This window comes from Gossypium arboreum, chromosome 3 (genome assembly GCF_025698485.1).
Source record: "Gossypium arboreum isolate Shixiya-1 chromosome 3, ASM2569848v2, whole genome shotgun sequence".
NCBI lineage: Eukaryota > Viridiplantae > Streptophyta > Magnoliopsida > Malvales > Malvaceae > Gossypium > Gossypium arboreum.
In genome coordinates, this window is record NC_069072.1 from 18,742,601 (window position 1) to 18,814,689 (window position 72,089).

At 35.2% G+C, this 72,089-nt stretch overlaps 1 protein-coding gene and 2 non-coding genes across 3 annotated transcripts; 1 reads left to right on the top strand and 2 right to left on the bottom strand.

Moving 5' to 3' along the window:
• The first annotated feature begins 7,468 nt into the window (after positions 1 to 7,468).
• On the top strand, positions 7,469 to 10,930 carry LOC108464931 (protein SIEVE ELEMENT OCCLUSION B-like). The gene is made up of 7 exons (XM_017765215.2): positions 7,469 to 7,726; positions 7,806 to 7,919; positions 8,003 to 8,451; positions 8,547 to 8,656; positions 8,787 to 8,929; positions 9,369 to 9,860; positions 9,955 to 10,930. The coding sequence occupies exons 1-7, from the start codon at positions 7,547 to 7,549 to the stop codon at positions 10,582 to 10,584; spliced, it is 2,118 nt and encodes a 705-aa protein (XP_017620704.1). The 5' UTR covers positions 7,469 to 7,546; the 3' UTR covers positions 10,585 to 10,930.
• A 19,053-nt stretch (positions 10,931 to 29,983) lies between these two features.
• Positions 29,984 to 30,089, bottom strand: LOC128290996 (small nucleolar RNA R71). Its single transcript, XR_008280773.1, has one exon. It is a non-coding gene; the product is annotated as a small nucleolar RNA R71 (small nucleolar RNA).
• A 17,778-nt stretch (positions 30,090 to 47,867) lies between these two features.
• LOC128291109 (small nucleolar RNA R71) lies at positions 47,868 to 47,974 on the bottom strand. The gene has a single exon (XR_008280885.1). It is a non-coding gene; the product is annotated as a small nucleolar RNA R71 (small nucleolar RNA).
• Between the last annotated feature and the right edge of the window lie 24,115 nt (positions 47,975 to 72,089).

Genomic DNA, 72,089 nt, shown 5'->3' on the forward strand with positions numbered 1-72,089 from the left:
TGATGATCTCAAGTTTGAGGATCATATAAATAGTTACCACTATGAGTAATATTGTGACGATTACATAATAATCCAAGAAACATACTCATAGCGGGTCAGTCCAATATGTTGTTCTCTAACACATACTCATGTATTGATTTTGACATTCTTATGTCAATGACAAGTCTTTGTCATCAATCAACTACACATTAGTCTCAATGCAATGATTGTTGTTCAAGCCCACAATAATACTTAACTAAAGACCTTTTAAGAATAATCATATTTTCTTAGGACTTTATTACAATTCAGTTTATTTATATACACAGAAAAAGAAACTGAAATAATAATGACAATGCCTTATTTTGTTAAACAAGGTAAAAGGAGTATGTGATTACAATCATCTAATGATTGATCTTGGGCAAACTCTAATATGTACCTTCTTCTGTCCTCAGCTTGGAGTCTTTGAAATGCCCTCGACAATTCTTTCTATGAATAACTCCTTTGTTGTCCCCCTCCTTGTACACGTAGACTTTGAGAAGGAGGACCCTAATGATTGCGGACCCCCTGTCGACCACTAAACTATATGTCATTCCTCTAGAAAGTATTGTGAGCCGCTTTATTAATTTCTTCTACTTCAACGAACTTATAGGTCCTCTATATAATAGCCTATTTTCAGTGAAACCGGAACAGTGGTTTCGGGACCACTAATCTGATGTTTGAAATATTTATTTTATTATTATTTTATTGCCTACATCATGATTTTAGTACCGTATAAAAATTTCGTTAACAAATTTTATTGTTTACATGATCAATTTGATAAAAAAACTAAATTGCGTAAAGTGCAAAAGTTGAGTTCTAGTAGCTAAAAGTATTAAGTAGTTATAGAAATTTAAAGTTTGAGTCCTTACATGATAATTAGACCATTTATGTTGATAGTGGATGTGCATGGCTTGATATAAGTAATTAGTAATGTTTTTAAAGGTTATTTAAGTAATTTGTAAAATAAAAATAAAACTAATAAAATAAAATAAGCCATCGTCTTTATTTTCATCACTTACAACTGAAATTAAGTGAGAATGGAAGCCATGGAAGCTTGAAGTTTCAGCAAACCTAATTACCTTGCATTGTAAGTGATTTTTGTCTTGTTTTTTTTTATGATTTTTATGTTTTCAAGATCGTTATAGGTTAATCTAGCTAGCTCAGGGGCTAATTTGTGAAACCGTTAAACTATTAGGATTTTTCCATTAATGAATATGCATGAGTTTTGATGAGTTATGGAAGAAAATGGATAGTTGTTGTTATATAAACAACTTTTGTTAAGTGATTTTTGATAAAATTGTCAAATAAGGATTAAATTAAAAAATAGAAAATTTTACATAGTGAATTTGTGAAATAAATGAAATATAGGGCTTGCTAGGGACCTAATTGATATTCAACTATAGTGGGTTGTGGTGAAATTTCATAAATGTCCATTTTTATGAGCTAGGGACTAAATTGAAAAGAAATTAAAAGTATAGGGGCAAATGGTAATTTTTCCAAAATATGATTTTGGGTTAAATTGAATAAAATACATATTGAATTGAGTTAAATTTATCCGTATAGATTAAGAAAGACCTTGTACGACTTTAGATCGGGGCAAAGATAAAGTCTCGATTAGTCGCTTCCATATCTATATTTACTTGTCGAGGTAAGTTCGTGTAGTTGAATTGTGTATATATGCTTTTGAATAAAATATACTTGTGTTGTTAGTTACTTTTTGTATATACCGGTTGCATATCCAACGATGCACGACGACTACTGGGCCCCGTTTGAACCTTAGGAATTCATAGGATACAAATGACATGTCATTAAGGTTTACATGATTCGGCTGTTGGTCCTGAACGTCCTACCTATGGCTGAGGTCTAACATGTGTTGCGGATACTCCATAGCTCACAAGCAGCATCGTGTATCTACGTTTTGATCCACAGCTCATGTGAGCATACATGTACAGGATTTGACGGATTATAGTTATATGATTTAGCACACTATGTGTGAGCTATCTCGGGTATCCGATAGTATTCTAAATGGTTCAACGACATTATTCTGATACGAAATGGTAAGAATTCGATATGAACTATTATAGGGACACCTGAGAATTACATTGAAATGTAGATACAAGGTATATTATGAATTGAAATGGATGATACATGTATATGAAACTTAATCAAATGATGTGCTCATCCATGTTTATTTGTTTATGTATATGTTTACATTGCCTATACGATATGAGTTCACCTATATAATGGTCCAAACCCATATTGTGCAGTCTCATAGAAGGGTGCAAGCGTCTTACATACAAACCCAAAGTGCCACGTAAACTCAAAGTACGAACTGTGTAGAGTACGAATTAAAATCCAATCAGGTAGCGGATTGGTAATAGTGAGTATCATAACAATGTTAAAACACTAATTTTTTTTACTAGGATCATACCAAACAAGCAACACATAAGAACAATGGTAAAAAGAATAACAAAATCCAAATTTATTGGATTTTGGAGATTTTAAGGGGTGAGGTCCTCTTTTCTTAAATCTAAACGGTGGAGTTGTTAGGAACACGAGAATGTTATGATAAGATTTATATGTCCATCTTGGGACAGGTTTGAAAGAGCAAAAAAAAGATTAGGCGGAAACTTTTGGTTGTAAATTTGAGAAGGTGCTTTTTTAAAGTACCCCAATTTTAGAAAGAAGATATTGAAACAAGTTTAACTATGCAAATTACTATCAATTAATTGCCGACTATGTGCAATGGATGGTAGGGTAACTTAGTGCCAAATTCTGGGTTATGATATTTTTTTGTGTTTAAGGATAGAGAGATGAGTGAGAATGAAAAGAAAAAAGAAAAAAGAAAGTTTTTATATTGAAAGGTTAAAACGATACCATTTAAACATTAAGAATATTTATTTCTAAACGACTTTTTATAAGAAAAAAAAAGTAAGCTATATTCCAAGCAAAGATGAATCTTGGATTTCCACTTAAACGCTAAGAAATTTCTTTAAACAAAGAATTCTTTATCTCAAGCTTAGGAGATTAGACGAATATCTCTAAGTAAATCAAGTTATTTCTTAAAAGATTGAAAGTGTCAAGTTAAAGTTCAACACAAAAAATTCTCATGTTAATCTTAATTAAAATATTCTTTATCAAGTGAATTATTTTAAATATTTTAAATATTTTTAAAAATTAAGGATGACAAGTGCTTAAAGAGTATTGTTTTTGATGCATGCATTGTGAGGATGTTAATCCTTTTCAACATCAAACTTTAAAATATTAAAACATCAAAAATTTATATAAATTAATGCGAAACATTAATACCGATAAACAAATTAATAATATGTTATATTTTAAACTATTACAAAACTATTTAAATAATAACTAAAAGAAAATGTTTATTATTCTTAAGAAAAATAAAAGCTATATCAAATAAATTTCAATAACTTATATCTTTTTCAAAACTATTTATACACTATCTCGTGTTGAAACTATTTAATTATATTATCTATCGACTATTGTGAAAAGTAACTTTTCTTATCATAAAACTAAAAAGATAGCAACAAAAACAAAACAAAACATCTTTAACACTGTACTCTAGCAAATTCTATAGTCTTAGTAAAAATTTCAAATCCACTTCTACGATTTTTATTTGGGAAAAATTGTAATTGTGAGTGGATAAGGTCCTTTTACAAATATGCCCATCTTATATTGTTTTTATAATTTGGAAGATAATTTATAATTTTGAATCTTAATATTGTATCTGTTAAAAAGTTTTTGAAGCTAAATTCAACTCATTTGGTCTTTTTCAATCTTTTTTATAGACCTCAAGAGTATACATAATATTTATACTGCATTAGTCACGCAGGAATAGGAAAATCCTAAATATATGGAAATATGTATAATATATTCCTAAATATATGCCTAAAAAATATACAATATCTTTAGATATTCCTAAAAGATAATATCTCATAATAATATCCTAACACCTCCTTCAAGTTGGAGCATGCAGATCATAAATGCCCAACTTGCTGAAAATGTATTCAAGTTGCAGTTTACCAAGCGCTTTTGTAAAAATGTCAGCTAATTGAACAAAGGTTGGAACATAAGAATGTGCAATCAACCTATCATGGATTGCATTCCTAACAAATTGATAATAAACTTCAATTGCAATATGCAACATAGATTGACAATCACAAAAAAATAGCTTTAGGATGATGAACACCTAAGCTTAATAGCAAGGCCTCTAGCCACTTGAGCTCACAAGTGGCAAAAGCCATATACTTATACTCAGCCTCAGCGAAAGACTGAGAAAACATATCTATCACCACAACCCTTTTACTCAAATGGGACAGGAAATCAACAAAAACATATGACCAAATCAAAGGGTAATCTGAGGCACACAGTGGTTCCTTATTGTATCACTTACGCTTCTTAGAACTACCACTTCTTCAACAATCCGTGGATAATCCATAACAACAACTCATCATCTAATGCATTCAAAAGCTGCGAAGATAGGGCGATGCAAATAGCATAATCCCAATCATCAAAATTGTCGAGCTTTAATCAAATAGGAGTAATAAAATCATCAGGTCAATCTTGAAAACCCTAGAAAACCAAAGAGTTAGGTTCTATTAAACTAAGCCTTATTGGAAAATATGTTTTGATATAACAAATTAAAGTGTTTTTGAATAAAAGCAAAGTTGAGCAATTTGATAAAATCAAGTTGAAATAGTTTCAATTGAGTCAAACATTTTCAAATATGTTTTAACCATTTTCAAGCAAGTTAGAATTGCTTCAGGACAAAAAAGTATCGATATTTTACAAGATATCGATACCCCTCTGATAATTGATACCAAATTGACATTATGTTTCTTTCAAACCCTAGTAGGTATTTTTGGTATCGAAACTTTACTTAAGGTATTGTTATATTTCCTAAAGTATCGATATCTCTGCTCCAATAGTCACTGAAATCTACATTAATTAAAAAAGTATTAATACCTTTTTAGTAGGTATGGATACTCGTTGCCGCAAGTGTAATACCTAGTATTTCATCCCCACCGGCTATATTTACTTCCACAACAACCACAACAGTTGGAAATCAATTAGAGGGTATAAATACCATCTTCCAAAGGTCTAGCAGCAAGAAGACCAATGTGGAAAGCTTAAAGATAAAAAAAAGACCTAGAACTTAATTCTTTCATACATTTTCTTGTAGACACTTGTGAGCTTTCATTGTATTCATTTAGCTCAAGTGTTCTTCTTTGTATTTGTGCTTAATTGGAAAATATCCTGATCTTGTGAGGATTGTTTTCTTTGTTTTCTTATTTGTATCTCTTTTGAGAGAGGGTTTATTTTAAGGTTTGGGTAGAAACCTTAAGGGAGTTGTACTTAAGATTTGGGGGTATAACTCTTAAGAGAGATTGTAAGGTTAAACCTTATCTTCAAATGTTGCCAAATTAGTAAATTTGGGAAAATCCTTAATTGTTGAAAGCTAAGGTAGTAGAGTAGGCAATCGGGGCCAAACCACTATAAATCCTTATGTTCTTTGTTGCACAATTTTTGTTGCTTCCACCACAACTTCTCAAAGGCCGATTCAACCTCCCTATCGTCGATCTCGAGTTGATCTTTCTGAGCTAACAGGTTCAATCTTAGGTGGCAGTGGATAAATAGAATCATTGCCAGGCATTGAGAATGATGAAAAAATTTGTCTTAAAAGGCGGGCAATTGCCGGTAAGAGGCTGACATTGCCGCTCCGCTAGGCAAAACAAAAGATAATAAGAAAACGATTTGGAGAAGAAAAATTAAATAAAAGGGGAACATAAGCTCTTGATAAAATGACAATAATAGAGTAATCCCTTTCAATCTGAGTATACATAATATTTATACTGCAGTAGTCACGCAGGAATAGGAAGGATATATAATATATTCATAAATATATTCCTAAATATATGCCTAAAAGATATACAATATATTTAGATATTCCTAACAAATAATATCCTATAACAATATAATATTCCATAATAATATTCTAACCGAAAGCATTTATTATATGTTTTCACAAACAATAGTACCCAAAAGTATGTTAAATGTTTTTCCTTCTACCTTGTGGAAAGATATATTAGTGGCAAATAAGCTTATGTCAAATGTTTTTCCTTCTACCTTGTGGAAAGATATATTAGTGGCAAATAAGCTTCTTGGAATAATAGTCATTAAAGAAAATCCCCTTTTGTTGAGTATGCTTTGTTTGTCTTGATATCCCTTTGGATGGAGGTTTACTTCCAGTGCAGTGCATTTAGTTTTTTTTTTTTGTCTCATGTTACAATATCATTACAATATTCAATCTCACAGCCACCGCTGTTTTTACATTAACCGTAAGTAAATATACCGCTTATCCAAAGGACCTTTAATGTTATCTATTTTGAGATCAATTTTATCGTAATATCATATAGAATTTAAATTTTTATATAAATTAACTTGGTACATTTTTTTAGTCAATTGACTTTACAACCGCTAAGTGTCTTTAACTTGACTGTATAATCATGAATCTAATTTTTTTTCATAAATCAAAAGTATATTTTTAATTAAAAAAGGGTATATTTTTATTTAAATTTATTTAATTATAAAATTGATTTGAAAATAGAAATTTTAGGTGGCATCACACTTATCATTGGGATCTAGTAGTAGTGAAATCGTTATTACTAAGGGTATAGCAGGAGAGAGAGCGAAAGGGCAAGATACACAATAATTGCTCTTTAGATTTTTAAATATCAGCTACAAGAGTAAAGCCGGGGTGAAATTTTTGCAACTATATATACATATTGTTCAATGAAGAAAATTTTGCGCTTTGAAGTCTAAGCATCTTAGCTTTTCGCTTCAAAGACGCAAGCCTCCTAAAACAGTAACTGTTACATTGGAGAGGAAGATAAGCCCATCAAGTTAGCTCGATTCCTTTGTTCTTTTCTAATTTGGAGATATTTTTTCCTGGTGTAGGATATTTGCCCTTAATCTATTTTACCCATAGTCTTGTTTCTTAAAGCATTTTATATTATGTGCCGCACCAACACAAATTTAAACATGCTCGTATTGTTTGATACACTTTTCGATTCCATATCTCTAACAGTAAAAAAAGAAAAAGTATATCACTTTAGCTACATGCATCTCAACATTCCGATAAAAATCTTGTATGGGAATAAACTGAAATTAAAAAGAAAAGAAAAGTTAACCAAGGGAATCACCATAACTAAACCAAGACATTTTGTTATCGCATTAACATTCAACAATGAACGTAAGTTTGAAGTTGCCAAAACTCCCAGTCTAGGAATCTCCGGAATCTTTAGTCTGTTATATCTTGGGGGGACAATATATTTGGAAGCAATTATTCAAAATTCTAATCCTCTGCTAGCACTTCATAACTTAAACCCCATTGGAAGCAAGGAAGAAGTTCCTTCTCCAAATGAACTATATAAATTGCTTATGACTATGAGTTAGTCAAATATAATCCAACAAAAACCTTCAGTAAACAATCCACCTCTTTAACACAATGGAGTTGTCATCTGCGTTCTATGGGAGGAGCAACCCACATATGTTATCGACCTCAGGTGGCAAAGCAATGGGGAAGTTAATTGAGGCCACCCATGAGCCTGCAGGTGTTGAAATTAACATGAAACCTGTTCTTGACATTGTTGAAGACATCTTTGAACGAGCAACCCCTGCTGCTCCGGTAACCATAGTTCAGGTTAAGGCCTTCATTATTACCTTCTATATGCATATATAATATGATTAATTTCATGTTTGAATAGGGAGCAATCATGCAAGTGGATGCGTCGGAATCAGATGAAAGGGCTCTCCATTATTCCAGCCTTGAACAGATGATGGACGTCTTATCAGCCACCATAAATAGAATTTCCTGCGAGGTTAGAGTACTATTCTCATCTTCTCTACTACTTCAAAGAAACCCAGTTTAAAAGGCTATTGTGATATTTTGTAATGATGGCAGATAACCTACCGGTTGTCTATTGGTGAAGATGCACATTCAACAACTCTAGCAGTGGCTCAGATAGTTAAAGGCTACTCGTGGGATGCAAAGATTGTGCTAGCCTTGGCAGCATTTGCGATGACTTATGGTGAATTCTTGCTGGTGGTTCAGCTTTACGCCACTAATCCACTTGCCAAAGACGTTGCACTCCTCAAACAGTTGCCGGAAATTCTTACACGAGCTGACCTTTTGAAACCCAAATTTGACATACTTGCCAACCTCATCAATGCGATGGTGGTGGTAGCCAAGTGCACTGTGGAATTCAAGGGGCTTCCATCTAAGTACATTAGGCCCGAAGACCCCGAATTGTCATCCGCCAATGCTGATATTCCTTCAGCTGTTTATTGGACCATCCGAAGTACAGTGATATGCTCATCACAAATTATGGGTCTCATTAATATGGGCCACGAGTATGTCATTGTATTCTCTAAGTATTAGGAGTAACGGAGAACAGTGTTTCTTATATCTGATAATTCTCTGATATTACGTTTGATGTTTCCCTCAGGTTCTTATCATCGACAACAGATGCTTGGGAGTTGTCAAGTTTGACGCATAACATCAATAGCATATACAACGATCTTGTGGAGAAACTCAATCGTTGTCGTCAACGCATTAGTAAGTCCATCGTCCTTTCGCGTCGCTGTTGCAAGATTACTTTTCACATCAAAGTATATGGATCACGTCCTAACTAATGCGATCTTGAACCATAAATCGGTATTGACGAAAATCGGTTAATTAAATGCAGATGAGAGAAAGGATATTGAGGCATTTGAAACGTTGGTGCGCCTCTTTGATGCAATCCATATTGATAATATGAAGATCCTCAAAGCTCTGATTTACGCTAAGGATGACCAGCCCCCACTTTGGGATGGAACTACTAAGCAAAGAGTATGCTTTAACCTTCCCATCTTTAGCCTTCTTTTGATTTTCCGAGATACAGTAGCCATGGATAATATTCGAGTAAACTATAATTTGAATCAATTACTGGACTGAAAATAAAAATTAATCCGAACTTAGATTAAAATAAATTTAAACATCACTTAAATATTTAGAATAAATCTAAAAGAGATCCCACAGGTGATAAGAGTTGAACATGAAAATTTTATTTCAAATTTAAATTTTACTATTTTTAAATAATTTTTATATATATTTTCATGTTTTTATCTTTGAGATTAACTTTTGAAACTTCCTTCCAATACTGAAATTCAAATTCCCAGCCACCATTAACATGAATTAATTGGACTATTAGAACCATAACCATACGAAGGATAAGGACTACACTTAAATTGTTGTAAACATATGTTTTTGACCACTGGTAACAATACAGGTTAGCATTGAATTGCTGAGGAGGAGGAGTGTGCTATTACTGATTTCAGACCTTGAGATCTCGGAAAAAGAGCTTATTATTCTTGAACAGATCTATAATGAATCACGAGTGCAGCCAACGAGGATCGAGAGTCAGTACGAAGTGATTTGGATCCCAATCGTTGACAGATCCACTACATTTGATGACACAAAGAGGAAGCAATTCGAGTCTCTACAAGCAATGATGCCATGGTACTCGGTCGGTCACCCTTCCATGATTCAACCAGCGGTGATGAGGTACATCAAGGAGGTGTGGGGTTTCAACAAGAAGCCTTTGCTAGTGGTGTTGGACCCTCAAGGAAGAGTTGCGAACCCTAATGCGATGCCTATGATGTTTATTTGGGGAAGCATGGCTTTCCCTTTCAGTAAGCTCAGGGAAGAAGCTCTTTGGAAGGAAGAAACATGGAGGATAGAACTCTTGGCAGATTCCATTGACCCCTCCATAATCAATTGGGCAAGTCCTTAAAACCCTTTTCGAATTTGGTTTAAATAAATAGAAAAATGCTAGTTTTAACCCTTGTAAGCCATTACATTTGCTATTGTTGCAGTTAACGGATAGGAAATTCATTTGCTTGTATGGTGGAGAAGATATGAATTGGATCCGGAAATTCACAACAACTGCAAAAGCCGTTGCGAAAACTGCCAATATCGAATTGGAGATGCTTTACGTGGGAAAAAGCAACCCTAGGGAGAGAGTTCGAAGAAACATGACCAACATCGAGTTAGAAAATCTCAGCCATACACTGTCAGACATTTCGCTCATATGGTTCTTCTGGGTGCGACTTGAAAGCATGTGGCACTCCAGAGCTCAACACGGCGTGACAGTACGAAATGACCTAATCATGCAGGAGATTTTGACCATGCTCGGCTTCGATGGAAGCGATCAAGGGTGGGCCGTGATAAGTAGGGGAGCCGATGAAATGGCAAGGGCTAAGGCGGAGACCTTTTTGAAAAGCCTGGAAGAATATACGGCGTGGGAAGCGGCGGCAGCGGAGAAAGGTTTTATTCCGGCACTGAATGATCACTTTCGAAGTCTTCGCACGGAGCATCATTGCAACCGCCTGACGCTTCCGGGGATTAGTGTTGCTGAAATTGGAAGCATCAAGGATACGGTCGTTTGCGTTGACTGCGGCAAGCCGATGGAAGCGCTCCTCATGTTCCGCTGCTGCACCGATTGATGTTTAAGGCGTCGCTGATCGACCGTGCTCATTGGAGTCATTTTGGAGTTGGTGTTAATAATTACAAGCTGCTTTGCTTTATGCTATAGGTAGGCTGCTGAATAAAATGTTGAAGATATCCCATTTATTATTAGTATATGCGAATTGCATTTCGCATGCAGAAGTTCACAATCTCGGGATTAGTTCTTTTTCCTGGCATGATAAAATAAAGTCTGTTACCTATCCTTTCCTTTTTCGGTTTTCTTTTTACCTTATTAGAAATAAATGCTAATTTGCTTTTTAACTTACAAATTGAACTTATATATAATGACTAAGATGAAATTAATATTTTTTTTATTTCTTATAACTTTTAATATTTTAAATAATTTTGTATAATTATTTAAGAAAATACTCGGCAATGAATCACATGCTCAATTCAACCTCAATTATTTGTTTGTTTTTATTTTTCATATTGTTTTTAATATATATTTTTAGATTTTTTAATTTTTTTAAAAATATTTGTTGGCATGGTAAAATGTCATGTCAGCATGAGGTACACGTGACAGGAGGATCGCTTTGCTCTTAAATTTAACGTATAGAATTATTTGCTCATTTTTTTAGTTGTTAGCATCTTGGTTGTTGTCCACTTTATGTGATGACATACCTATAACACCCTATACCCATAACCCACGTCGGGTCGGAGTACGAGGCATTACCTAACTTTATCTCATGCATATTAATAGTCTCAAGTCACCGAGACTTGGTCCAAATTAAAACTTTTTCAATTTCTACTTTAAACTTCTTATTATGGGCCTATGAGCCCCAAATCGACCATTAAAAACTATTCGGAACCATTCCGGGTCCTTAAACCAATCTTAAGAAATTTGCCTTAAAATAGGGCACATGCCCGTATGGAAGGGTAACACGCCCGTGTGACCATTTCGACATGGTCGTGCTGTGGCTCACACGGCCTGAGCACCCTGGGACACGCCCGTGTCCCACACCTGTGTGGAATTAAGTTCTAATTCACACCTATAGGGGTTTTCACATGACCAGACACATGTCTGTGTCAATGTCCCCTGTCCCTCACACGGCCACGACATGCCCGTGTCTTAACTTGTGTACAAAAACCTGGGTATTCTGTTTCTGACGTCAGCATTCCTAAATTGTCACATGGCCAAGGCACATGCCCGTGTACTAGGCCTTGTCCTCTACGGTTGAGACACACAGCCATGTCTCTGCCCGTGTGTTTATTATCATGCATATTGACTTGAAATTTTTACGTGCAGGGGTCACACGGCCAAACCATATGCCCATAGGGCTAACCGTGTGTCACACACACCCGTGTGTCTAACCGTGTGGGCAATATAAGGCTATTTACCAAACCTCATTGCCACCCTTGCATACTTATTTTCATGCAAATACCAGCCAATACCAAAACAAGCATAATTTCCAAAATCAAATCAACCATAATAGACATTTATTCAACCATTTAGATGCAACTTTTATAAACTTAAAATAAATATTAGCCATTATTCATGGCTTAATACTAAATGTGGGATCTATCCCAAGCCAACACATTTGGCCAAATCTCCAAGACTCAAAATAATAAGTTCTAATCCTATACATGCCATATTTAAAAATATAAATCCAACTATACCGAATATTTCAGCTGATAGTGTGATTGATATCTCTGACTTCCGGTGATCCTTGAGCTAGTTAGGCGGCATTGAAAGAAATAGAAAGGAAAAGGAGTAAGCACAAAACTTAGTAAGTTGCATATAAATAAATATACAACAATAAGTTTACAATTTACCAACAACTTATGATACCAAAGTGGGCACAAGCATGACTTACTCTTTACTTCATACAAATCACATAGCATATACAATGAGTTCACATTTTATACATATGTATCACTTAGGTACCTGTAATACTCACAATAAGGTTATACTTTTCTCATTAACTTAAATTTATAACTCTCGCCTTTAAACCATTCGGAACACTACCGGATATTCCCTAGGCCTCATCATGGGTAAAGTGCCGATGCCATGTCCCAGACATGGTCTTACACTGACACATCTCGTAACTGATGCATGTCCCAGACATGTCTTATACTGGCTTATGTCCCGAAGCTGATGCATGTCCCAGACATGTGTTACACTAGCACTCGTCTCAATGCCGATGCCATGTCCCAGACATGGTCTTACACTGGCTCTCATAATGTGGTCGATGCATGTCCCTGACATGTCTTACACTAGCTCACACAAATGACCCAGACTGTTGCTAGAGTCGAGCACGAGGTGTTAACGAACTTAATTCATTAATTAAACAGCTCAAACAATTTATTTTTAAAATTTTCAGACAAGCTGGCTAACTGCGTCACAGTCGCTTAAAAATTCATATCTCGAGTACCGAAACTCGAAACTAAGATCCGTAAATTTTTCCTGAAACTAGACTCATATATCTATCTACTAATTTTTTTATATAATTTTTTGTCAGGCCAATTAGTACAGTTTATTAGTTAAATTTTACCCTGTTTCAGCATTCGACAGCTTTGACCCCTGTTCACTATGAACTAATTTTATCTTTATACAAAACTCAAAATACTATTCCATTTGTTTCTATTAAAATTAGACTCAATAAGGAAATTGTACATATAAAGCATGACTTCTAATTATTTTTGTACTATCTTTAGTGAATTTCTAAAATCAGAACAGGGGATTCAGAAATCGTTCTAGTCCTGTTTCACAAAAATTTAAATATCTTATAAAATATAACTCATTTACCTATTTCGTTTCCTTCATATGAAAATAGACTCATCAAGCTTCGATTCCATAACTTATTCATCATTTTATTTCATTTCTACTATTTTTATTGATTTTTCAAATTCACATCATTGCTACAACAATATTCTATTTTATAGCAAATTTTACTTTACTATAGATTTTCATGGACTAAATAGCATTTTAAACATACATGACATCAAATATGATTTAGATTGGCCATTCCAATGGCTAATCATTTACAAACCCTTTTCTTACCAAACCATAACCATATCATAAGATCATTTACACAAAGTGTGTATAGTGCTATACATGTCACACTCAAAATATACAAGCCATTTTACCAATTTAGGTCCTCGGATAGTGTGAACAAGCCTTCGACCTATCCCGATTCTCAAGCCGGCTTGTCAAAACTACAATGAATGAAAAGGAGGGAGTAAACATAAATGCTTAGTAATTTCACATGCAAATAATAAGTAACATGATCATGCAATCCAACATAAACATCATTAAGACACACATAACATAAGAATACTTACTATCTTACCACAATTTTGTCTCACCAAGTTCTCAACCAAGAATTAAACTCATACCTGTCCATTTTCACTTCTTCAACACATTCATCATCGAATCACTTTCATTTTTAAGGATTCTCCATATTCTCTTAGGATTCTCCCGTTGAACACATCGGAATATAATTTCGGATACGCGGATAGTGTGCACTTAAGTGCTCTACTCATAACTAACAAGCTCAATAGCTTTTGAAATCTATGTAGCCAAGCTACCATGTAACCCGCCCGTAAACGAACTCGGACTCAACTCAACGAGCTTGAGCTTTCGCATCCATAAGTGAACTCGGACTCAACTCAACGAGCTCGGATGTCTAGTTACATCTCACGAACTCGGACTCAATTCAACGAGTTCGAAACTCAACCATCCTAGTGACATGTCACTTGTACCCTAATCTATTCCCAAGGTTCAAACGGGATTCTTCTCAATTACACATTTTTAATCGTCTTCTTCTAAAAATAGAAACAAATAATTGCTAACATCTCATACTTATCAAGTTGTTCACACAATTTGCATATTACCAAATAAGAATTCACAAAGCATAATATTTCATAATAATAAGTATCATATCATATAAATAACATTAAATCACTTAAAATAAAAATTATGTTACCTTATTTACACATGAACTTACCTCGATACAAAATATTAGCAATCGAGCCTATTCCTCGTAAACTTTGTTTTTCCCTCTATCACGACTTGAATCTTTTTCTCTTGATCTATAATACCAAATTAATTTATTTAATACATACATTCATCAAAACAACCCCTAGTACGAACTTTGGAAAAATTACCATTTTGCCCCTAAACTTTCACATATTTACACTTTTTCCCCAAGGCTCGTAAATTAAACCTCATCCTATTTTATTATGTTTTATGACATGCTGATCATTTTCCCCTTCTATGGAAACATCAAATTCACACTCTAACATGTACTTATGAATATTAGGTATTTTTACCGATTAAGCCCTTTTACTCATTTTCACTTAAAACCGAGTAGCACAAGTTGTCTAACATAATTTAAAACCTCATATTCTATCATAAAACACCAAAATACACAAATTTAACCTATGGGTATTTTTCCAAATATGAACCCTAGGTTGACTTATTGCTAACATAAGCTAAATCGAGTTATCGGGATTCCAAAAACATAAAAATCATTAAAAACGGGGCTTGAAATCACTTACTATGAAGCTTGAAAGTTGAAGAAACCCTAGCTATGGAGAGAGGTAAGGTTCGGTCAAGGCTCGATGAAGATGAACACATTTTGGCCTTAATTTCCCTTTTAATTAATTTTAATTACAAAATGACTAAAATACCCTTAATACCTTTCTTTGAAAATTTTCATGTACAAGCCCATTTTTGTCCAAAATTTTAAAAATTGGTCAAATTGCTATTTAAGACCTCCTCATTAATATTCCAAAGAAATTTCATACTAAAAACTTCTAGAATACAAGTTTTGCAAATTATTCAATTTAGTCCCTAATCTCAACTTAAGCACTTTATGCATAGAATTTCGTTTCGAAATTTTCACACAATCATGCAATCATATCATAAACCTCAAAATAATTATAAAATAATTATTTCTATGTCGGATTTGTGGTCACAAAACCACTATTCTGATTAGGCCCTAATTCAGGATATTACAACATGAATATTCGGTTTACTTCCTAAGGTCCCAACGGGAATTCTACTATCTCAATGATCATTACACATTCTCAATCTCGAAATCAAGAAATTCATGCCATATATATTCAATGACAATTTAAATATGGATAGTAGCAATGTAGTATTATTATTTACATACAACTTATCTTGGATTTCAAAATGTAGCGACTATACGGTTTAGTCGATTTACTTGGCTTTCCCCCGGTCTTAGTTCAGATTTGACAATTCTTGATCTATATTAGAAAAATGCACTCGTTTAGTCACTAATTTCAATTAGGCAATTGAAAATTCACATTTTTGGTAAAATGACCATTTTGCCCCTAGACTTTGGCAAAATGACCATTTTACCCCTATGCCCAAAAATCGATTTTTATCGAATTTCTTCGCCTATTAAGCTTAGCTGAACTGTTTTTACTCTTATAGCAACCTAAAATTCCCACTATTTCACACACTTATCACTTATTTTACAGCTTATGCAAAATAGTCCCTTTAGGTGTTTTCAAGCTAACACCTTTCACAAAAGTTGTTTATAAGATGACCAAGACTCATTTTCTTCCATAAAAACTCAAAAAACAACACAAATTCTTTCATGTCAAAACCCTAAACTCTTGATCATTTTGCAAGATAGCACCCTTATTTGAAAACTCATGCTTCAAGGGTCTCAAAAGTATAAAAATATTTTAGAAAAGCCATTAGGATCACTTACTTGTGAGTGCTTCAAGTTGATGCAAATTTTTTAAGCTTAAAACCCTAACAATGGCTGATATTTTCAGCTAAAAATAAATGGGAAATAGCGTGATATCATTTCCTTTTTCTATTTTCTATTTTAGTCAAAATTGGTCACCTTATCCCACCAAATATTAAAATATTTTTGACCACACATGTCTCCTATGGCCGGCCACCCTATTTATAGGGGTCTAATTTCCCTTTAAAGGCCCAAAATTTAGGTTCTCTAGCTATTTAACACTTTTAGCTATCAATTTAGAACTTTTACACTTTTTGCGATTTAGTCCTTTTTCATAATCGGGCTCACAAATGTCAAAATTAACTCACCAAATTTTTCATGTACTAATATAAACATGCTATGACTCCAAAATAATAATAAAATAATTTCTCCAACTTTGGATTTGTGGTCCCGAGACCACTATTCCGACTAGGCCATAAATTGGGCTGTTACAATACTAGTCTATCTGACTTCTGCTAGCACTAGTTTTGAGGTATGCTCCACTATTGAGAAACAATTTGCTACTCAATCTAGTATTAAGACCTCAAGTCTAAGGCATATGCTATATTATCAGAAAAAAGGGCAGATGACCATAAAAGAATACTTGTTCAAGATAAAGAATATGTGTGAGGCTTGTCTGCAACAGTGAGATTTGTGTCTGATCAGGAACAAGTAAGTATAATTCTTGCAGGGCTTCCACTTGAATATGACTCAGTTAAAGTAGTGGCTTCAGCTATTCCTGTTTCTCTTGAACTTCTTACTGAAATGTTGATTGATTGTGAGTGAATGCAACTTGAATTTGTAACAGTCCACTAGATGAACTCCTAGTTTCCGATTACTATTTATTGAGATATGGTATTTAAAGTAAATTTTGAATGAGTAAAGTATTATTTTTGACTAAGTATAAGACTTTGTGAATGCCCCAACTGACTAATATTGTGTTTGGCGAGCTCGGAGGTTTGGCAATCTCTCCTGTGGAGTATATGCCACCTCAGTTGTTTAGGCGTTTAAGTTAAGTTCTTAACTAATAGAATTATTTATTACTTTGGTGGTACAATTTAGTTAGTCTAATGAGGATTGGTTAGAATGGAACTAAGTTACTGTAGTTGATAAGAATAAAATTTTGATGAGGGTACTTAGTCACGAGTGTCGAGGGAGGGTTAGTGGGATAATTTGACTTTTCCACTAAACCTTGCTTTCATGCTTAGTTGTATAAAGTTAGTAGTGACTTATTGGACAAGCTTTATGTCTTCTTTGCATCCATTCCAGATTTTTCTCTCCTCTCGCTCTCTTTAAAACTTAAGACCAAAAACTTGCTTGAAGTTGGGTTTGTTGTATTCAACCAACTCTTTCGTTCGTTTTAGCACCCTGGTAACTATCTATGAACTTTAGGTTATTTCCTTGGTTATTTATGTTATTTTTAACACTGCATCCATTACTGTCAAAGTAGTTTGCAAGGAAGGAAACTTTCAGGTTCTGGGTTTTATGAAAATGCTTCTTGCAAGCATGTTTAATTTATGGCATAACCATCTGATAAGTTTAACCATTTATATTATAGCTCAAGACATTCTTGAAGGTTCCCTTGATATGTGCAAAGGCCCTACTGTTTAGACTTGCTACACTTTTGGAGAGTCCCTTCTTACTCCATGTGTGTACTATCTTTATTTATATTTTGCTTAAAGTAAGTATTCGTACTCTATAAAGATGAAATGTCTGTATATGAATGATGGTTGTTCGAAGTTGTTAGTCTAGTTTTTTTTTTTCTGTGTTAAAGCGTAAGAACTATTATTCATGTCTAAGCCACTACCCTCTACTTTTGGCAAGGGCAATATGAACTAAAAAATGGAAATAAATTCATGGCATTGCCTTTGGTGGAATAAACATTAAACTGATAGATCATGATACGTGAAAATGGTCATGTGGCAGTAGGGCAACAATATGTTGCAAACAAGATTGGCATATCATGATAAAGGAATATAAATGAAATGCACGATATGACTTTGACTATAGACCTGGATACGTAGCTAACATGATGAATATTTTTTTGTATGGGCGTAGTGTATACGCCAAAGGAATAGTAGATTGGCGTATAGTCTATCTGTGATAGGTACTCGCTAACTGGTGAACTGAGAAACTGTGTTCGAGTTTGAAAGAATTTCTTTGAATTAATTAATAAATTTTTTAATGCCTTCTTCTGGAACTCACTAAGTTCTTTGAACTTACTTAGTTACCTTTCCTTCTTAGGCTTATTGTTGAGGTAAAGGAATTTCTGAGGACTACGCCAGAAAATAGTTATTGTTGTGAAATTTCTAGTGTTCTATATTATTCATGAAATGGGGGGTGAAGTTAAGATGTTTAATTTTGAAGAATGGGTCTTGTATTTAATTTTATGTTCATGAAAGTATGATTTTAATGAAATTACAGTGAAATATTTATGTTTTTTTTTAAAATGTACTACCATATGTAGTCTTGTACGAAAAATGGTTTATATTTCATAACAACTTACACTATAGTTTAATTAGTTTGCACCAGAAATAACTTTAAAGATAATGGTTTTAAAGTAGTGACACAACATTCTTGGATCCTCACCAAGGATCGGGTTTGGAGTGTTACAAGTTTGGTATTAGAGTTAAGGTTTAGTCGATTCTTGAAAAAACCAAAGGTAGTGTCACACCCCTATCATGCATAGTACATCTCTGGCTTAGTCCTTAATGCTTTGTACTAAGATAAATCTTCTTTAGTAGTAAGATGAGAAAATGTTTGATAGTTCTAGAGAAGCTACTGATGAGGAAATGGAAAGTCGCCTGCCTACCCAAGAACAAGTTAGTACTGCCAACAACATCTGTAATACAAAGAATGCATTTAGAAATGTGTTTTTTGCGATGATGACTCAATTGTTCAATCAGTTTATGAGAAACAACCATGAACCTCAGCTACAACAATTATAACAACCTCATCAACCACAACCTAAAGAGGTTTGTCCAACTCAACTTGATGTTGATCCTATCAGAGAGATTTAAAAAAGAGGAGCCAATGAGTTCTTTGATGATAAGGGAGATGACCCTATTGTGGCTGAGCAGTGGTTAACTTGGTTTTACAGGATTATTTAAGAGCTGAAATGCACCCTTGAAGATAGTTTCTGATGTGTTGTATTGTTGTTGGAGGGAGAAGCTTACCAATAGTGGGAAACCTTGGTTAATGTTACTCTGGAGCAAATGATTGACTGGGATTTCTTTCTAGAAAATTTTAGAGAAAGATATGTCAATCAAATGTTTGTTGAGTAGATAAAGAAATACTTTTTGTATCTGAAACAAGGTAGAATGTTTGTTATGGAGTATGAGCATGAATTCCTTAAGCTCAGTCGTTACACTAAAAACATGTTTCAGACAAAAAAATAAATGTGTGATAAATTTGAATGGGGGTTCAGAGATGAAATCCATGCCTCAGTGCCAGCTTCAAAATACAATACTCTGGTAGAAATAGCAGTTAAGGCCCACATGATGGAATCAATTATCAGATATAGAAGCAAGAGCTTCAAAAGAGAAAGAATAAAGAGAGTTAGGTCAAGTCCTCTACCTCTATTCAGTTTTAAGAAACCTAAGGACCAACATTTTCAACTTCCAGAATGGTAAAAAGTGAATGTGATTACTATGGTAAAAATCATGGCGGTGACTACAGGAAGAACCTAGGAGTCTGTTTTGGTTGTGGGTCCCTGGATCAATTGGTTAAGGGTTGCATCAATTGAATTATAAATTAAATATCAAAATTTCTCAACAAATGTCCTAAACATCATATTTAAATTCCACAAAGTTCCTAAGCACAATAGGCATGCAAACAACCAAAAATCATAGCAAAACCAACATAGAATCTACCATATTGCCTTTTATTCGCAAAACACAAATAATTAATAGAACACCTACTAATAGCGACTAAAGTTTCTGCCTTGGATCAACCCACGAGACCATACCGCTCACACTGACACTACTTATCTACAATGGTTAAAAAGGAGTGGGTGAGCCTAACAAGCTAAGTGAATGCTCAGAACAACCACTATGCAAACAAGTCATTAGGCATCGACTAAGCGGACATATCACATATTCACGTTTAATCATCTTCCATTTATGCTATTACGCATTTATCTCATTAACCACATAATTATTTAAGCATATATCATAGCACATATAAACCATATTTAATCACATTCAGTCACATTATATGATAGTTTGACTCTTGAGGTTATGAAACACAATGTGAACTCTATCACCACACATCGGATACACAGATCTCCAACCCACCAAAATAACTTATAAAGTTGAACATGTCCTATAAGTGAAGCATATAGCTAGCATTCTCCAACACACCAAACACACATATCTCAGTGAATAGAGCTTAGCTCACATTCCCTTATCTCTCCGAAACTATCCTTGGGCCTCAACACCCCAAAATCACATCACAAAGGTGAGTACTCACAATCCTATGGCATGCCAACTATATCTAATGGACTCATAAGGTCACAAGGCCAAAATATCCACATTATTATCATATATTTACTGTATGTTCACATCGTTAACACATTATAATCACTGCCACATGGCATGAAAACATACTCACATATTTAATGTCACATGGTATGAATAACATACCCACATATTCTCTTTCACAACAGTCATCACAAGCTTATAGCACATATCATATCATCTTATATATGTTCATATTTTTACAATTGCACAAGCACACATATATCACATTTAATCATAAGAATGAGAACACTAACTCTCAGAATTTAGAGTAGGGGTTTAGGCTTCCTCTAAATTCCCAATTACACAATGAATCATCTACGAGTATCAATTTTAAAACACTCACCAAAATATATGCTTTCGCTGAAAAAACAAAAGCTCAAACAAGCTTTTCTTTGTCTTTGTCTCTACTCGTTAAAGGTCCTATTGAATCCGAAACTTCAACAAGACAACCACACAAACATACAATCAACAATCAGTCATTAACTCACCTTAAACAGTAAAAAATAATAATTTAAGCTACGTTCTCTTTTAACCGAAACCTTCAACATAAAAAACTTTAAATTCATATATCTCGGCCTACACTTAATTTTTTTGCATGAAACAATTCCTTTCATCTACATATTCATCTACGACTAATTCTTAACCTTTAAACTACACAAAACTACACATTTCAAGGTATCGACATTTTTTGACAAGTTTTGGCCATTATGACAAAAATCCATTAAAACTCAAGAAATCTTTAACGAAACTTAAAATTAGCTTTAGTAGACATCTAATCATGTTAAAAAAAGTTGAAAATAGTTTGAAACCACATTTTAATCCACAATCCCGAAATTCACCATTAACAACCAACTTTTCAGTTTTTACTTAAAACTTGCATTTCAATGGCTAAAAATTCAGTTTAAGACACTAGATATCATTTAAAACTATTATAAGGATGAATGATTACCTTATATGAAAGAAAAACAAGCTTTGACGCAAATCCAAGAAAACCCACTCTTGAAGAAGATGATGAAATTACTGAGGTTTTTGGGTGTTTTTCTTGGTTCCAATTGAGATTTAAGGTTCAAAGGATGTTGGAAATCAAGAGAGATTAGGATTCGAAAGTAAAAATCAATTGGGAGGGTTGGGAGAATGGAAGGGACAATAAGAACAACAATGGGGATTTTAAAATTTTGGTTAAATTGCTTCATAAAAACTCTCAGTTTTGACTCTTTTACAAAGCAATCTTATTTTTAAATTAAAGGTATTTAAAACTAATTTTCTAAAATTGACTTAATTTCCTAACAGCCATTGTCAAAAACATTATTGATTACCAACCTTATAAATTTTAAGCACATATAAGCTAAAATTCTTAAAATACCTTTGAAACTTCAAAGCCCAATTTTGAGGTGTTACAATTTTCCCCCTCTAAAAAGAATTTCATCCTCGAAATTACCTGAACTAAACACATAAGGATATTGCTATCTCATCGCCTCTTTAGCTTCCCAAGTAGCCTTTTTAGTTTTGTTGTTGTGCCCCAAAACTTTAACCAACAAAACCCTCTTGTTACACAAAATCTTCTCTTTATGAGCTCGAATCGCAATTGATTCATTTTTATAAGTAAGACCAGGTCGAACCTCGATCTCCTCTACTGGAAAATATGCGAAGGATTTGAATGATACTTTCGAAGCATAGACACATGGAAAACATCATGAATTCACTCAAGTTCCAGCGATAACTTAAGTTTATAAGCTACCGGTCCAATCCTCTCAACAACTTCATATGGTCTTACATACTTAAGACTCAACTTACCCTTCATTGGTAGCACAATGGATATGCAAGTCGTGCAAGTATACACGTCGAACAAGTAATAAAGTGATGAGTGAGATCGTCTCTACAGAGATTAGATAGGTATATTTTGGTCAAGTTATTATAATTAAGTTTGATTAATGCTAAAGAAAAATAATAATAAGGATGCAGTGGAAAAATTAGAAAATGATGATGTATAAAATGTGCAAAAGAAAATAAGTAAACGGAACAAGAATGCCATTGTAATAGCCCAATATTGGGCCTAGTTGGAACAGTGGTTTCAGAACCACTCAATCGAGGTCAGAGAAAATATTTTTAATATTATTATATATGTTATAGCATGATTTTATGAGTGCATGGAAATTTTGGTGAAATTATTTTAGCGACTGCATACTTAATTACGAAAAAAGACTAAATCGCATCAATTGCAAAAGTCCCATTTTGATAGCTAAGGGTGTTAATTTTCCATGAATCTTAATGTAGAGGTATTTAAAGGACAATTAGGAAAATTTTAGAAGTCTAGGTGGTTTGGTGACTTAAGTGAATAAAATAAAACAAAATGACTTCATCTTTTCATTCTCTTCTCCTACCACTGAAATTTTTAGCCATTAGAGGGGTTTTTGACCTTCAAAATCTCAGCAACTTTAAATCTTTGCAAGTAAGTGATCTTGATGACTTTTCTTAAATATTTTTGTACTTTTAAGACCCTTGTAGCATGAGCTTTCTAGTTGGGGGATTATTTTGCAAAATGGTTGAAAGTCTAGGGTTTTGCCATGGAAACCCTAAGTAAGGACCATTTTGCATAAGTTGTAAAATAGGTGATAAATGTATGAAATAATGAAAATTGTGGACTGATTCTAGTATAAAAAAGTATTCGGCTAGGCTTTATTAGTGAGAAAATGTGATTAAAATCGAATTTCGAGCCTAGGGGTAAAATGGTCATTTTGTGAAAGCCTAGGGGAAAAATGGTCATTTTGCCCAATTATAAATTTTTGAGTATCTAGATTTATATGCTGACGAAATGAATGAATTTTATCAATATAGATCCAGAGAAGCGTGATTCAAGTCTTGATCAGGGTAAGAACAAAGTTTACGAGGATTAAGCTCCTTCTTATCATTTTGTACCGAGGTAAGTACATATGTAAATGTGTCATTGTAGCTTACTTTTAAATGTTTTATTTTTACCATGTATCATAAATTTTACTCGATGTCATAAAAGTATAAATAATGCGAGGTAAAAGTAACCTACATTATGAACAAGTGCAACAACGTCAGGTTAGATACGAGATCCCATTGAACCTCAAAATAGTATAGGATATAAAAAGGTAAGTCATGAGAAATTGAGTGGTCTGAACTCATGAGTTGAGTCTAAGTTCATGAGATAAGCGAAATATGTAATGTGGGTCCAAGTACTGACTTTCTGTGTATATTCGTGAGCAGCCCAAGGAGCGGGCATTACATAATAGAGCTATAGCGTCTGGGTAATGACTTAGTAAAAAGGCCCGTGAGTAGCTCAAATAAAGAAGTATTACAATTCGAGGTAGCTTTGGTTACTTGTATGGTACTTAAGAGTAAACTATCCGAGTATTCATTGGTATTTCCTAGTGTTCAATAGGTAACTCGATGAATGGATTGGCGATACTTCCAGTGAGGTATGTCAATAGAGAGAATGAATTTGAGTTATTTTACAGGTAATTGTAGGTATGTATACTAAACTCCCGAATGAAAACCTTAGTATGATATGAGATGTAGTAAGTATGCATAGAATAAGTGAAGAGTAAGATAGTGAGATTAAAATGATATATCATTTAAGTATGATAAACCACAGTTTGATGAATGTATTTCTAGTTACACTTATTTACATATATGTACTTACTAAGCTCCCATGCTTACCTTATTTCCTTTCCATTTTCTCATAGTGCCACCAAAGTAGTTCAAGGATCATCGCCTACGTCAGGGAAGCCAGCCACACTATCCTTAAAGCACTTGGTATAGCTAGTTTTATCATTTTGATTATGGGATGTATAGGAACTTTTGATTTTATTTTTGTGTTACATTGTTTTGAGGCCAAAGGTGTTGGCTTGTTTTAGCATTTGACTCATTTTGTATAAGGCCATGAAATTGACTAATATTGTAAGCCATTATATAAATGCAAGATAGTGTTTTACGAATGTGAAATTGTTGGCATGGTTGAACTTATGAAATGTATATAGGTATTAGTTATGGTTATTGGTTGATAAATCATATTAAGTTATATTTTGATATGTTGATTGGTATTAAATTGTGTTTCAGGGTGGTATAGGCTTTGTAAATAGCCTTATATTGTCCACATGGGTAGACACACGGACGTGTGTCTAGGCCGTGACACACGGCCAGCCCCATAGGCGTGTTGTCCGGCTGTGTGTCCCCTGTATGTCAAAGTTTCAAGTCAGTATGCATGGTAGTAAACACACGGCCAGAGACACGGCCGTGTGTCTCAACCGTGTAGAGGACACGACCTATGGCCACGGGCGTGTGCCTTGGCCGTGTACCCCTTATAGGATGCTGACGTTAGAAACAAAATGTCAAGGTTTTTGGATATGGGCTAGGACACGAGCGTGTCATGCCCGTGTGAGGGACACGAGCGTGTTTTAAGCCATGTGAAAACCCCTGTAGGTTCAAATTTAGAATTTAATTCACACTGACATGGGACACGACCGTGTCTCTTGATGCTTAGGCTGTGTATGTCACATGGGCCATTAACACGACCATGTATTAATAACCATACGAGCATGTGCTCTGTTTCAAGGGTTATTTTTCTAAAGTTGGTTAAGGACCCGAGCCGATCTCGAATGGTTTCCAATGGACGTTTAAGGCCTCGTAGGAAAATGTTAGGGAGTTTATATAAAGTTTTAAAATTTATCAAGTCTTGATGATTTGAAAAAGTTGGAATGAACGTGTTTAAGTGTGGTAACACCTCGTATCTTGTCCCAGCGTAGGACTCGGGTGCAGGGTGTTACATTTAGTGGTATTAGAGCTATGGTTTAGTCTGTTCTCAGACTAACCTAGCGTGTGTACGAGTTTAGCTATATATGCCATAAATAAATTGTGATAGTGTGATGGCTCCTGATTTTTTTATCATGTTTTCTTATAGTAATGGATCCCAATTGAACTATGGCGGACGATGTATAAGGTAATGCATCGGCTCCTACTGAAGGGGTGGTGTCATCTAATAATTGACCTTCCATGATTAGCCAGGGAGGGGGACAAGGGGCTCGGGAAGCCTTTTGCCACATGATGAGTAAATGGTACACGGAGTTCGTCCGAGTAAACCCAAATGCTCAACCCCCTCCACCTCTACCTATCCCTCAACTTGTCCCTGTAGCACCGCAGGGTATGGATTTTGTGAGACTGAATAAACCCCCAGTAGACAAGATCCGAAAGCATAGAGCTGAGGAGTTTTATGCAAATAAGGATGATGATCCTGAAATGACAGAGTTCTAGCTTGAGATTACCATCAGGGTATTCGATGAATTATCTTGTACTCCCGAAGAATACTTAAAGTGCGCTATATCCTTGTTGGAGGACTCGGCATACCACTGGTGGAAAATATTAGTTTTAGTGGTACCTCCTGAGAGGGTCACATGAGAATTCTTCCATGAGGATATCCAGAAGAAATATATTAGTGAGAGATTCATGGATCAAAAGCGTAAGGAATTTCTTGACTTGAAGCATGGCTGCATGACGGTTACTGAATATGAAAGGGAGTTCGTCTGACTTAGTGAGTATGCTCAGGAGTGTGTGTCCTCCGAGGCTAAGATCTATCGAAGGTTTGAAGATGGACTTAATGAGGATATCCGATTGTCAGTGGGTAGCCTTGAATTGAAGGATTTTGTGGTGCTCGTTAATCGGGCTTGTAAGGCCAAAGAACTGATTAAGGAGAAGATGAAAAATGAGGCGGAGACTAGAGATGCAAGGAAGAGACATTCAAGCAAGTCATTTCCATCTCAGTCTAAGAAATCTAGGGACGTTTACTCCCATTCTCATGTGTCAGCTGGACACTCGTATAGAAATCATAAGAAGCAAGATTCAGATTCTAAATCTCGGGCTACATCAGTGGCTAGTGTGGGTAACATTAGGTCTTCTCGACTAGAGTGCCAACATTGTGGTAGAAATCAATTTGGAAAGTGTAGAATGAACGATGGATCTTGTTTTCGATATGGTTCTCAAGAACATTTTATCAAGAATTGTCTTGAGATGAACGAGAAAGAAAAATTTCAAGGTGCAAGGCCAAGTGGCACCAATTCTAAAGGAATACCTCAGAAGAATGTCGGAAGCGGGGTTAGCAACAAGAATGTAACAAGAGACACCACAGTGAGATTAGAAGCTAGAGCTCCGGCTAGAACCTACGCCGTATGCGCACATGAAGATGCATCTTCTTCCGATGTGATCACCGATATATTTTCTCTCTGTGATAAAACTATTATTGCTTTAATTGATCCTGGCTCCACTCATTCGTATGTGTACATGAAATTGATGTCTAACAAGAACATACCTATTGAGTCTACGGAGTTTATGATTAAGGTGTCAAACCCTCTAGGTAAGCATGAGATAGTCGATAAAATATGCAAGAAATGTCCCTTGATAGTTAGAGGTTACTATTTTCTGGACGATTTAATATTCTTGCCATTCAATGAGTTTGATGTCATTTTGGGTATGGACTGGTTGACACTCTATGATGCTGTAGTAAATTGTAGGAAAAGGGTTATTAAATTGAAATGTGAAAATGGTGAAACTCTTTGGGTTAAATCAGATGAACCAGAGAAGTTGCTTATTGTAATATCCTCAATGTCTACCCAGAAATGTTTGAGGAAAGGTTGTAAAGCTTATTTGGCTGTTATAATGAATGCTAAGGAGTCTGAGCTGAAGGTTGAGACAATACCAGTTGTATGCGAATATGCGGACGTATTTCCAGAAGAATTGCTCGGGTTACCCCCTAATAGAGAATTTTCAATTTGGTATAGAGCTAATGCCAGGAACAACACCTATTTTGATTGCTCTGTATCGAATGGCTCCGACTGAGTTGAAGGAACTAAAGTCACAATATAAAGGCTTTGTGAGACCAAGCTTTTCACCTTGAGGTGCTCCGATGCTTTTTGTGAAAAAGAAAGATGGGTCCATAAGGCTGTGCATAGATTACCGGCAGTTAAATAAGATGCAACCAAGAAATATCAATTGTCGTGGATTGACGACTTGTTCGATTAATTGAAATGAGCAGCATGTTTTTCTAAGATAGTGAGATCCGGATACTATCAACTGAGAGTTAAAGACTCATGATAAACCATAATATATACATATTTTTATCCCATGCTTGGCATATTTTTGGATGATTTATCATAAGATTTAGTGAATTTGATGCTCCTAATCCTTTAATTTCATGTTTTATACTCAGGAGAGCTTAGGATAGCAAAAAGAGCATGAAATAGGCCAAAAACGGACAAATCTAGGCCTAATTCAGGATTGCACACGACCTAGGCATTTTCACACGGGTAAACCACACACGGGTAGGCTACACACCCGTGTGTCATGGCCATGTCGACATTAAACCAAATCAGAATGGCACACGGCCTGAGCACCTTCACACGGGCGTGGCACACGGTCGTGTCCCTATTGAGCCAAAGTCTAATTCTATTTGGAAAAAGGCAATTTTGGGCTATTTTGGGCCTTCCAAAGTCTATATAAACACCCCAGAAGAGGATCAAAGAGGACATGCAGAGTAGAAGGCAGAAAATACTCAAGGATAGCCATCGAAATCAGCTCAGAAGTAGGATCTACTTCAAGACTGAAGATCTCCATTCAATTTCCTTAGAAGTATTTGGTTTCTTTATGTTTTGTTATTTTCCCAATTTTGAGATTTTTGCCATTATTATAAACTAAACTCCCTAAATACCTAAGGGAGATGAAACCTAAGACAAATCTTATTACTATTTGAATTATATGATAAATACTTGTTTTTATTCTTAACTGTGAGTTCTAATTCTTGCTTTAATATTCCAGGATATTAATTCAGGTTTTTTATGTGCTTATTCAATGGAGCAAAAGTCCCTGTTTAAGAGTAGATCATTCATAATTAATCAGAGTTGCATGCAATCCTAGAGATAGGATGACATAAATCTGCCGGATTAGAGTCAAATCTAATAAGGGAATCCATAGATCGAGTTAATGCGACAATAGGGGTTTTAATTAGAAAGAGATTTCGATTAATCAACCTAGAGTCAATTGTTTTTAGTCTCGAGAGAGATAATAACATAAACTAGGGATTTCTACGGATTAAGTCAAGTGAATAAATCGTCTAATTCAGAAGTAATAAGTGAAGTTTAGGAGGATTCTTCCTTGGGTATTGTCTTCTCCATTGGTCTTCTAAAAAGTATTTTCCAACTTTAATCTCTATCGTAATCCTAGTTAATTAGATAATTAGTTTTAGTCTAAAAACATCCTTTAATTCTTAGGTTAGATAATAAAAAGATAGTAATTACTAGTACTTTTAGTCCTCGTGGATACGATATTCCCGATCTCACCATAACTATACTACTGTTTGATAGGTGTGCTTGCCTTAGTCGAATTTTTAGTTAGTTCCACGACCATCAAGTTTTTTTGGCACCATTGCCAGGGACTAAGATATTAGGAACGCTTAATTTTTATTACTTTAGCCATTTTTTATTTATTGCAATTTAATTTTGGTTTTTTTGTTTTAAATACTAAATTTTCTTTTATTTGCTCCTGGCAAGTTTTTATAGTTTATGACTAGAAGAAACTCGTCAGGACCTTTGCTTTTTGATAGTGAGATTGAGAGCACAGCTAGAAGAAATCGAAGAGAAATAAGGCAAAGCCTACAATACATAGAGGAATAGTGAGAGGGTGATATTCATACTACAATCGAGGAGATGGCTGATAATCAGAATAATCCGCTACATCCTATGGTTGCTGCAAATCCAATAAATCAGAATCCTGCTCCTCGTACTGTGTATGAATATGCTAGACCTACTCTAACAGGAACTGAATCGAGTATAGTTAGACCTGCTATTGCTGCAAATAATTTTGAACTGAAACCTAACACTATTCAAATGATACAACAGTTTGTTCAGTTTGATGGGTTGCAGGACGAGGATCCAAACACTCATTTAGCAAATTTTCTAGAATTCGGCGATATCTTTAAGATTAATGGTGTTTTTGACGATGCCATTCGCCTTCAGTTGTTTCCCTTTTCATTAAGGAATAAGGCTAAACAGTGGTTGAACTCGTTACCACGAGGGTCAATCACCACTTGGGAACAAATGATTGAAAAATTTTTGCTTAAATATTTTTCGCCGGCTGAGACGGCTAAATTAAGGAATGATATCTCTTCTTTTGTGCAGAGGATTTAGAAACACTTTATGATGCATAGGAGAGATACAAGGATCTATTGAGAAGGTGCCCTCATCATGGGTTACCTCTTTGGCTACAAGTTCAAACTTTCCACAAAAGTTTGAATCCCTCGACTAGACAAATGATTGACATAGCTTCTGGTGGAACCATCAATAATAAGACACCAGAAGAAGCTTATGAGTTCATAGTAGAGATGTCACTGAACAATTATCAGTGGCAAGTCATGAGGACAAAGCCAACGAAAGTAGCCGGCATTTTTTATGTCAATTTGGTTACTATGCTTTCCAATCAGGTAGAACTTTTGAATAGAAAAATTGATGGCTTACTTGGTTCTACACAAGTTCATCCAGTAATGCAGTGCGATGTGAGTGGAGGTGGAATGAGCAATTTAGAATATCCATCCTATGACCATAACATGGAGAACGAGCAAATGAATTATATGGGAAATAATCCTCGGCCTCAAAATAATCCTTATAGTAACACTTACAATGCAGGTTGGAGGAACCACTCAAATTTCTCATGGGGAGGCCAAAGCAATCAGAAACCACCACCCCCTTCAGGCTTCCAACAACAACCCTACCAGTAAGAAAAGAAAGCCGAACCTTGAGGAGATGATGACAAAGTTTATTTCAGTAGTGGAGACTCATTTTCAGAATACTGAAACTGCACTTAAAAATCAATAAGCATCAATCCAAGGGCTCGAGAATCAAATAGGATAGCTCGCTAAGATAATTTCAGAGAGACCACCGGGGAGTTTACCTAGTAATACTGAACCCAATCCAAAAGAGCATGTGAAAGCAGTTACATTAAGGAGCGGAAAGGTGTTAGCTAAATCTGAAAAGAAGCCACCACCAGAAGCTGGCAAAAAAGAATATGAGGGGGTAAAACCCGAAAACAATGAAAAATTGGTGTTGAGGGAATATAAACCACCAATCCCATACCTAGCAAAGTTGAAGAAAGACCGCATGGATGCACAATTCGGTAAATTTCTTGAACTTTTTAAACAGTTACATATTAACTTACCTTTTGTTGAAGCTATCTCACAGATCCCTACAAATGCAAAATTTTTGAAGGAGCTTCTAACAAATAAAAGGAAGTTTGAAGAATTGTCTATAGTGGAACTCAACGAGGAGTGCTCGGCCATACTCCAAAATAAACTACCAACCAAACTGAAAGATCGATGAAGTTTTACTATTCCTTCCTTAATTGGTAGTTTAAATGTTGAGAAGGCTCTAGTTGATTTAAGTGCTAGCATTAATCTGATGCCCTACAAAATGTTCAAGCAACTTGGCCTTGGGGAACCAAAACCTACTAGGATGAGTATTCAACTAGTTGATAGATCTGTTAAATATCCTAGGGGTATTATAGAGGATGTACTTGTAAAAGTAGATAAATTCATATTCCTTGTTGATTTTGTTGTGCTTGACATGGATGAGGACATTAAGGTGCCTTTAATTTTAGGTCACCTATTTTTAGCTACTGCTAGGGCTGTTATTGATGTAAGTGGCAGTAAACTTGTGCTTAGGGTAGGTGACGAAGAGATCATTTTTAAAATTTATGATGCCATGAGATTTTCTAGGGAACAGGATGAATCATGTTATTTTATTGATTCTATTGATCATGCTACTCAAGACTTTTTATAGGAAATCGTACATAAGGACATGTCAAAACTATGTCTTGCCCAAGGAGAGGAGGTAAATGATGATGATTTTGTGATAGGTAAGGTAAAAGCTGAACTAAATTCTAATGAGCCTTCACTGAGATAGAAGAGCTATGAGGGTATTGAGGTAAACAATGAATTAAAATTAAAACCCTCAGTTGAAAAACCTCCTAAATTAGAATTAAAGCAACTACCAAATCACTTAGAATATGTTTTTCTTAGAAATAATTCCACATTACCAGTGAATATTACTTCAGATTTACAGCCAACCGAAAAGGACGAGTTACTCCAAGGGTTGAAGGAGAACACAAGAGCCATAGCTTGGAAGATTTCTGACATAAGAAGGATCAGTCCTTCTTTTTGCACACATAAAATTTTAATTGAAGATGAATATAAATCTTGTGTGCAAGCTCAAAGGTGACTGAATCCTAACATGAAAGAAGTTGTAAAAGTCGAGGTAATTAAACTTCTAGATGCTGGAATCATTTATCCGATTTCTGACAGTTCTTAGGTGAGTCCTGTGCAGGTTGTTCCTAAGAAAGGAGGCATGACTATTGTGGCCAATGAGAAGAATGAATTAATTCCAATGCGAACGGTCACGGGATGGAGAGTTTGCATTGATTATAGGAAATTGAATGATGCCACAAGAAAAGACCACTTTCCCTTACCATTCATTGATCAAATGTTGGAAAGATTATCTGGGCATATGTATTATTGCTTCCTAGATGGACTCTCTGGCTATTTCCAAATCCCAATAGCTCCTGAGAACCAAGAGAAAATGACATTTACATGTCCATACGGTACGTTTTCTTATCGATGAATGCCTTTTGGATTATTTAATGCTCCTGCTACTTTTTTGCAATGCATGTTGGCCATTTTTGATGAAATCGTGGAAGACATTATGGAGGTATTTATGGATGACTTATCGTTATTTGTAACTCTTTCCATCTATGCCTTAAAATTTTAAAATGAGTTTTAATGATATGTGAGGAAACAAACCTTGTGCTTAACTGGGAAAAATGTCACTTCATGATTCGTGAAGGGATTGTGTTAGGCCATAAAATTTCTTGTACGAGAATAAATGTTGACAAAGCAAAAGTTGAAACTATTGAGAAATTACCTTCCCCTAGTTCAGTTAAGGCTATTCGAAGCTTTTTAGGCCATGCTAGGTTTTATAGAAGATTTATTAAAGATTTTTCTAAAATAGCTAAGCCTTTAACGAATTTACAAGAAAATAATGTGCCTTTCAATTTCAGTTAGGAATGTTTCGAAGCATTTAATACTCTTAAAGAAAAATTAATTAATGCTCCAATTGTAGTTGCACGTGATTGAAATTTACCCTTTGAACTAATATGTGATGGAAGTGATTTTGCAGTGGGCACGATTCTTGAACAGCGGAAAGACAAGCATTTTCAACCAATCTATTATGCTAGCAAAACATTGACAGCCACACAAGAAAATTATACGACAACTGAGAAAGAATTGTTGGTTGTGGTTTTTGCATTCGATAAATTTAGACCATATTTAATATTATCTAAAGTTGTCGTTTACACTGACCATTCTGATCTTTGATACCTCCTCACTAAAATAGATTCAAAACCTCGACTAATAAGATGGATTTTATTGTTGCAAGAATTAGATTTAGAAATTCAAGATAAGAAGAGAGCAGAAAATCTCGCAGCAGATCATCTATCCAGACTAGAAAACCTATATCTCAAGGAGCTCGATGAACATGAGATAAATGACTCGTTTCTAGAAGAACAACTCTTTGCTATATCTGACTCTGAGGAACCTTGGTTCGCAGACATTGTGAATTATTTAGCTGCTAGCGTCACACCAAATGGGTTGACACATTAGCAGAAGAAACATTTCTTTACTGATGTGAAAGACTACTTTTGGGAATGTCCTTTTCTTTTTCGGATATGTGCAGATCAAGTCATTAGAAGATGCGTTACAAAGCTAGAAGCAACTAAAATCTTGGAACATTGCCACTCAAGACCGACTGGAGAACATTACAGTGGAACTAGGATCGCACATAAAACACTCGAATCAGGTTTTTATTAGCCCACTCTATTCAAAGATGCTAACAAGTATGTTACTTCTTGTGATAAATGCCAATGAACAGGTAATATCTCTAAGTGTGACGGAATGCCTCAAACGTACATGCTTTCATGCGAAATATTTGATATATGGGGTATTGACTTCATGGGTCCATTCCCTAGCTCATTTGGGAATAAGTATATCTTAGTAGTCGTTGATTATATGTCCAAATGGGTGGAAGCCCAAGCCTTACCTACTAATGATGCTAGAGTGGTGGTGAAGTTCCTCAAAAAACTCTTCTTTCAATTTGGAACACCTAGAACAATTATCAGTGATAGGGGTATGCACTTTTGTAATACTCAATTTGATAAAACCCTTAAGAAATATGGAGTTTACCATAGAACAGCCACCCCTTACCATCCTCAAACCTGTGGACAAGTCGAATTCGCAAACCGAGAACTTAAACGTATCCTAGAAAAGACTGTAGAGTCAAATAGGAAGGATTGGGCAAAGAAAATAGATAATGCCTTATGGGCCTATAGAACTGCATTTCAAACCCCATTAGGAACATCCCCTTACAGACTTATTTATGGGAAGAGTTGTCATTTACCATTCGAATTAGAACATAAAGGATTTTGGGTTATAAAATTCCTAAACTTTGATCCTAAACTCCAGGTGAAAAAAGATTGATGCAGCTGAACGAGTTAGATGAATGGTGAGTTAACGCATATGAGAACTCATAACTATATAAAGAAGCCACAAAGCGCCGCCATGATGCTCGTTTAAAGCAACACAAGCAATTTGAAGCTGGAGACCTTGTCCTACTATATAAATCAAGGCTCAAATTGTTTCCTGGGAAGCTTAAATCACGATGGTCAGGTCCGTTCGTAGTCCAAACATTCTTTCCATATGGCATAGCAGAGGTAAGTCACCCAACCCAAAGCACTTTCAAGGTAAATGGACATCGTCTTAAACTTTATAATGGTGAGGATTTTAAAGACAATGGAGAGGAGATACAGCTCCGCGAATCTACCTAAACATACCCACAAGGTAAAGTCAAGCTTAAACTCTAAATAAGTGCTTTACGGGAGGTAACCCGAGCACTAACCCCACTAAATAACTTTAATTCATTTTTTTCCAATTTTTATAATCTAACTACAGGTATTTCGGCATACACAGCCTGGCACACAGACCTGTCCTAGGTCGTGTACTCACCACGGGTATGAAACACAGGCGTGGCCATGGTCGTGCTAAAATAGGACAAGAAGTTTTTCCAAGATAGAATGACACACGAGCTGCGATAAATAGCCATGGCTGTGTGCACCACACAGTTCAAGCCATGGACATGTCCCAGACCGTGGTGAAACTGCACTTCAACTCCTCAAATAAATCAGCAGAGACATGGCATACGTTAAAGGCCATGCTAGGCAGCCGTGGACACCACACAGTCATTAACACTGGCATGTTAGAGGCTGTGTAGGAACTTGCTCAAAGATCGAAACATTCAACAAGTCAGAATAAAACACGGGCCGAAGCCACGGCCGTGCCCGAAAGCCGTGTATTATATTGATTACCAGACACGGGTGAGGTGTACCTAACACGGGCGTGGGAGAAATGAATGAATGTGCACACGGCCATACGACGCTGCCGTGTGGGTCACACGGCTTATAAACACGGGCGTGTCAAAAGGACCATGTGTGACACTGACTAAGATTTCACGAAAAACACGGGCTAAGAACACACCACACAGGCATGGACCATAACCGTGTGGTCCAAAATGGGGATTACACGACCGTGGCCCCTATTTACCCTGTCCTCTAACCCTAATTTTTTCACCTTCCCTATTTCAAACTGATAAAATGTAATTTATACATATTTTTACCCCATGCCTAACGCATTTATGGATGGTTTCTCCTTAGATTTGGTTAATTCGATGCTCCTAATCCTTTAATTTCATGTTTTATACTTAGGAGAGCATAACAGAGTAAAAAGAGTGAGTAACGGGAAGAAAACGGAGAAAATGGACCCACATGGTAAAACAACATGGCCTAGACTTCCTCATACAGGCATGTCACACAGCTGTGTCAATTTGGTAGGATCGAAGCACGACTGACATGAGTGGATCACACGTCCGTGCCCATTTAACAGCCTTGACCATGGCCTTCAGTAATCGCACACGGGCGTGTCCCTACCGAACCCAAGTTTAGTCCAATTCAGAAAAGGCCAATTTTGAGGGCTTTTAGGCATTCCAAAGCCTATTTAAACACTTGAGGAGACACTTAGGGAGGGAGATGCAGAGTAGGAAGCAAGGAATTACTCAAGGAAAGCCGATTAATCCATCTCAAGAGCTGGATTCATCATCAAGACTGGAGATCTCCCTTCAAGTTCCTTCAGGAGTTTTGGGTTTTCTTTTGTTTTGTTAATTTTATGCTTTTGAGATGTTTTCTTTCATAAGTATGAACTAAAACGATAAATACCTAAGGCCAATGAAACCTAAGATAGATCTTGTTATTGTTATCTGAATTGTATGATAAATATTTGACTTGTTCTTAATTATGTGTTCTTAATTCTTGTTTTGATATTCGAGGATATTGATTCAAGTTAAGCTCCTATTCAGAGGAGGAATAGACCCTGTCTAAGAGTAAATTTTTCATAATTAAGCGAAGTTGATTGCGCACCTAGAGATAGGGTGACAAGATTTTGCCGGATTAGGGTGAAACCTAATAAGCGAATCCATAGATCGAGTTAATGCAATTCTAGGGTGTTAATTAGAAAGAGATTTCAATTATTCAACCTAGGGTTAGACGTTATTATTCTCAAGAGAGATAATAATATAACTTAGGGATTTCTATGGATCAATTCAAATGAATAAATCGTCTGATTTAGAGTCAAATAACAAGTGAAGTCTAGGTGGATTTGTCCTTAGGTATTGTCTCAATCAATCGAATTTTCCAAAAAGTATTTTCCCAAGTTTTTCTTTTTGTGCATTCTTAGTTAGTAATTAGTTTAGACAACCAAACCTCTTAAATATTAGGCTAGATAATAAAAAAAGTAAATACTAGTACTCGTAGTTCTTTTAGGTTCGACAATCCGGTCTTGCTGAACTATACTACTGTTCGATAGGTACACTTGCCTTAATCGTGATAATAAGTTAGTCTCAAGAATGTTTAATTTATAAATATTTAAAACCTGTTACGAATATCACACATCAAAAACCCCACTACCACTATTCATCTTCCCCATTATTCATCCCTTCACTTCGGCCACCACTCTCCGACGAACTTCCAGCGACCAACACCCCACTTCCCTTCCCTCTTTGTTTCTTTCTTCCCCATTCTTTCCCCTTTCCCCCTCCCTTATTCCTTCATATTTACTCTACTTTCTTTTCTCTTACCTACGCCGAGGAACCGTCCCTACCCTGGCAACCACCGAACCTCCAGCCGCCGCTTTCCCCACCGTCGATTTTTATATCTTGTTACCCCTCTTTTATGCTATTCATATTTATTTTATTTTATTTACTTCTTTTTATCATTATTAGTATACTCATTTCTATTATTTATTTCTATTTTCCTTATACTCTCTGCCATTCTTCATACAAACTTTATATTAATCACCTTCTGTCCCATTCTCAACTACTAGGATAGTTCTGCTCTTAGTTTAGTCTCCTGGATTATATTACTATTGATTTCTCCTTCATATTAAAATTAATTTTTTAAATAATTATTGATGCCTCCAGAACACCAGGAATTTTTCTATAGGTCAGAACTCTTCATTTGATTTATTTGCATCACTTTGATTCTTGATAACTTTGCTTTGGTTGTGCGTGATTGGATACTTGTGCGCCCTATTCTGGAGAAATTTACTATTAGGACTACTTTGACTCTTCAAGACTCGATTTTTGGTTACGTGTTTGGATGCTTATTAATTGATGAACTATTCTATTTTTTCTAGTACATCATGACAAACACTAGAGGCAAGAAAACTTCCATCTCTGCCTCTAAAAAATGAGGGACCAGGTGCGACCTCTTCCAATGCCACTACTGAGATCTGCCATCCATTCCTTCAATTTCCACCAAGGCCCTAGGAAGAATTATTTCAGATTCTATATGTCCGACCCCTTGGTGTGGGCCGTTGTATCAATTGGGCCGCACTAGAGCAAGTCCACCTAGTTGATTCAGTTCGAGCCCTCCTTACCACCACTCCGTGGGACCGCTTATTTGATATCATCGAGCTGACATATCTAAAGTTCACCTTGGAACTATGCTCAACGTTTTAGTTGCAAACAGTTATGGTAGAATACAATGACCCAGGAATAGTCCAATTCCACCTTGGTGGTTTAGTACGGCAGCTGATTGTCCCAGAATTCAGCGTCGCCTTGGGACTCTATACAGACGAGTTTATGGAGGCCGACAATTTTCCACACCTCCATCGTCACATCCATTATGTGCCTTCATCATGTTGGTCAGCCATGATGCCTGCTACAGGCATCTATGACCCCAACCGCTCAAAGGCATCGACTCTAGCTCCAGCCCTGCGATATCTCCACACTCTTAGCAGGGATACGAGAGAGTACCGGCGTCATTAACATTCACGACGCATACTTCCTGTGGAGCATGAGACAAGGGCATGTTTTTGACCTTGAATACTTCATCGCCCTTGCTTTCCTCCATCAAATAGAGCGACATCGAAAATTAGCATTGGCCCGTATGTGACTCGACTAGCTCGATACTTTGGGCTCCTCAATACATAGGTACAATCCTCATCGCTCACATTCATCAGCCAGATGTCCTCACAGGGCATCTAAAGTATGCTCCATATAAGGATGATAGAGCGTCATCGTGGGTTCGATCCTCCTCAATACCGACCTGCCTGAGCTACTGGTGAGGATAACGCCGAGGATATTCCTGACGATATCCCTGCCTTTCAGGAGGACCCACCTTCTCAGCCACTACCGAGTCACTGACCAGTTCATGCGGTTGCTTCATTGTCTGAAATTTCTGACCACCTTAATTGCTTTGAGCAATATTGCACTCAGCGATTCGACAGCATCGAGGCGACTCTACAACAAATTTTCCAGCATTTTCACATATCGCCTCCAGCACCACCACCTCACGATCTAGCTATCGATAAGGACTTTTAAGTCCATTTATCTTTCAATTTGTTTTTCGTTTTATTTTATTTTTATTTTTGCATTTCTTTTTATCTTTATTTATCATTTTCTTAAAAGACTTTTATTAGTATAATTTAAATTTTCTTTTATCTAGTTATTTCATTATTACCAACCATAACAACCCTATCGATATAACTCCCTAAAACATTACTGATGACATCGCAGTTTTAAAAGATTCAGTCGATTGGTGCTACTCAGAAATATACAAACAGTCCCCCACGACTGCCATGTCCTGCTCGACCACGACCATAGCCACCACAACACCGACCACTACGATAACCTCTTCGCTAGGCACTGTGATTGTGGAACCCAACCTCTACCACCACCTTCACCTCTGTATACATATCTCATACACATCATGTCAAATGTCTCTAAATCCACTTCTGCTCTTTCAAGGACTATATCCAAATTCACAGTAGTTTCACTTTTCCCCTATTCTATGATTTTATGCTTATATTATCGTTAACTATCTTCGTACATTGAAGACAATGTGCATCTTAAGTGTGGGTGGGTTATTTATATTAGAAAACTCCTGAATCTCTATCTTGTTCTCAAATAATATCCTCATACTATTATTAGAGTGAATTCTGATAGATTTATGATTTTTATTGATATGTTTTGAATTTGATCATAGGTAATTATGCATTGATTATTTAAACTTTAAAAGCATTAGAGAATCAAGCATGATAAGTTGACTTTTGAGAATTAAAAATTGCTAGGTTGTTTCCCTTAATTGAGGTATTATCTTGAAGTTTTGAATTTACGAGATTGACATCAAATACCCATAATTTTTGTGAGATTTTGAGCCTTTTAGAGCATATATCTTTCTTGCTCACTGATTTTATTGGTTATGAGTGTGTCAACATTGATTTTTTATTCTAGAACTTGTTTCGATTATACATGTTGAGACCACACCATTGATTTGATATACGGAGATGATAAAGGCACTTAGGTTTTAACCCATTTACCCCATAAAAAGCCTACCCACATAATTGACCCCTAGTGAACCCCTTTGAGCCTTAACTATTAGTTCTTGATTTTTCCCTTAATATTAACCCACAACTTAACCATTTTTTATTCGTTAAGAATTTCTCCCTTTCTATTGATTCCCTTTTTATCAACATTTGATTTGATTAGTTACCTAACTATGTTCGTTCAATTCAAGTTGCTGTATTATTCCTTATTATGCACTTTCCATTATTGTACTTGCTCTTATTGTTAAAAAAATCGTATATTTATATTCATATTATAAAGAGCTTGGATAAGTTAAATTTATTTTAGTAAGAAGAAGCTCACTTGACTTGCTCCAGATGGTTTTAATTTTGGCAGTTGTTTGTAATTCAGTAATTAGCTTTATTTTTCTAAGTTTGGTAATTTATTAAATTAATCTCGATTCTAACCCTCTTTTTCAGCCTTTATCCACACCTATAACCCAAGCCGCATTAGAACCCTGTTAAATACCTTTTGATTTGTGTATCACCTTATTTATAATGGTGGAGATCTGATTTTCATGCAAGTCTATGGTAATAACTTTTCATGTTTGACTATTGAGCGCTTAATTATTGAACTTTAAACACTTTGAGTAATTTGAGTGAATCTTTAGTGAGGATATCAACTCGTGTCAATTTGAAATTAAAGGTAATTACTTAGATAAAGAGGGATACCTATGATTTTATGATTAAAATGCTCAACATAGATTGTGTGAAACTTTGATGTTATTTTAGTTGAATTCTCAATATACGATTGCTTGTAGTTTACTTCGATATAGTATTGATGAGAATTGTAAGCTAAAAAGAATTTATTTTAATTAAGTGTTAAGGATTTTGCTTGAAGACAAGCAAATGCTTAAGTGTGGGGATATTTGATAAACCATAATATATACATATTTTTATCCCATTCTTGGCATATTTTTGGATGATTTATCATAAGATTTAGTGAATTTGATACTCCTAATCCTTTAATTTCATGTTTTATACTCAGGAGAGCTTAGGATAGAAAAAAGAGCATGAAATGAGCCAAAAATGGAAAAATCTGGGCCTAATTCAGAATTGCACACAGCCTAGGCATTTTCACATGGGTAAACCACACGCCCGTGTGTCATGGTAGTGTCGACATTAAACCAAGTCAGAATTGCACACGGCGTGAGCACCTTCACACGGGCGTGGCACACGACCGTGTCCCTGTCAAGCCAAAGTCTAATTCTATTCAGAAAAGGCCAATTTTGGGCTATTTTGGGCATTCCAAAGTCTATATAAACACCCTAGAAGAGGATCAAAGAGGACACGCAGAGTAGAAGGCAGAAAATACTCAAGGATAGCCATCGGAATCAACTTAGAAGCAGGATCTACTTTAAGACTAAAGATCTCCATTCAATTTTCTTAGAAGTTCTTTGGTTTCATTATGTTTTGTTGTTTTCCCAATTTTGAGATGTTTGCCATTATTATGAACTAAACTCCCTAAATACCTAAGGGAGATGAAACCTAAGATGAATCTTATTACTATTTGAATTATATGATAAATACTTGTTCTTATTCTTAATTGTGAGTTCTAATTCTTGCTTTAATATTACAGGATATTAATTTAAGTTTTTAATGTGCTTATTCAGTGGAGAAAAAGTCCGTGTTTAGAAGTAGATCATTCATAATTAAGTGGAGTTGCATGCAATCCTAGAGATAGGATGACATAAATCTACCGGATTAGAGTCAAATCTAATAAGGGAATCCATAAATCGAGTTAATGCGACAATAGGGGTTTTAATTAGAAAGAGATTTTGATTAATCAACCTAGAGTCAGTTGGTTTTAGTCTTGAGAGAGATAATAACATAAACTAGGGATTTCTACGGATTAACTCAAGTGAATAAATCATCTAATTCAGAAGTAATAAGTGAAGTCTAGGAGGATTCTTCCTTGGGTACTGTCTTCTCCATCGTCTTCTAAAGAGTATTTTCCAACTTTAATCTCTATCGTAATCTTAGTTAATTAGATAATTAGTTTTAGTCTAAAAACATCCTTTAATTCTTAGGTTAAACAATAAAAAGATAGTAATTACTAGTACTTTTAGTCCTCGTGGATACGATATTCCCGGTCTCACCATAACTATACTACTATTTGGTAGGTGCACTTGCCTTAGTCGAATTTTTAGTTAGTTTCACGACCATCAAGTCAAATGTGCCTAAGACTACTTTTAGGACTAGGTATGGTCACTACGAGTTCCTCGTCATGCCTTTCGATTTAACAAATGCTCCCACCGTGTTTATGAATTTAATGAATGGGATTTTTTTTGCCATAATTGGATAAGTTTGTCGTTCGATTTATCGATGACATCTTGATCTATTCTAGAGATGAGGTGGAGCATACCGAACACTTGAGAGTCGTTCTACAGACTTTGAGAAACAATCAGTTGTACGCCAAGTTTAGTAAGAGTGAGTTTTGGCTTGGAGAAGTCGAATTTTTGGGTCACAGTGTCTCGAGCGATGGCATTAGGTTTGATCTCAGCAAGGTTTCTACTATTGTTGAATGAAAACCTGGAAACACAAAAATTTATATACTTTTTCATACCCATTCTTACTTAAATTCATGCAAATCTGATTAAATTCTTGTCAAAAAATAATTAAATATTATAAAATAATTAAATTGTGTTAAAAATATGAACATGGTGAATTTAGTTAATTTTATACTCAATTTTAATTAATTTTGACTATTTTCGACAGATTCGCGCAAAGGGAAAAAATTGGCTCGGCTGACATTGCTGAAAGCACAAAACTGAGAAGCAATTTGAAGTATCGAGGCACATTAATTTCCAGCCTAAGATAGTCCAAAAAAGTGTATTAATTCATAATTTAATTAATTTTAATTTATTCTCCATTTAATTTGGGTTAAATAAATTATTTTTAATTAATTATGGAGAAACGGTCCAGTTGAACCGCACTGGTCGAACCATATTGAATGAACCGAACCAGCCACTAATTGGGAAGCCCAGAACCATCCATATGCTGATCCAAATCAGCATTTTATCTGATTAAATATGCTTGCAAAAAGGCCCTCGAAAGACTTTTAATTTGCATTCAAACCCCACCTTTAATTGTGGCTTTGTAGATTTGCCCCAGGCCATTTTCAGCAAAGTTGAAAGTCCCAACTCTTGCCAAGTAGATGGTCGACCATTTTTAGCAGCCACAATCAGCTACAAAAGCCACCCCTTGCTGATCATTCAATCCATCCCTCATTCCACAACATTCTCTCATTCTCTCTTCTCCTCTCTCACTTTTCTCTCACTTTCTCCATCCCATTTCACTTATTGTTCAAGTGCCTATTTCTTTTCTTGGGAAAGAGGCTCTAATCAGCCATTTTGGAGCATAAATTAGGTGTTCATAAGCTACCTTGATAGCTGAGGACAACGAAGAATGAAGAACGGAGCAACTAGTCAAGCCACGGAGAAACACCAGATTTGCTTATTGTTTCCTATCTCTTTAATTTTTGTTGTTTTGACGAACATGTTTATGAATATTTATGCTATTGAAATGGTTATTTTAATAAATTTAGCTTAAAATTAAGTTTGTGTTGGGTTGATTATATTCTGCCTACTTGAATTGTTAAAATGATGTTTATGCTGTTATAGGCCTCGGTAAATTGCATGGTTAAGTAAAATCATGCCTAAGTTATTTTTGCAATATAATTGTTAAATAACTATTGAATTAATTATTTAAATGGATTGAAATTATAATTAATTGACACAATACTTAATCAATGCATGTTTATTCTTCTAAGGTAACTGAAGGTTGAATTAGCAATGTATCTGGTGATATTATTGCCTTGCATAACTTGCAAGATTATTGTGATTAAACTGTTCCAAGGTAGGGATGCCTTGTTACCTCACATAGTCTTTTATATGCTTATTAGATTTAATTAATCGTTTGAATTGGCATAGGGATATGCAAGAGATTAGTTCAATTTAATGAGTATGTATGTGCAATAACATGTTTGCTTATTAGAATCTGTTTAGTCGATTGAATTGACATAGGGATATGTCAAGAGATGAATGGATTTTTGTATGTGAGTATGTTCAGAAGTTAGCCAATTACCGAGTTGTCGTGAATTTATTCGTAACAATGTAAACATGAGTTTTATTATTATAAGTTAAAGGAATATAATTAATCCAACACAAGTATGTTACCTTGATTAAATCTTATTTGAAATCTAGCATTAGAACTCATTTGTTTTATTTTAATTATTTACTTAGTTTTTAAATAGTTTTTCACCGTCTTTTAAAACCAAATTATTTTTACCTCACCAAAGTGTTTTACAATTAATTTCATAAATAATTCTTTTTACAGTCCCTATGGGTACGATAACTCGACATTACTTGTCACTTTATTACTTGTTGCGATTGTGTACACTAGCACATTTTTTCCGTCGTTCCAAGCTTTTGGCGTCGCTGTCGGGGACTGTTTTAAAATTCATTATTTATGAATTTGCTAGTTTTACATTTTGGTTTATTTTTCTGTTTAATTTTTAACTTAATTAATATTTCTTTGATAATTTCAAGTATTTATGAGTATTGACCAGATTATTGACTTACTCCCTGTAGACCCTGAGATAGAATGAACCTTTCCACAGCGAAGAAGACAAGCAAACCAGAGAAGGACTGAAGGAATGAATTTTGAGAATATGAATCAAGGAAATGGAGCAAACCTTGCTCAAAATCCTATCCTTATTGCTGATGATAGGGATAGAGCCCTAAGACAATATGTTGTGCCAGTATTTAACAATCTTAATCCGGGCATTAGGAGACCCGAAATTGAGGCACAACAATTCAAGCTAAAGCCAGTCATGTTCTAGATGCTTCAGACTGTGGGCCAATTCAGTGGAATGCCTAATGAAGATCCTTATTGTGACAGCCCAAAATAGACCCTAGCCGGAATGTGGTTTCGGGACCACAAAACCGAGGCATAACAATAATTTAAAATTTATTTTGATGCCTATAATATGTGAGTATTCATGTATGACATTTTTTGATGATTGATTTAGTGTTATAAAGGTGAATTTCACTAGAAAGGACTTGTGTGAAAAAAAATTTAGAATTTGAGATAGGCAAATGTGGAAGTGGCCTATTGATGCACACTAGGAAATGTTGTCCTTGCATGTCAAATTCCCCAAATTTGACTATAGTGGCCGGCCATGGTGATGAATATGGGCAAAAGAAAACATGTCTTAAACATGTTTTGCTAGTGGTGCATGTTTGAAATAATAAAATAAGAGTATGGAAAAAGAAAAAAGAAAAAATGTTCATCCTTCTCCATAGGCTTGGCGAATGTACTAAGGAAAGAAAAGAAAAAATTTGTTCATCCTTTCTCATCTTCTTGGCGAAATTACTAAGGGAAAAGGGGAGGATTTTTGCTTCATGCTTGGGTTGGAAGAGACCTAGAAGGAGATTTGGCTAAGTTTACATCAAGATTAAGGTATGTATGAGGTTGTGTTAGGAGTTTCATGCATGACTTGGTTACTAACTTGATATGCATGTTAGCCATGGCTCAAATCTTTGTTATGCCATGGAAATGGTATTTGGGCAAAGTTGTTATGGTGATAAAGCCATTGCATGCTAAGTGTGAAGCTTGATGATGATGCATGCAATGATGGATTTTCTACTCATGAGTAAGATTTTGAATTTTCTCTTTGTTTTATCATGATTGAAGTTGAAAAGGAGCATGATTGTCATATTCGGCCATGATGCATTCTTGAGCATGATTCATGCTTCTTGCATGTTAGTTAAAATTTGTGTTTTGGATGGCTATGGACACCTTGAAAATTCGGCCATGCTCATATATGCATATTTATGATTTCGCATTATGTTTTGGTTATGAACTAAGTGATGAATATATTGGTTTAAAGAAGAAGATGTGGAAGAATGCTTGTGAAATTTCAAGCACAATTCGGCCTAGCACACATGTAGGTGCTTGATGCTATATTATAAGTTTTGGGCCACAATGTGCAAAGCATTAATTAGTAAATTGCATGCTGTTTTTGTGAGGTATTAAGTGCAAAATTGACCTCAACATGTACATGAATATTCGCCTTGGGTAGCCTATTGAAGGCCTTAGCATTTCCTTGATGCTCAAATAAATTGTATTGAATTGCTTGATGTAGTATAAAATGTGCATGACCATTGTGTATTCAAGCTAAAGAGTGGCCATATGACCATTTAAAATCCTTGTCATATTCGCCATAAGCAAGCACAATGAGGTTTTAATAAATTGAATTTGTTTGAATTAGCTCAAGAGCTAAGAGGGCCACAATTGGACAAGGGAAGGAAAAGGTGATCGAATAGCCGAAAAAGCCGTTCGACAACATCCGAGGTAAGTCCTCAAGAAGTGACCTTACTTGAATTATGTGAGATGAAATATGGTTGTGTATGATTATTGATTATGTGTGTATGAGTATTTGAATTCCACCGGGCTAAGACCAAGGTGAATATGCTAATGATTATAATTGTGTTTGAGCCTTAGTAACGAAAATGAAATATGTATGTCCAATGATTATTGATGTATGTGTGCATGAGAAATTGAATGATATCGGGCTAAGCCGAAGACAATTATGCTGGAAATTATATCCGGGTTAAGACCGAAGGCAATTGTGCTAGTGGCTATATCCGGCTAAGGCCGAAGGCATTCGTCGAAGTTATTCTATCCGGCTAAGACCAAGGCATTTGTGCACGTGATTATATCCGGTTATATTCGAAGAATCTTGGGCTGGAGGTGAGTGTTGGTTGCTGAAATGAATTCAATTAGTACACTCGGAAAGCCCAAAGGATAAGGTACGTTATATGTGCATTGGAAAGTCGACGTGTTTGAGCAACATTCGCTCAATCGACTAATGAATTTCAGTTATTGAATTGATTGATGCTTTGCGAACTTATATAATGATGAAGTATCAACTTAAACTATTTGCGGTTTGTATATATATATATGGTGTCATGATGTGACTATGAATTGGAAATGGGAATGTTGGTCACATGATCAGCCATTGGCATGGTTAAAATGATCATATGTGGACCTATGTAAGGCAAGACTAGTTGGTTCATGGAGACTACCAAATAGGTAAGTCCTATCTTAAAAACAGATGCTGCCAGCTGCAGTGGCATGAATGTGAAAAATCACCAAAATTCATAGGAATGGAATTAAATAGTGAATAAGCTATGTAAATGAACCTTGATGAGTCTATTTTCATATGGAAGAAACGAAATGGTCATAGGAGTTACAGGTTAAGAGATATTAAAGCTATTGTGAGACAGGGCCAGAACGGTTTCTGGGTTCCCTGTCGCAACTTTAAAAATTTACTATAAATTATCCAGAAATAATTAGGAGACATACCTTATATGTACAGATTCCATTTTGAGTCTAGTTTCATTAGAAACAAACGGCACCAGCATTAAAGCCCTGTACAGAGAGATATTTAAGTTATACCGCGCGAAGGTCAGAGCAGTCGATCCCTGTAACATGGGTGACTTTAACTAATAAACTGTACCAATTGGCCCGACCAAAAATCCTAGAAATAAATCCATGGATGGATATATGAGTCTAAATTCAGGGAAAATTTACGAAACCAGTTTCCGAGTTTTGAAACTCGAGATATGATTTTTAAGGCGACAGTGACGCAGTTTTCCAGCCTGACTGGAATTGTCAAATTGGTGGGCAAAAACATGTGAACTTGGCTTGTTAACCCCTCGGGTCCGACACCGGCGATGGTCTCGGGTTTGGGGTGTTACACTTATCTTCACCTAAGATTATTTATGGAGGTGAGCAACTTTTTCAAATTAGCTGGATTACCCGAAAATGCATTACGATTGAGGTTGTTCCTATACTCACTAAAGGACAGAGCTCAAGCCTGGTTGAATTCATTGCCACCAAACTCAATTTGTACATGGCAAGAGTTAGCCGAAAGATTTTTCATGAAGTATTTCCCGCCTAGCAAGAATGCTAAGTTGAGGAATGAGATCACTGCCTTCTAAAAAATGGATGATGAGTCCTTGTATGAGGCATGGGAACAATACAATGAACTATTATGGAAATGCCCTCATCACGGAATCCCATATTGTATCCAACTTGAGACATTTTATAATGGTCTCAATGCTCATACGAGGATGGTAGTGGACGCTTCTACTAACGGTGTTCTCCTTTCTAAGTCTTATAATGAGGCTTACGAAATCATCGAGAGGATCGCCAGTAACAATTATCAATGGCCAACCAATCGAGCCGCGTCGGGAAGATGAGTCGCTGGAATACATGAAGTGGGCGCTCTCACTTCACTCGTATCTCAGGTATCCTCAATATCCTTAATGCTTAAGAATCTTACCACTAATGGGTCTAACAGTTTTGCAGCCCAACCACCTCACCAATTTGAGAGTATAGCCTGTGTTTATTGTAGGGAAGGACATTTGTTTGAAGAATGTCCATCGAACCCCGAATCTGTATATTACATGGGTAACTAGCACTCAAATCGAGGAAGGCAAGGACTACAATCCAACTTCTATAGCCCATCGTGGCGAAACCACCCGAATTTTTCCTAGAGTAACCAAGAGGCTGGAACCAGTAAGAACTACGCCCAATCTAGACCGACTCAGCCGCCTAGTTTTTCCCAACAAGTTCAGAACCCAATTCAAGCTGAACCATCCAATAGTTTGGAAAATCTGCTGAAGGCATACATCGCAAAGAATGATACCTTAATTCAAAGCCAAGCAGCTACATTGAAGAATTTGGAAAACCAAATAGGCCAGCTTGCAACTGAACTTAGGAACCGACCACAAGGTGTTTTACCTAGTGATACGGAGAATCCAAGAAATCCGAGGAAGGAACATTGCAAAACGTTAACATTGAGGAGTGGAAAGACAGTAGAGCCCAACACTATCGAAGTTGAAAAGAAGCCAGCTAATGCTCAAGACTCACAGGAAGTTCAACCGAGTGCTAAAATTCCAGTTTCACAAGAACCAGAATCTGCAAAACCCGACAAGGTAATTCCAGAGCCAGCTAATTCTGATCAACTAACAACTCCGTTAGATACAGAATTGCTACAGAAAACAAGTCAACTAGTTCTAGTAAAGAAACCTCCACCACCCTACCCTCAAAGACTTCAGAAGCAGAAGCAGGAAATTCAATTCAAGAAATTCCTAGGCGTACTTAAGCAACTTCACATCAACATCCCATTGGTTGAAGCACTTGAACAAATGCCGAACTATGTCAAATTCATGAAGGATATCCTGTCCAAAATATGAAGACTTGGAGAATTTGAGACGGTAGCTCTGATGAAGGAATGCAGCGCATATCTTCAAAACAAACTACCCCCAAAGTTGAAGGATCCTGGATGTTTTACCATACCTTGCCACATTGGAGCAATGTATTGTGGTAAGGCACTTTGTGACTTGGGTGCAAGTATAAACTTGATGCATATGTCAATATTTAGAAAGTTGGCTATAGGTGAAGTTAGACCTACTACAGTTACACTTCAACTAGTAGATCGATCCTTAGCACATCCAGAAGGAAAAATCGAGGACATATTAGTACTAGTAGATAAAATTATCTTCCCTACTGATTTTGTTATCCTAGACTTTGAAGCAGACAAAGAATTGCTGATTATCCTAACAAGATCGTTCTTAGCAATCGGAAGGACCCTTATTGATGTGAAGAAGGGTAAGCTTATTATGCATGTTTAGGATGATCAAGTAACATTTAACGTTTTTAAGTCTATGCGATTTCCTGACACAATTGATGATTGTTTTGTAGTATCTGATTTAGAGGATTTAATAGTGGAAAAGGAGCTCAACTATGTTGAGGATCCGTTGGAACAAATTTTGACATCATATCCTCTAAATGATGAAGAGGAGGATGAATACTTAACTTTGTTAGAAGCTAATCAAAGGGGATTTAATCCGTAATCCCGCTTTGAATCTTTGGAGTTGGAGAAAATGAATTATGCCCAACCAAAAGCGTCAATCGAGGAGCCACCCAAATTAGAATTGAAGGTACTTCTCTCACATTTGAAATATGTTTATTTAGGTAACTCTTCTACTCTGCCTGTGATTGTTTCAGCAGAATTAACTACTGAGCAAGAAGAAAAACTCATTTTGGTGTTGAAAAAATTCAAGAAGGCTATCGAATGGACCATTGCCGATATCCGCAGTATTAGTCCATCTGTATGCATGCACAAGATTATCTGGAAGATGGCAAAAAAGGGACGATTGATAGACAATGAAGACTGAACCCTATCATGAAGGACATGGTGAAAAAGGAGATTATCAAGTGGTTAGATGCAGGTATCATTTATCCCATCTTAGATAGTTCGTAGGTAAGTTCGGTCCAGTGCGTGCCAAAGAAGGGAGGTATCACAGTCATAGAGAATGAGAATAACGAGTTGATACCAACTAGAACAGTTAGGGGATGGAGGATTTGCATCGATTACCGGAAGCTGAACAAGGTAACTAGGAAAGATCACTTTCCTTTGCCATTCTTGGACCAGATGCTGGATAGACTCACGGGGTGAGACTATTACTATTTTCTTGATGGATACTCGGGGTATAATCAGATTACAGTAGCACCGAAAGATCAACACAAGACAATGTTCAGCTACCCTACGGTATATTTGCATTTAGACACATGCCATTTGGTTTATGTAATGCACCTACTACATTTCAAATATGTATGATGTCTATTTTTACTGACATGGTTGAGAAGTACTTGGAAGATTTTATGGATGACTTTTCAGTATTCAGATACTTACGATGATTGCTTTGCCAATCTAGCTAGGGTACTAAGACGATGCGAAGAAATGAACCTCGTACTTAACTTGGAGAAGTGCCATTTCATGGTACGAGAAGGAATTGTTTTAGGGCATCAGATAACGAGACATGGAATCAAGGTAGACAAAGTAAAGGTAGATGTTATTGAGAAGCTCCCACCTCCAACATCTGTAAAGGGTGTTAGGAGCTTTTTGGGCCACGCCGGTTTCTATCGAAGATTTATCAAGGACTTCTCCAAAATTTTTAAACCCTTATGCAAACTATTAGAGAAGGACACGACGTTCAAGTTCAATGATGAATGCTTAAGAGCTTTCAAGGATTTGAAGAGTCGATTAGTTACAACACCCATAGTCGTCACACTAGACTGAGATTTGCCATTTGAATTAATGTGTGACACAATGGACTTCGTGATAGGAGCTGTCATGGGCCAGTGAAGGAACAAAGTTTTTCATCCCATCTACTATGCAAGCTAGACTCTTATAGTAGCTCAACTAAACTATACGGTAACAGAAAAAGAGTTACTTGCTTTTGTATTTGCTTTTGACAAGTTTCGATCTTATCATGTAGGTACCAAAGTAACTGTCTATACAGACCACTCGGTAATTAAGTACTTACTTGCTAAGAAAGATGCTAAGCTGAGACTGATCCGGTGGGTGCCTCTACTTTAAGAGTTCAATCTAGAAATTCAAGATCTAAAGGGAGTATAAAACCAAGTAGCAGATCACTTGTCCAAATTGGAGCAACAAGAAGGGAATCCTCCTATTATACCAATTCAGGAAACGTTTCTAGATGAACACATACTCATGTCCATAATACCCATTGGTTTGCTGATATTGCTAACTATTTAGCTTGTGGTTTGATGCCAATTGAAAAGACTTATCAACAAAGGAGAAAGTTTCTTCATGATGTGAAGTACTATTTCTGGAAAGAGCCATATTTTTTTAAAAGATGTGCAGATCAGATGATTAGGAGATGCGTGGAAAAAGATGAAGTACAAAAGATTTTATACCAGTGTCACTTAGCTCCGAGTGGGGGACACTTCGGAGGTACTCATACAGTGGCCAAAGTATTGTAAGCTAGATTCTTTTGGCCAACACTATTCAAGGATACATATGCGTACGTAAAGAGCTGTGACCGATGTCAAAGGGTCGAAAATGTCACCAACAGAAATGAGAGGCCTCGAACAAACATCATTGAGGTATAATTATTTGATGTATGGGGTATTGACTTTCTTGGTCCTTTCCCTCCATCTTTTAGTCACAAGTATGTATTGGTAGTAGTAGACTATGTGTCCAAGTGGGTAAAGGTTGAAGCTTATCCAACAAACGATGCTAGGGTTGTAATTAAGTTCTTACAGAAACACGTGTTCACAACGTTTGGAACCACAAGAGCTATCATTAGTGATGAAGGGTCTCACTTCGTGAACAAGTGGTTAAAATGGTTATTAGACAAGCACGGAGTGAAACACAAGGTTACAACAGCTTACCATCCGCAGACGAATGGGCAAGCTGAATTGGCAAATAAGGAGATCAAAGGCATACTTGAGAAGGTAGTTTGCCCAAACCAACGAGATTGGTCCAAAAGGCTAGATGATGTTTTATAGGCTTACAGAACAACATACAAGACACCTTTAGGGATGTCACCCTACAGGTTGGTCTTTGGGAAAGCATGTCATCTACCCTTAGAGTTAGAGCACAAGGCTTACTGGGCTCTTCGACAACTCAACTTGGATCATAGGCTTGCTAAAGAGAAACGAATGCTTGAATTCAATGAGCTAGAGGAACTCCGAATGTTCTCCTACGAAAATCCCAAATTACTCAAGGAGAGACTTAAGAAATGGCATGACAAGCACATTTGAGTTCGAGAATTTAAACCAGGTCAACGAGTCTTGTTATTTAATTCCAGACTAAAGTTCTTTCTAGGTAAGCTAAAATCGTATTGGTCCGATCCATTTACGATTCATCGCGTCTATCCATACGGAGTTGTCGAGCTCCAAGGTAAGGGAGGTAATTTTCAAGTTAATGCTCAGCGCCTGAAACATTATGGGGGAGATAAGATTGAACGAAATGAAATTTCGCTCATTTTATCAGATGTTTAAAATTTTCTTATTTTCCTTTTTAATAAATGATTTAGGGTATATTTTTGAGATTAGTATGTGTAAATAAATTCTGTCTAGAAGATTGGAACTTAAGTGGGACAACTGTGACCCCTCCAATCTTTCTTGGGAATTAATTTTAATATAATTTTCTGAAAAATTATTCTCTAAATAGAAATTTCGATTTTTGATTTTTCAAATAAAAGGGTCAATTGTGATCCATGATAAATAACAACTCAATTCCAAATTTTCATTAAGTCTAGGGACTTAATTGAATCATTTTTAAAACTTGGTTACTATTTTCATAAATAATAAAATCCTAGGGAGCATGGAATGTTGGAAATGATTTAGGCAACTATTGTTTGGATCATTTGAGCCCTCCATGGTAAAATTTTATCCTTTGAAACACAACTTTGAGACTATATGGCCTAATTTTATTTTGACCCTTGCAATGATCAGCCATTACTTTTCGTTTAATGATCTTAAATTGTCCCAAACACTAGACTCAGTAATATTCAAAATGTACTTCAAAAATAAGTTTGGGGGAGTAGAAAAGAAGTATCAATTGCTTGAGAATTGCAGTACACAAAGTAAGTGCTCGTGTTAGCTTAAAAAAAAAGAGGGCACATGTATTTGAAAGAGATGTACAAAAGAGCATATGAAAGTCAAGTTGGTGTATCGGAGATAAAAATTTCGAAGGTTCGATTGACGCTGAGTCTAGGGTTTTTAACCCAAAATTTATCCATTTTTCACCTACCCCTAGCCTAGCGACGTTACAACCTTCATAAAGACCTATTGATTCAAAGTCCTAATGCTACCTACATTAGTGGAGAGAAATTGCTACGATCAACATATAAAGACATAAGTTAAGCTTAATGGTTGCAGCTTAGTCTTGAATAAAGGAATAAAAATCAAATTGGTAAAGGTTAACATGCCTTTGTTACAAAAGCATTTAGTCTAAATTTTGCTATTATAATAAGTTGTTGAATTTAATTTGAACAGTATGTATACTTAAGTAGCATAACTATCAGATTTCTTGTCCTTGAGCATAAGATTTTAAATTCATAATTTTGGGGAAAATGTTGTTCTGAAGGAATTTTTCAAGGATGTTTCTGAGAAATTCTTTTCAAAATTTGTGCATTACTCAAAACGAGCAATGAATTAAGTTTGGGGGTGTGGAAACACAAAAATTTATATACTTTTTCATACCTATTCTTACATAAATTCATGCAAATCCAGTTAAATTCTTGTCAAAAATAATTAAATATTATAAAATAATTAAATTGTGTTAAAAATATGAACATCGTGAATTTAGTTAATTTTATACTCAATTTTGATTAATTTTGACTATTTTCAATAGATCCGCACAAAGGGCAAAAATTGCTTGGCTGACACTACTGAAAGCATAAAACCGAGAAGTAATTTGAAGTATCGAGGCACATGAATTTCCAGCCTAAGACGGTCCAGAAATGTGTATTAATTCATAATTTAATTAATTTTAATTTATTCTCCATATAATTTGGGTTAAATAAATTACTTTTAATTAATTATGGAGAAAGAGTCCAGTTGAACCGCACTGGTCGAACCATATTGAATGAACCGAACTAGCCACTAATTGGGCAGCCTAGAACCATCCATATTCTTACCCAAATCAGCATTTTAGCTGATTAAATATGCTTGCAAAAAGGCCCTCGAAAGACTTCTAATTTGCATTCAAACCCCACCTTTAATTGTGGCTTTGCAGATTTACCCTCGGCCATTTTTAGCAAAGTTGAAAGTCTCAACTCTTGCCAAGTAGATGGCCCACCATAAGGGGGCTCTTTGGATGCTGGAATTTGCTATTTTTAGCAGCCACAATCAGCTATAAAAGCCACACCTTGCTGATTATTCAATCCATCTCTCATTCCACAACATTCTCTCATTCTCTCTTCTCCTCTCTCACTTTTCTCTCACTTTTTCCATCCCATTTCCCTTATTGTTCAAGTGTCGATTTCTTCTCTTGGGAAAGAGGCTCTTATCAGAAATTTTGGAGCAGCAATTAGGTGTTCATAAGCCACCTTGATAGCTAAGGGCAACGAAGAACGAAGAACGGAGCAACTAGTCAAGCCACGGAGAAACACCGAATTTGCTTCTTGTTCCCTAACATTTTAATTTTTGTTGTTGTTTTGACGAACATGTTTATGAATATTTATGCTATTGAAATGGTTATTTTATAAATTTAGCTTAAAATTAAGTTTGTGTTGGGTTGATTATATTCTACCTACTTGAATTGTTAAAATGATGTTTATGCTGTTATAGGCCTCGGTAAATTGCTTGGTTAAGTAAAATCATGCATAAGTTATTTTTGCAATATAATTGTTAAATAACTAATGAATTAATTATTTAAACGGATTGAAATTATAATTAATTGACACCATACTTAATCAGTGCATGTTTATTCTTCTAAGGTAGCTGAAGGTTAAATTAGCAATGTATCTGGCGATATTATTGCCTTGCATAACTTGCAAGATTATTCTGATTAAACTGTTCCAAGGTAGGGCTGCCTTGTTACCTCACATAGTCTTTTATATTCTTATTAGATTTAATTAATCGTTTGAATTGACATAGGGATATGCAAGAGATTAGTTCAATTTAATGAGTATGTATGTGCAATAACATGTTTGCTTATTAGAATCTGTTTAGTCGATTGAATTGACATAGGGATATGTCAAAAGATGAATGGATTTTTGTATGTGAGTATGTTCAAAAGTTGGCCAATTATAGAGTTGCCGTGAATTTATTCGTAACAATGTAAACATCAGTTTTATTATGCTAAGTTAAAGGAATATAATTAATCCAACACAAGTATGTTACCTTGATTAAATCTTATTTGAAATCTAGCATTAGAACTCCTTTGTTTTATTTTAATTATTTACTTAGTTTTTAAATAGTTTTTGACCATCTTTTAAAACCAAATTATTTTTACCTCACCAAAGTGTTTTTACAATTAATTTCATAAATAATTCTTTTCACAGTCCCTGTGGGTACGATAACTCGATATTACTTGTGACTTTATTACTTGTTGCGATTGTGTACACTTGTACATTTTTTCCGTCATTCTAGCGACAACCAAAAATTTTTCAATCTAAGCCAAGAAGAAACGTGGATGACTCCCATCATACAAGTTTTAAAAGGGGAAATTCACCACTTTAATAAGAAAGAGCTCGCTAAATTACAACATAAAGCTGCAAGGTATGAGATCATGATTTATATTTCAAATATCTATTTATTTTTAAGTTATTCAACTCTCAGGCAATTAAAACCATTTATTCTATCACTGTAAACCATTTATTTTTAAGTTTTACAAGGTGGAGCATACTGACTTCAATGCAATTTAACACCAGGGGATAGTGTATAATTCATGCCATTATAATTTAAACAACCAAAATGGTACCATTTCATTATACAGTTAAGCAGCCAAAATCATCAACCAAATGCATAATTCATGCCATTATAATTTCATCTATTCCGAATCTCAAATCACTACCATTTACTTAGCCAAATACATGCCAAAACAATATCAATCTATATAGTTCATTTACCATAATTCACTCTCACATAACTTCTTTATAAAGAACCACACAACATCTAAAATCATACCTCATCAAGGCATTTCTCAAGCATTTTATACTCTACAAATCAATTAACCATTTGAGCAACTATAAAACCATAACCACATTCATACCAAACATACCAAAATAAGCCATCACTCATGGCTATATATACAAACCAAAACATATACAATTTACAAGCCAAATCTCATAGCTATAATCACAACCAAAATACCACAGCTAGCCTATACATGCCACATGCCAAAAATGTATAATCCAAAAGTACCAACTTAGATGTTTGATAGTGTGATGATGTTCCCAACGACTCCCGAATCCGAGCTAGCCTTGATTCACTATAAAACATAGAAAAAAACACAAAGTAAGCTTTATAGCTTAGTAAGCTAGTATGATATAAACTTAACTAATCATAAATACAACATTCATCAATCTAAACATATTACCATGTAATTTATGATTAATAACAAACCTTTCAACTGCTTATTCATAAGCTTATATGCATACTTTGTAACTTCTTCGAGTTTAAGCTCATAATATACATATACATACCTATACCAATCCAGAACAAGTTCATACATGCACGAAATGCCGTTGAATACTCAATGTCTCACACACTAAGTGCCATACTTGATATCTCGTACACTAAGTGCCATACATAGCCGAAGCTATCTCAAGTCGCACACTAAGTGCCATATATAGCCGAAGCTATGTCGAATCGTACACTAACTGCCATATATAACCGAAGCTATGTCGTATCGCACACTAAGTGCCTTATATAACCGATTTGTCATCAAACATATCTGTAGTCCCGTATATTCAATTTATGCAATATCAATTTACTAAAGCATAATTATTACAATGCTTAATACATACGAACTTATCTCAGATATGAAAACTACGAATCGAGTCGATTAGTCGATAACTTTATCTTTTCCTCGATCCAAGTTCGTAATTTGCTTTTCTTGATCTAAATATATTCAAAATTAACTTATTTAATCATCTATTCATTCAAGTCCAAAACATACATTTAGGCCTATTTGCACATTAGCCCCTAAACATTCACACTTTTAACAATTTAGTCATTATTTCACAAAACACAAAAATTCACATAATTCAACAAAACCCCTGCTTGGCTGAATTATATATGGGTCCCTAGCAGCCCAAAATTTTCATTTATTTCACATTTCAACCACACATTTTCAACATTTCTCAATTTAGCCCCTAATTTGCATTTTCACAAAAAATCACTTAACAAAACTTAATTAACTAACATCAAATATTCATAATTTATCATTAAGCATCAAAACTCATACATATTCATCAATGGAAACCTCTAAAATCTTTAACAGTTTTCTAAATTGGTCCTTGGGCTAGGTAGTACTAGTTACAACGATCACAAAATGATAGAAATCATTAAAAACCGAGCAAGTACCTATTTGAGTCAAAATACCTAGGCCGAAAGTAAAGCTTCTCCCATGGCTATTTCTTCTTCTCAAAATTGGTTGAACACCTTAATGATGACAACCTTTTAATTTTTTTTATTTATTTTCGCTTAAATTAACCAAATTACTAAATTAACCTTATCATTAACTCAAAACTTCAATTATGCCAAGCCATTATCATCCACTATCAACATAAATGGTCTCTTTACTACTTAAGGACTTCCACTTTAATATTCCATAGCTATTTGACACTTTTAGCTATTAAAACTCAAGTTTTATGTTTTACGCAATTTAGTCCTTTTTATCAAACTAACCAATTAAACGATAAAATTTCTTAACGGAATTTTCACACCAACATAATATCATACTGTAAACATTAAAATAATAATAAAATGATAATTACGACTTCAGATTTGTGGTCCCAAAACTACTATTCTGATTTGACTAAAAACGGGCTATTACACACCCTATAGTTGAAACGAAAAGAAGCCAAATATATTTGGTATTGTATTTAGTTGTCACATGAATTAAATTAATTGTTGAATTAATTTAAATTGATAGTTAAATATTAAACTCATTATATATACAAACTTGTGTTACACAAATAAATAACAAAGATAAAATTAATATATGAATTTGATTAGTACAAAATGTTAATTGTATATATTTTACTGAAACTATAAATATAAACAATTATATTAATTAATTTTGGTCAACATATAAAAGATGTTAAAATTAATATTCTTTTAGAAAAATATAATTAACATATGAATTTGATTCATACAAAATATAAATTGTATAAATTTTACCAAATTTATTAATATAAATGATTATATTAATTAATTTTTTCAAAATATAAAAGATATAGAAATTAATATTCTTTTGGAAAGAATATAATTCATTTTCTAACTTTGCATTTGTCTTCTCCATTAAAAAGGTAATAATCCTATATTTTTTTGAAAATAATATAATTCATTTTTCTAACTTTTCATTTGTCTTCTCTATTAATAAGGGATGTAACTCGTGCCCGATGCTAGGACAAGGTACGAGCCATTACCAGACTTGAACATACACATACATGCAAAAACTGGGCCATAAAATTTCTTGTAATTCAAAACTTTTCAAACACATGCATGTCATCCCTTATTTGAGTCTACGAAGCCTAAAACATACATCGAGATTGATACGGGACTAAACCGAGAACTTTGAGAAGTTCCAGGAAAACTTAGAAAATTTTCCCATGAAACAGGATCACACGCTCGTGTGGACATATGGACATGCTCATATCCTCAGGCCGTGTAACTCTCTGTTTATGATGTTAGCATGCAAATCGATCCACACGGCCGGGCCACATGCCTATGTCTCTAGGCCATGTCCCTCACACGGTTGAGACACATATTCGTGTCTCAGCCCATGTGGCCAACACTTAGGCTATTTTCCAAGCCTTCATGTTACCCATAATCCCTTACAACTTTATGCACATCAAATCCACAAATCATGGCATCATTTTAGTGATTAAACAACCTTTATTAAGACATTTTCATAACATTAACGTGTCCTCTTACAAGCTATGCATCTACTCATGCAATACTAAGTCTAAAATCCCTAATCCACATTCATAGGACTTGTTATTTTGACTATCACTTTTACCATTATACTGTGGTTACCAACTTATCCAACAAGCACTCATGTTCAACCATTATCATGTTATTTTTATAACGTGCAATTACTACATGGCTATGACCACCTCAATTGGTCATAGAGTATACATCCAACACACATATCATATTACCAATCAAGCATTGCAAACAAACATAATCGCATCATAAACATTAAACATGACATGAATAGCTAGGTTTACAAGCTATAATCAATATGAGCCACATCTCATGACCATATACATATAGCTCAATATAAGCCAATACATTTGGCCAAAGCATAATAACACATGTCAATAAACTAGATCCCTATACATGCCACTCACTTGAAATTTCTAATATATGCTTCATTATTCCAAAGGTAGAGACTTGAAAGTGTGATGCTGCATCCGATGATCTCCAACCCCGAGCTAACCTGACAAGCTTAAAGAAATAGAAAGGGGGGAGTAAGCTTCATGCTTAGTAAGTACATATGAAAATAATAAGCAATATGCCAACATGCTTCTCAAGGTAATACAACCATAATTACACTTTTACTTATATTTTGGTCATGTTATTTTCTCGAGTCATAGTTACCAATTTATTTATATCTAGAGCTACGAAACTCCAAATTAAGATATGATAATTTTCCGTGAAACTATACTCACATATCTTCTTACCATAAAATTTTTAGAATTTTTGGTTTAGCCAATAAGTACAACTTATTCATTAAATCTATCCCTTTTTAGTTGTCTAATAGTTCCGACCCCTATTCCATAAAAATTAATTATCTCATAATACGGGACTTGGATGATGTTTCTATCTATTTATATTGAAAATAAACTCATTAATAATTCTAACGTATAAATTATAACCCATGACTATTTTTGTACAATTTTTAATGAATTTCTCAATTTAGAACAGAGAATTTCAAAATCATTCTAACTTTGTCTCACAACAATTTAGATATTTCATAGTATGAAACTCTTTTGCTTACACTGTTTCTTCTATGTGAAACTAGACTCATTAAGCTTTAATTTAATATTTTATTCAGCCTCTAACTTAATTTTCACAATGTTTGGTGGATTTTCAAAGTTGGACTACGGCTACTGTCCAAAATTGTTTTTGTGTAAATGAATGATACTAAGTTTATCACACCTTATTAATTCATTTTCACCACATTGGTAAAAATACATGTTTATACATCATAAGTATAGACCTACAATCATATGGTCATCACAAAATCATTCTCATAGGCATGACTTACCTATTTACATCCTCACCAATTGTGCATCATAAACCGAAATCATTTCTCATGAGTTTGGCATACATACCTGTGTTACTCAACATGCTCATATACTTACCCATATTCATTCATTATCAATTATACAACATGAATTAGATTCACATCTCATCAATTTCATGTAAGTGCTTGTACCACTCACAACATAACCATAAGCTCTATCATTCGATATAAACCATACATCTCTCGTTGAACCATTTGGAATACTACAGGATATTTAATAGCCCCAAACATGGGATAAGATGCCGACGCATGTCCTAGACATGGTCTTACACTGGCTAGCACATCGAATTCGATGCCATGTCCCAAACAGGTCTTACACTAACTTTTATATATCGAGGCCGATGTCGTGTCCCAGACAGGTCTTACACTGGCTCTCATCTATCGGTGTCGATGCCATGTCCTAGACAAATCTTCCACTGACACACAATAAGCTAACTCTATGTCCCAGACAAGTCTTACACTAGCTTGTATATCTTGAGACTGATGTATGTCCCAGACATGTCTTATGCTAGCTCTCGTCTCAATGCCGATGCATGTGCCAGACATGTCTTACTCTGGCTCTCATAATGTGGCCAATGCATGTCCCAGATATGTCTTACACTAGCACACATATAACCCAATGTCATGGCATGAATATCCAAATCTATTCCTAATGTTCAACCGGGAGTCTTTATTACATTAATTTCTTATCATGCGTATTCATATTCACAATCAAAATGATTTATGCAATATTAATTTAATCACACATCATAACGATATAGTTGCGTTATTAACATACAACTTACTTGTTTCAATGGAATGTCATATTCCATCAACATATAATTAAATACAATCATAGCAAAATAGACTTCAAGTATATTAGCAATAATATGGAAAACATGCTTATTTAGTCACATGGACTTACCTCGAATGCAAACTTTGGCCAATTATTCCATTTTAGTTCATAACCTCGTACTTTCCAATTTAAGCTCGAATCTCGGTTTTCTTGCTCTATAATGATAAAATCCACTATTTTAATCATCATACTAACAAATACATTTCATAATTTATGCTTTGACAAAATAACCATTTTGCCCTTAGACTTTACAAAAATTATGATTTTGCCCTTAGGCTCGTAAATTGATTTTTATCAAATTTTCTCGCTACCTAGGCCTAGCCGAATACTTTTTATACTAGGAGCATCCCACAATTCTCATTATTACTCATACTTATCACTCATTTTTCCATTTTTACAAAATGGTCCATATTAGGTGTTTTCATGAAAATCCTTTCACAAAGGTTGTTTAATACACAACCAAGACTCATTTTCTTCCATAAAAATTCAGCAAAAAACATAAATCCTTTCATGGCAAATCCCTATACTATCAACCATTTCACAAAATAGTCCCCTCAATAGCTAGATTAAGCTTTAGGGGTTCCAAAAACATAAAAATTATCAAGAAAGACCACCAAGAAGACTTACTGGCAAGAGTTTACGGTTGCTGAAATTTTTAAGCTTCCATGGTTTTTTTCTTGAAGAGAAATTGGTGGAGAAGGAAGGAGAGAGAAGAGAAAATGACAACTTTTTCTATTTGTTTTATTTTATTCAATTTTTATCACATAATTTCACCAAATTGTTGACTTTTCTATTTCTTTGTCTCCCATGGCTGACCATCTCTCTCAAAAGGGTCTATTTGCCCTTTAAAGACCTCCACAATATGATACATAGTCAATTTACACCTTTAACTAATGAAACAGGACTTTTGCACTTTATGCGATTTAGTCCTTTTTCACAATTAGGCATGAAATCACTAAAATCATTTCACCAAAATTTTCATGCACTCATGTAATCATGCTATAACACATAAAATATTATTAAAAATAATTTCTCTGGCCTCAAAATAGTGGTTCTAAAACCACTATTCTGACTAGGCCCAAAATCGGGCTGTTACAAGGGAATAATCATATATTCTTTTGGAAATAATATAATTCATTTTTTCTAACTTTCCATTTTTCTTCTCTATTAATAAGGGAATGATCCTAGTTTTTTCTTTTTAATATGTGATATAAAAGAGATTAAAAGGATGATAACCCTTAGTGTGTTAAGGTTACCAACTTAATAAAATAAAGATCTAGCAATCGTTTTTAATTTTCTCTGAAAAGTTCAAGAGAAAGTGATTGTTAGTTTTTGGCGAGACTACATAGAGGCTGGGACGCTTTCATTGTGTCTTGGAATTGAAATTGAATCAGCAACATCCTTTTAATGTTTTCAATAAAAAAGATAAAATTTCAACCCAATTCATTCCTCGGTACATGGATCCTTGGTTGACGATTGTTGAAATTTTTTTTCGCTACACCATGGGGTGTACCGATGATCCAAAAATATGTTTCTCATGGAAATTTTGAGACTTATACTCCCGTAAATGCCACACGGGCCTACATTTTTAATCAGGTTAATAGTTTGGGAATTTTGTCAAGCCCTCCACCTATGCGACGTAGTCAATTAAGGTTGAAATCTAGAGATAGATTTAACTTTCACAATGATGGAGGAAATTAGATGAGGATTATTCTTCTTTGAAAAATGATATTGATGAGGGAATTAGGAATGATGACCTAAAAGATCTTATGGCTCAGGATGCTACACCGTCAGGTTAGAGTTCGTAAGACATTGACAAGGGTAAAAAAAAGTTTAATAGTACAATACACGTGATAATTGGTACAGATGAAGAGTGGATGGCCTCTAACAAAAAGAGAAAGACTTATCTTAGAAGTGTAATGTCAGTCAGTAGACTTATCTTAGAAGTGTAATGTTAGTCAGTTCACCGAAAAGGTTGCATCAACAAGAAAAATGGAAAGTGGAATTTAATGATGAGGATAAGGATTTAGTGTGTGATGAAGAAAGAAATGATCCAATGGTTATGTCAGAAACTATACCAGGGTTTGAGGTAAAGAGAATCCTGGTTGATAATAGCAGTGCTGTAGAGGTGTTGACTTTGGATGCATACCAGAAAATGTGGTTAAAAGAGCAAAATTTGAAGAGGGCAAGCCATTTCTATGGTTTTGCAAACCATCTAGTCAAGGGTAAGGGATGCATTACTTTTCCTATTACCTTGGGGATAACAAGCACACCATAATGGAATATGTTTAGTTCTTTCTGATAGACCATCCAATGGCTTATAATGTCATTTCTGGGCGTCTCATAATGAGAATGGCTAAAATGATAATCGTAACATTTTGCATGAAGATTAAGTTTCCTATAAAAATAGGAATAGGTTTTATGAAGTCTGACTAGCGAACAGCTAGACAGTGTCATATGTTATCAGTTAAGCAAACACACGAACAGGTGTCTCAGGGGTAGAGTTCACAATACAAAGAAGTGGTTGGTCAAGTTTTAGATTTGGATAGTTTGGACATTAGAGGTGAGGAGAGAATTCATAAGCCAGAAGCAACAGAGGTCACAGAAACTTTGTAGTTGTTCTATGATAACACAAACAAGTTCATAAAGATTTTTTCAACATTAGTAGAAGAGGAAAAAGAAGACTTGGTTCAATACTTGAGAAATAATTCAAACATTTTTGCATGGTTAGCTTCAGACATGCTTGGTGTAGATCCTAAAGTGATTGTTCATAGGTTAAATATATCTTTCTAGATCAAACCAAATAAACAGAAAAAAAAAAAAAAGAAGATTTTACCACACATCATAGAGGCCATTAGGTAGGAGGTAGCAAAGCTATTTTTAGCAAGGTTCATTAGGGGAGTGGTGTACCCAGAATGGGTTTCGAATGTTGTGATGGTGAAAAAGACTAATGCGAAGTTGATTTCACCAGACTAAACAAAGCGTGCATGATGATAGTTTTCTTATACCCTCGATTGATAAGCTAGTGGATGCATTCTCGATTTATAACCAAATTTCCATGGCTCTAAAATACCAAGATAAAACAACCTTTATCATGGAAGAAGGTTTATTTTGCTATCGGGTTATGCCCTTTGGGCTGAAGAATACAGGTACAACCTACCAAAGATTACTTAATAATATTTTCATAGAACAAATTGGTCGTAGTGTTGAGGTCTATATTGATGACATGTTGGTAAAGAGCTCTACTTTAAGGGGGCATATTCAGAATTTTTCAGAGGCTTTTACTATTTTGCAAGCTCAAAACATGATGTTTACTTTTGGTGTGAGAGCAGAAAAATTCTTAGGCTTCATGGTTTCAGAAAGGGATATAGAGGTGAGCCCTGAGAAGATTTAGGCCATTCTAGATATGTCTCTCTCAAATACTATCAAAGATATTCAACACTTAACAGTGAGGGTGGTTGCACTCAAAAGTTCATCTCTAGGATGACAGATAAGTGCTTACCATTCTTTAAAGCCTTAAGAACTTTTAACTGGACAGAAGAGTGCTAAGTTGCTTTTTAGAACCTCAAATCATATCTCATACCCTCACCACTTTTGATGTCACCGCGTGTGGGAGAAACCCTTTATCTTTATCTAGTGACCTCGGAGGTAACAGTGATAGCTATTTTGATTAGAACAGAGTGTGTTATGTTTGCAAGGTGTTACAAAATGGCGAAAAAATGTATTCAAAGATGGAAAAGCTCATTTTCGCTTTAATAGTAACAACTTGCAAGTTACGACCTTACTTCTAGGCTCATCCTGTGATTGTCATGACGAATCATCCTGTCAGGGATATTACGTCTATAGTGGATACTTTAGGTAGAATGACCAAATGGGGAATTGAACTGATAGAATTTGGAATAGAATATGCCCAAGAACAGTGATCAAGGCTTAGATCCTAGCCGATTTCATGGTGGATTGCTTTTTCGACAAATCATTACACCCTGCACGCAATTTTTAATCTCAAACACTATCACTCACATAAATGATATGGTAGTATGTCACACAAATTATTAGAATTTTAATTGATAAATACTTATTTTGTCTTTTAATGTTTTATTATAAGTATACATTTGGCTCTAAAAAAATTTTCTATTGATTAAACAAGATGTAGTAGTTAACTCATCGCAAGAGCAAACAAGTTCAGCTGCAAAGCCAAAGTATTGGAAAGTTTATGTTGATGGCTCAACAGCAAGGATAGGGCCAGGAGCGCGTGTTCTTCTGGTGGATCCTGATAAAAATGAGTGGCAATATGGGCTATCTTTTGGCTTCCAAGCATCTAAAAATGCTGCAGAGTACGAGGCATTAATTTCAGGATTACAATTGGCTCTACAGTTAGGGGCAAGGAAACTGATAATACACATTGATTCTTAGCTCGTTGGAACAACGGAAAAATGTGCAAGTGTACATAATCACAACAAGTAATAAAGTGACAAGTAATGTCGAGTTATCGTACCCACATGGACTGTAAAAAGAATTGTCTATGAAATTAATTGTAAAACACTTTGGTGAGGTAAAAATAATTTGGTTTTAAAAGATGGTCAAAAACTATTTAAAAACTAAGTAAATAATTAAAATAAAACAAAGGAATTCTAATCCACGATTTCAAATAAGATTTAATCAAGGTAACATACTTGTGTTGGATTAATTATATTCCTTTAACTTAGAATAATAAAACTCATGTTTACATTGTTACAAATAAATTCACGGCAACTCGATAATTGGCCAACTTTTGAACATACTCACATACAAAAATCCATTCATCTCTTGACATATCCCTATGTCAATTCAATCGACTAAACAGATTCTAATAAGCAAACATGTTATTGCACATACATACTCATTAAATTGAACTGATCTCTTACATATCCTTATGTCAATTCAAACGATTAATTAAATATAATAAGTGTATAAAAGACTATGTGAGGTAACAAGGCATCCCTACCTGAATAGTTTAATCACAATAATCTTGCAAGTTATGCAAGGCAATAATATCGCCAGATACATTGCTAATCTATCCTTCAGCTAACTTAGAAGAATAAACATGCACTGATTAAGTATTGTGCCAATTAATTATAATTTCAATCCGTTTAAATAATTAATTCATTAGTTATTTAACAATTATATTGCAAAAGTAACTTAGGCATGATTTTACTTAATCAAGCAATTTACCGAGGCCTATAACAGCATAAACACCATTTTAACAATTCAAGTAGGCAGAATATAATCAACCCAACACAAACTTAATTTTAATCTAAATTGATTAAAATAACCATTTCAATAGCATAAATATTCATAAACTTGTTCGTGAAAACAACAACAAAAGTTAAAGAGATAGGGAACAAGAAGCAAATCCGGTGTTTCCCATGGCTTGACTAGTTGCTCCGTTCTTCGTTCTTCGTTACCCTCAGCTATCAAGGTGGCTTATGAACACCTAATTGGTGCTCAAAAATGGCTGATGAGAGCCTCTTTCCCAAGAGAAGAAATCGGCATTTGAACAATAAGGGAAATGGGATGGAAAAAGTGAGAGAAAAGTGAGAGAGGAGAAGAGAGAATGAGAGAATGTTGTGGAATGAGGGATGGATTGAATGATCAGCATGAGGTGGCTTTTATAGCTGATTTTGGCTGCTAAAAATAGCAAATTTCAGCAGCCAAAGAGCCCCCCTATGGCTGGCCATCTACTTGGCAAGAGTTGAGACTTTCAACTTTGCTAAAAATGGCCTAGGGCAAATCTACAAAGCCACAATTAAAGGTGGGGTTTGAATGCAATTTAGAAGTCTTTCGAGGGCCTTTTGCAAGCATATTTAATCAGCTAAAATGCTGATTTGGGTCAGCATATGGACGGTTCTGGGCTGCCCAATTAGTGCCTGGTTCGGTTCACTCAATATGGTTCGACCAGTGTGGTTCAATTGGACCCTTTCTCCATAATTAATTAAAAATAAATTATTTAACCCAAATTAAATGGGGAATAAATTAAAATTAATTAAATTATAAATTAAAAAACATTTTTGGACCGTCTGAGGCTGGAAATTAATGTGCCTCGATACTGCAAATTGCTTCTCAATTTTGTGCTTTCAGCAGTGTCAACCGAGCCAATTTTCGCCATTTGCGTAAATCTGTCATATAGTCAAAATTAATCAAAATTAAGCATAAAATTAAGTAAATTCACAATGTTCATATTTTTAACACAATTTAATTTTTATAATGTTTAATTATTTTTCGACAAGAATTTAACCAGATTTTCATGAATTTAAGTAAAAATGGGTATGAAAAAGTATATAAATTTTTTTGTTTCCACTCGTGGAAAAGTAGATGAATGGGGAATATGAAGTAAAAAAGCCATGCTTGAAGAAAAATCACTCCATCGCAACTGAACTACTCACTCAGTTTGATAAGACAAAAGTTAAACAACTATCTAGGACGGAGAAAACCAAAACTGATATTTTATCAAAGTTAGCATCCTCTATTAAAAATGAGTAGAGAGAAAATTTTTTATTAGAATATAGAGATATCCCAAGCTACGACTGGAAACAAAAAAATTTATATACTTTTTCATACCCATTCTTACTTAAATACATGCAAATTCGATTAAATTCTTGTCGAAAAATAATTAAATATTATAAAATAATTAAATTGTGTTAAAAATATGAACATGGTGAATTTAGTTAATGTAACACCCCGTACCCGAGACCGCTGCCGGAGTCGGACACGAGGGGTTAACGGCTTAAACCATTCATTTTCACAGTCCATTTTAAAAATTTTCCAGGCAGTTGGCTAACTACGTCACTGTCACTTTAAAAATCATATCTTGAGTTCCAAAACTCGAAAATAAGTTTCGTAATTTTTCCCTGAAACTAGACTCATATATGCATCTACAAATTTTTTCTAGAATTTTTGGTTGGGCCAATTAGTACAGTTTAATAGTTAAAGTCTCTACTGTTACAGGGTGTGACTACACTGACCATCATGCATTACGACCTGGATATCTCCCTGTACAGGGCTTCAATACTGATGCCGTTTGTTTCTATAGAAACTAAACTCAAAGAGGAATCTATACATATATGGCATGACTCCTAATTATCTATGGTTAATTTATAAAGAATTTCCAAATTCGGAACAGCGAATCCAGAAACTGTTCTGGCCCTGTTTCACGAAAACCTAAATATCTCTTAACATACAACTCATATGACCGTTTCGTTTCTTCCATATGAAAGTAGATTCATCAAGGTTCATTTACATAATTTATTCACTATTTAATTCCATTCCTACTATTTTTAGTTATTTTTCACATCCACATCATCGCTGCTGTCAAGATTCGCCTTTAAGGTAGACTTTACCTATTTCATAGTTTCCATGATTCAATTAGCCCTTTTGCATACATAGCACAAAGTATAATCATGATTAACCATTCAATGGCTAATCGTTTCCAAACATTTCCATACCTCTTAGTGATCAACATACAAAACGATTATAGTACTATGCTAAAACGATATAAGCCATTTTCGCATGGCTATCCAAATTTACACAAAATCCATGGGTACATGACCAACAACAAAAGGGTAGTCCTATACATGCCATTTCAAAGTTCAACCAAAATTGTACCAAAGGGGCTTTGATAGTGTGGGAGACTTGACTTCCAAATATCCCGAGTCCGATAGGTGACGAGCCAAAATCTATAAAACAAAGAAACAAAGAAACGAGTAAGCAATTTATGCTTAGTAAGTTTTCAACAAGAGATTCCAAAGACAACAAAAGCATAGCATTCATATAGCTAAACGGATAATTTCATATGTACAAATTCTCAATATCATACTTACTTCACAGTACCAACCCTTATGTTCAAACACAAAAGATCAACTTAGCCAAAGGCCGTAGCTCATTTATCAAGCGGCGAATACTTATTTGTAAGGGCTCGACTACTTCAAAGCACATACTGAAACATACCTCATTGTCGGGATTTCACAAGCGTATTAACTGAAATTTTTACAGCAAGTTCATTCATTCCCGAATCACGTACCTTCGAGTTTAACCGGATATAGCTACTCGTTCAAATACCTTGGGACATAGCCCGATTATAGTAGCTCGCACAAATGCCTTCGGGACTTATCCCGGATTTAGTAACTCGCACAAATGCCTTCGGATCTTAGTCCGGATTTAGTAACTCGCACAAATGCCTTCGGATCTTAGTCCGGATATAGTCACTTAGCACAAAGCCTTCGGAACTTAGCCCGGACATCATTCGAAGAACCATGCACACATATATCAATAAATCATGACACATCCATATTTCATTTTCATTACCAAAGCTCAACACAAGACACTTATCATATTTACAATTTTGGCTCAATAGCCACATACAAAGAGCATGATTTTGATTTATTTAAGACATAATCTAATCGAATCATAATTTAAGTTCCATTACTCGAAAACTTACCTCGGATGTTGTCGAACGGCTTCAACGACTATTCGATCACTTTTTCCTTTCCCTTATCCAACTGTGGTCCCCTAAGCTCTTGAGCTAATTCAAACAAATTTAACTTATCAAAGTCTCATTTTGCTAGCTTATGGCCGAATATGACAAGGAGTTTGATAGGTCATATGGCCACCTTTTAGCTCAAATACACAATGATCATACGCATTTTTAATCACATCAACAATTTAATACAATTCATTCGAACATCAAAAGAGAAGCTCAAGGTACTTAGCCCAATATATACATTAGACATTAGAGTCACATATGTACGAAATCACGAATCGAATTCAACATACTAGCTAATATTTCCCCTTAGCTGAATTTTCTAAGTCAAGCTAAAGCCATCAATAGGCTACCAATGGCCGAACATACACATCTATGCTAAGGCCGATTGCAACACTTAATACATTCTACAAGTATGATAACTTGTGTTGACTAAACACCATTTGTTTCAAGTTCAAAACTTGGCTAATACACATATATACACTATTAAAGCATCCTCTCCCTTTACACTAATTCAACACATGCATTACCCATAATATACCAAATTACATTCGGCCTTAGCACACAACTTGCTAGCCGATTCTTCTCTATTTAGCAACCAATGCACATACGAGCTCATTTGTTAGACTCTACTTCATCTAACAACAACCTTATTTCTCTTCTATATCCTACCATGGCCGAATGCATCACAACACCTTACCATTTCAATTTTTTTGTCATGGTTGAACAAAGAACTTAATGTCTCACTCAAGGATGCTAAAAAGGAGATTCAAGAGTTATCAATCCACCATCACATGCATCATTAACAAGCTTCACATTTAGCATGCAATGATATCAACACAAAATCCACCTTGGCGAATACCATCCCCATGACATAGCAAAGATTTGAACCATGGGCTAATAAGAACATCAAGCTAGCAACTAAAAACATGCATGAATCTCATGGCACAACATCAAACATACCTTAATCTTGATACAAGTATGGCCGAACCTCCTCCTAATCCTCTTCTAAACCAAACATGGAGCAAGAATTCCTTCCTTCTTCCTTAGAATTTTCGGCCAAAAGAAAATGAAAAGGATGAAATTTTTTTTTCTCTTTTCTTCAACTCACGGCAATGGGGGGGGGGAGAATCACACACCTTCTTTCTTTCTTTTTTTTTTTCATTTCTTTATTACCCATACTCCTTATTTTATTTATTCCAACATAAACCACTTACACAACATGTTTTATGACATGTTTTGCCCATCCCCCTTTGTCATGGCCGGCCACTAGGCTTTAATCTAGGGAAATTTGACATGCAAGCCCATCATTTTCACAACATGCATTAATAGGCCACTTTACATTTGCCTAGTACATTTCTAAAATTTCTCACATAAGTCCTATTTGATAAAATTCACTTACAATTAACAAAATTCAAACATGAATTTTTCACACATGCATATGTACATATAATGAGCATCAACTATGACGACTAATTATTTTTGTGACTCGGTTTAGTGGTCCCGAGACCACTTTCCGACTAGGGTCAATTTAGGGCTGTCACAACTCTCCCCTACTTAAGAAATTTTCGTCCCCAAAAATCTTACCGGTAAATAGGTTTGGGTATCGCTCTTTCATAGAGTTCTCGGGTTCCCAAGTAGCTTCTTCTATCCCGTGTTTGAGCCATAACACTTTCACTAGCGGAACCCTTTTGTTTCGCAACTCTTTCACTTCACGTGCTAGGATACGAATCGGTTCTTCTTCATAACTCATATTGGCTTGAATTTCAACCTCTGATGGACTAATTACGTGCGACGGATCAGATCTATAACGTCGAAGCATCGAAACATGAAAGACGTTGTGAATCTTTTCAAGTTCAGGGGGCAAAATCAAACGATACGCAACTGGACCGACTCGTTCGGATATCTCATATGGCCCGATGAATCTCGGACTCAGTTTGCCCTTAAGGCCAAATTGAAGTATCTTTCTCCAA

Excerpts from the sequence above, each read along its gene's own strand:
- LOC108464931 (XM_017765215.2), top strand. The coding sequence starts at position 7,547 with ATGGAGTTGTCATCTGCGTTCTATGGGAGGAGCAACCCACATATGTTA. Across the intron at positions 7,727-7,805 it reads GAGCAACCCCTGCTGCTCCG|GGAGCAATCATGCAAGTGGA; the intron begins GTAACCATAGTT and ends ATGTTTGAATAG. Across the intron at positions 8,657-8,786 it reads TCGTTGTCGTCAACGCATTA|ATGAGAGAAAGGATATTGAG; the intron begins GTAAGTCCATCG and ends AATTAAATGCAG.